At 43.8% G+C, this 72,089-nt stretch overlaps 2 protein-coding genes across 8 annotated transcripts; one reads left to right on the top strand and one right to left on the bottom strand.

Annotated features, from left to right (window-relative positions):
- The first annotated feature begins 14,076 nt into the window (after positions 1-14,076).
- LOC123148897 (uncharacterized) lies at positions 14,077-21,450 on the top strand. Of its 2 annotated transcripts, XM_044568420.1 has the most exons (4): positions 14,077-14,182; positions 14,703-14,794; positions 16,339-17,193; positions 18,884-21,450. In XM_044568420.1, the coding sequence occupies exons 2-4, from the start codon at positions 14,759-14,761 to the stop codon at positions 21,110-21,112; spliced, it is 3,120 nt and encodes a 1,039-aa protein (XP_044424355.1). In that variant the 5' UTR covers positions 14,077-14,182; positions 14,703-14,758; the 3' UTR covers positions 21,113-21,450. The 2 variants fall into 2 exon arrangements, with proteins under 2 accessions (XP_044424355.1, XP_044424356.1); XM_044568421.1 differs by lacking the exons at positions 14,077-14,182; positions 14,703-14,794 and adding an exon at positions 15,293-15,606.
- Positions 21,451-30,846: 9,396 nt separating this feature from the next.
- LOC123148896 (uncharacterized) lies at positions 30,847-58,857 on the bottom strand. 6 transcript variants are annotated; one of them, XM_044568418.1, is made up of 9 exons: positions 58,453-58,857; positions 58,257-58,348; positions 34,997-35,244; positions 34,786-34,883; positions 34,484-34,681; positions 34,019-34,287; positions 32,192-33,825; positions 31,952-32,092; positions 30,847-31,521 (listed from the first exon to the last, which is right to left on the bottom strand). In XM_044568418.1, exons 7-9 carry the CDS (start codon positions 32,270-32,272, stop codon positions 31,045-31,047), a joined length of 699 nt encoding a protein of 232 aa, XP_044424353.1. In that variant the 5' UTR covers positions 32,273-33,825; positions 34,019-34,287; positions 34,484-34,681; positions 34,786-34,883; positions 34,997-35,244; positions 58,257-58,348; positions 58,453-58,857; the 3' UTR covers positions 30,847-31,044. The 6 variants fall into 6 exon arrangements, with proteins under 6 accessions (XP_044424353.1, XP_044424351.1, XP_044424348.1 ...); XM_044568416.1 differs by having other exon boundaries at positions 34,484-34,684; positions 58,464-58,857; XM_044568413.1 differs by having other exon boundaries at positions 58,464-58,857.
- Between the last annotated feature and the right edge of the window lie 13,232 nt (positions 58,858-72,089).

The raw sequence follows: 72,089 nt of genomic DNA, 5'->3' as shown, positions 1-72,089 counted from the left end.
TGGACTTGTCCAATGAACGACAAGCCATTGAGAATAAATGGATCTTCAAGAGGAAGACGGACACTGATAGTAGTGTTACTATCTACAAAGCTCGACTTGTCGAAAAGGGTTTTTGACAAGTTCAAGGAGTTGACTACGATCATATTTTCTCACTCATATCGATGCTTAAAGTCTATCCGAATCATGTTAGCAATTGCCACATTTTATGAAATCAGACAAATGGATGTCAAAACTGCATTACTTAATGGATTTATTAAAGAAGAGTTGTATATGATACAACCAGAAGGTTTTGTCAATCTTAAAGGTGCTAACAAAATGTGCAAGCTCCGGCGATCCATCTATGGACTGGTGCAAGCATCTCGGAGTTGGAATATACTCTTTGATGAGTTGATCAAAGCATATAGTTTTATACAGACTTGCAGTGAAGCATGTATTTACAAGAAAGTGAGTGGGAGCACTATAGCCTTTCTGATAAGTATATGTGAATGACATATTGTTGATCAGAAATGATGTAGAATTTTCTGGAAAGCATAAAGGAGTGTTTGAAAGGAGTTTTTCAAAGAAAGACCTCGGTGAAGTTGCTTACATATTGGGCATCAAGATCTATAGAGATAGATCAAGATGCTTGATAAGTTTTTTTAATGAGTACATACCTTCACAAGATTTTGAAGTAGTTCAAAATGGAATAGTCAAAGAAGGAGTTCTTGCCTGTATTGTAAGGTGTAAAGTTGAGTAAGACTCAAAACACGACCACGACAGAAAATGGAAAGAGAATGAAAGTCATTCCCTATGCCTCAGCCCTAGGTTCTATAAAGTATGTTATGTTGTGTACCAAACCTATTGTGTACCTTGCCATGAGTTTGGCAAGGGGGTACGATAGTGATCCAGGAGTGGATCACTGGACATCGGTCAAAGTTATCCTTAGTTACCTAAGAGGACTGAGGAAATATTTCTCAGTTATGGAGGTAATAAAGAGGTTGTCATAAAGAGTTACATCGATGCAAGCTTTTACACCGATCCGTATGACTCCGAGTCTCAATCTGGATACATATTGAAAGTGCGAGCAATTAGCTAGAGTAGCTCCAAGCAGAGCATTGTAAACATAAAAATTTGCGAAATACATACCGATCTGAATGTGGCAGACCCATTGACTAAACTTATTTCATAAGCAAAACATGATCACACCTTAGTACCCTTTGGGTGTTAGTCACATAGCGATGTGAACTAATCACATAAAGATGTGAACTATTGGTGTTAAATCACATGATGATGTGAACTAAATTATTGACTCTAGTGCAAGTGGGAGACTGGAGGAAATATGCCCTAGAGGAAATAATAAAGTTGTTGTTTATATTTCCTTATATCATGATAAATGTTTATTATTCATGCTAGAATTGTATTAACCGAAAACTTAGTACATGTGTGAATACATAGACAAAACAGAATGTCCCTAGTATGCCTCTACTTGACTAGCTCATTAACCAAAGATGGTTATGTTTCCTAGCCATAGACATGTGTTTTCATTTGATGAACGGGATCACATCATTAGAGAATGATGTGATGGACAAGACCCATCCATTAGCTTAGCATGTTGATCGCTCAGTTTTATTGCTATTGCTTTCTTCATGACTTATACATATTCCTTTGACTATGAGATTATGCAACTAGGCGATTATAATGCTCTACAGGTGTCTCCGAAGGTGTTTGTTGGGTTGGCATAGATCGAGATTAGGATTTGTCACTCCGAGTATCGGAGAGGTATCTCTGGGCCCTCTCGGTAATGCACATCACCATAAGCCTTGCAAGCAATGTGACTAATGAGTTAGTTGCGGGATGATGCATTATGGAACAAGTAAAGAGACTTGCTGGTAACGAGATTGAACTAGGTATGATGATACCGATGATCGAATCTCACGCAAGTAACATACCAATGACAAAGGGAATGATGTATGTTGTTATGCGGTTTGACCGATAAAGATCTTCGTAGAATATGTAGGAGCCAATATGAGCATCCAGGTTCTACTATTGGTTATTGACCGGAGATGTGTCTCGGTCATGTCTACATAGTTCTTGAACCCATAGGGTCCGCATGCTTAACGTTTGATGACGATTTGTATTATGAGTTATGTATTTTTGGTGAGTGAAGTTTGTTTGGAGTCCGGGATGAGATCACGGACATGACGAGGAGTATCGAAATGGTCGTGAGGTAAAGATTCATATATAGGTTGATGATATTTAGACACCAGAATGGTTCCGGGTGATATCGGGTCACCGGAAGGGGTTTCGGGCACCCCTCGGCACAGTTATGGGCCTATTGGGCCAAGTGAGGAACAGACCAACCCCTGGTGGGCTGGTGCTCCCCTCCTGGGCCGAATAGGAGTAGGAGGAAAGGAAGGGGAAGAAGAAAGGAAGGAGAAGGGTTCGGCCTCCACCCTTTCCTTCTCTTCCCCCTTCTCTTTCCTTCCCATATGTTGAAATAAGGAAGGGGGGAGCCGAATTGGGCTTGCACCCCAAGTAGGATTCAGCCTACTTGGGGCGTCCTACGGCTGCGTCTTCCCCCCTCCAACCTATATATATGTGGGGAGAGAGGGCACCTATAACACACAAGTTTCTCTTAACCGTGTGCGGTGCCCTGCTCCACAGATTACACCTCAGATTATATAGTCGTGGTGCTTAGGCGAAGCCCGGTGCGGATCACATCACCACCGTCACCAGGCCGTTGTGCTGATGGAACTCTCCGTCGAGCATCTGCTGGATCAAGAGATCGTGGGACGTCAGCGTGCTAAACGTGTGCTGAACACGGAGGTGTAGTACGTTCAGTACTTGGATCGGTTGGATCGTGAAGACGTTCGACTACATCAACCGCGTTACTAAACACTTCTGCTTTCGGTCTATGAGGGTATGTGGACACACTCTCCCCGCTCGTTGCTATGCATCTCCTAGATAGATCTTGCATGATCGTACGTAAAATTTTGAAATACTGCATTCCCCAACAATCTCAAACGACAACACATTGTCAAAACAACCATGATATAATATGACAATAGTGGTATCTCGCTAGCCCTTTCTGAGACCGCAAAACATATATGCAGAGCACTTTCAAAGTTCAAGCAGCGACTAAACATTGTAATTCATGGTAGAAAAGATCCAATCATGATGCACCCAACATTAGCTGCACACAATGCATAAGCATGACAGCAGTGCTCTCAGGTTCTGGCGCTTATTTTAGAAGGTGATGACACAACATAAAAGTAAATAGATAGTCCCTTCACAGAGGGAAGCAGTGATTTGCAAAGGTGCCAGAGCTCAAGTTTTAAAACAGAGGTAAATGATATTTTGAGACATGCACCCTTCTCATTTACTTCACGACCATCAGTTATCAATATCTTCCATGCTAAGCACGCTAGTGGCGGTTCCCAAGCGATAGAAGTAAATGTTTTGGCTCCATTGGGAGTTTTTGTTTGATTATTTGTAAGCTTTTTCTGTTTGCAGCTTGGGACTGGGCATCCCTATTACCACCCTTTTCTCGTGCGATGGCGAGTGAATAAACACTCAACCTGAGAATAACACGCTTAGCATGGAAGATACCGACCACCTCCTGTCATTCCATGAACGATCCAGGCACACAAAAAGGATGTTTATTATAAGTTTTTAGAGGTGATACATGCAAATTTACTTAGGATGGCAAGGTAATACTACATATAGGTAGATATGGTGGACTCATCTAGAGTAACTTGGGTTCAAGGTTTTGATGTACAAGCAGAATTCCCACTTAGTATAGGAAAGGCTAGTAATTAGATTGAGAAGCGGCCAGCTGGAGAGCAACAATGGTCATGAACATGCATTATGCATAAGTAACATTGGACACTAGCATGAGTAGGATATGAACACCATGAACATAAATATCATAGAGGCTATGTTGGTTTTGATTCAACTAGATGCATGAACATGTGCCAAGTCAAGCCACTCGAACATTCAGAGGAGGATACCATATCATCACACTACATCACAATCATTTTAACGCAATGTTGATATCCAAGATAAGTCATTATCCACTCCTAGCTACTTATGCATGGCATGAGAAATTATAATCTCTAATTGTCATTGCAAACATGTTTAATCATATAATGGGCTGAATCATGGATACTAGGTTAAACATATTTACACAAACAGAACAAGTCGAGTTCATACCGTTTCTCTCTGCCACGACCAGTTCACTGAATATTGCCATTATTGCCTTTCACTTGCACGACCGAATGATATGAAAATAATAATAGTGCAAGTGTGCCATGGACTAAGCTCGAATCTGGAAACATTTTATTCAATTGGAGAAGACAAGGTAAAATGGGCTCTTTATTAGATCAACAATTATTCATATGAGGCATGCATAGAAAGTAAATTAACTACAACTATTTTTTTTGTTTTTCTATGGTTTTTCAAACACACAAGAAAAAAGCAAGAAAATAAAATTAAGCATGGATGATACAATAAAAAAGTGTAAACACCGACAACTTGAGTGAGATGTGTGAACATGAATGTGATGTCGGTGAGAAACATGTACTCCCCCAAGCTTAGGCTTTTGGCCTACCTTGGTAACTGATCAGTAGCCTGGATAGTAGTCGGGGTGCTGAGGAGTGGGCATCCATGCATCCCACTCCTAAGGCTCCTCGTCTGCTGCAGCCTAGTCATTTCGGTAGGCGAGGATGTCCGCAAGCATAATCCTATATTCGCCCCTGGCAACAGGATCAAACAAAGCAGGAGCAGGCAATGGAATAATATCACGAGTCCTCACAGTAAAAACCAGGTTATATGGAATAGGGATGTTAGGAGATTCGATATCAGTAAAATGGTGGTGATCCATGGCTGCGCGATCTAAGTAAACCTTGGTCGGAGGCTAATCATGGAGGTGTATCTCAACATTAAAGTGAGCTGCCAAATGAGTAGCAAAAATCCAACCATGTATTTTACCCTTGGACTTATTAACGTGGAGGCGACGTGCCACAATAGCTCCCAAGCTATAAGTGTTGTCGCCCTCTAGTGCACGACATAAAACAACAAAGTTTGGTGCGCTGAGCGCACCTACTTTTTCTCTAGCAAACAAACACTTAGCAATAAATAAAGCAAAATAATGCAAGGTAGGAAAGTGTATGCTAGTGGCAGTGATAGCCGACACCCCTTTCTCATCTCCCACTGTCAAGGTACGATAAAAGGCCTCAAACTCTATCGGCCTAGGCTCAACTAAACTTCTGTCAGAAGGGTTCATGCATATGTTACAAAATTCAGTAAGTGGTATCTAACGGGTTTCAGCATATAAATTAAACTGCACTTCAGGAGGATTGTTCCTAGGAAGGAAAGTAAAACTTTGAACAAAGATGTTTGTGAGAATATGATACTGTTCACATTCAGCTGCGATGAAGTCGGTGAGGCTGGCATTAGCAGCATATTGTGTGAACTCCTGAAGGATTCCAGCCTCTTCCACGAACGGGATATGCGGCCATTCGCGCGGCCGTACTTCCGCCAACCTCCGAGGGTGGAGATCACTATCGGATGACTCCCCAATAACTCCCTTGGAGTTCTTCTTGGAACCAAACTTCCTAAATATATTCATGTTTTTCCTATGAACAAAAATTCTGAAATTTTTAGTCCACAAAAAATTTCTCAACAAAACTTCACAAAAGTGATACCAACTACTCATAGGGATACATAGAGGCCATAGCAAGCATTCAAACTACTTATAACTCTAAGAATTCAACATGCAAGCTCATCTACAGCAGCACCAGGAGTAGCTAATTATTCAAAATATAAACAACTAAAACAAAAACTAATTGGACAAACGGAGGAGTCACATACCAAGCAACAATCCCCCGAAACTGTTTCGGAAACGGAGCTTCGAGCAAATAGATCGAAATCCACGGGTTTGAGAGCAAGAACACGGGAGAGAGAGCAATGGAGATTTTTTTCTGGAGGTAGGTGATGATGTGATGTAAAGAGATGAGTAAGGGGGGCCACGTGGGGACAACAGCCCACCAGGGTGCGCCTGGGGGTCCTGGCGTGCCCAGGTGGGTTGTGCCCACCTAGTGCACCTCCCTCTGATATTATTTGCACCAGAAATTCTTAAATATTCGGAAAAAATTGTATTAATTTTTCAGAGCATTCTGAGAACTTTTACCATTTTTTATTGAACAGGAAATTCAAAAAACAGACAAAACATGGCATTTCATTTTAATTAATTACTAAAAACAGAAAACAGAAGGTAGTTCTTACTAAATTCATCAACTTCATACCTCTCAAAAAATGATCCATTAATAAGGTGATCAGGTCTTATTAACAACCACTTTCGATTAATATGAAACCGAAGAACTTTCGTAAATCACTAAGTTACCTCAACGGGGATATGCATGTCCCCAATAATAAGCATTTCATGTTTCTTTTTGGCAGTAGGTAGAGGTAGTTGAAAACTTCCAATAGTGGTTGTCGGAGATTTTTCAATAGCATTAATACCATTCACTTGGAATTGTTTCTTCAGAAAATGTACCGTATGCTCATTACTGTTGATATGAAATGTGACCTTGCTTTTATTGCAATCAATAACAGCCCCTGCAGTATTCAAGAAGGGTCTACCAAGGATAATCGGCATGTTGTCGTCCTCGGGCATCTCAAGTATAACAAAGTCAGTCAAAATAGTGACATTAGCAACAACAACGGGCACATCCTCACAGATACCGATAGGTATGGCAGTTGATTTGTCAGCCATTTGCAAAGATATTTTAGTAGGTGTGAGCTTATTCAAATCAAGTCTTTTATATAAAGAGAAAGGCATAACACTAACACCAGCTCCTAAATCACATAAAGCAGTTTTCACATAATTCTTTTTGATAGAGCAAGGTATAGTTGGTAATCCCGGATCTCCAAGTTTTTTAGGTACTCCATCTCTAAAAGTATAATTAGCAAGCATGGTGGAGATTTCAGCTTCTCATATTTTTCTCTTATTGGTGATGATGTCTTTCATATACTTTGCATAAGGAGGCATTTTCAAGATATTAGTCAAGTGAGTACGCAAAAAGACTGGCCTCAGCATTTCAGCAAAGCGTTCAAACTCTTCATCATCTTTCTTTTTAGTTGACTTAGGTGGAAAGGGCATAGGTTTTTGAACCCACGGTTCTCTTTCTTTACCATGTTTTCTTGCCACAAAGTCACTTTTATCATACCTTTTATTCTTAGGTTATGGGTTATCAAGATCAACCGGTGGTTCTATCTCAACATCATTGTCTGGTTCATTACTATTGTTTGAGTATTTTCATGAACTTCGTCATTATCAGAAGGTGAGTATTCACTACCAGGTTGAGTTTCAGCATCAGAGATAGAGACTTCATTATCAGGAGGTTTTTTTATTTCAGGTACACTAGAAGCATGCAAAGTCCTATCATTTTTCTTCTTCCTTTTCTTTTTAGAAGGACTAGGTGCAGTGATGTTGTTCATTCGTGAATCATGTTCAATTATTTTTGGGTGTCCCTCAGGATAAAGTCGTTCCTGAGTCATTTTACCTCCTCTAGTTGCTACTCTAACAGCAAAGTCGTGTATATTGTTATTCATTTCATCTAGCAACTTTCTTTGTGATTTAGCAACTTGTTCTAACTGAGTTTGGACCATAGAACCATGTTTTCCAACACCTCTAACATAATTTTAGATTCTAAATAATAAGTCACTCAAGCGAGCAATCATATCAAAATTGTATTTCAGTTGTTTAATAACATTTGCATTGAAGTGATCTTGTTTTCTAATATAGTTTTCAAACTCATAAAGGCATTGGCTAGGGTGCATATTGCGAGGATTGTCATTATCATTAAACTTAATTAGAGAATTTACCTATACCACCTTTGGTGGTGGTGTATTAAGCCCATGTATTACTTCAATAGGAGGTAAATTTTTAACATCCTCAACTTTATTACCTTTTTCCTTCATAGATTTCTTTGCCTCTTGCATATCTTCGGGACTGAGATATAATATACCCCTCTTCTTCGGAGAGGGTTTAGCCGGTGGTTTAGGAAGAGTCCAATCATCATAATTTTTCAATATGTTATCCAATAATTCTTCAGCTTGCCCAATAGTTCGTTCCCTGAAAACACAACCAGCACAACTGTCTAGGAAATCCTTAGAAGCATCGGTTAGTCCATTATAGAAGATATCAAGTATTTCATTTTTCTTAAGAGGATGATCAGGCAAAGCATTAAGTAATTGGCAAAGCCTCCCCCAAGCTTGTGGGAGATACTCTTCTTTAATTTGCACAAAGTTAAATATTTCCTGCAAGGCAGCTTGTTTCTTATGAGCAAGGAAATATTTTTCAGAGAAGTAATAAATCATATCCCGGGGACTACGCACACAACCAGGAGCAAGAGTATTGTACCAAGCTCTAGCATCTCCCTTTAATGAGAACAGAAATAATTTGAGAATAAAGTAATAGCGAGTCTTCTCATCATGAGTAAAAAGGGTGGCTATGTCATTCAACTTAGTAAGATGTGCCACAACAGTTTCAGTTTCATAACCATGGAAAAGATCGGATTCAACCAAAGTAATCAACTCTGGGTCAACAGAGAATTCATAATCCTTATCGTCAATAAAGTTAGGTGAAGTAGAAAACTTAGGATCATATTGCATTCTAGCATTCCTAGATTTTTCTTTGTACTTGCATAATAATTTCTCTAGATCATCTCTATCCTTGCAAGCAAGGATGTCTCTAGTTGTCTCCTCATTCATAACATAACCTTCCAGTACCTTAGGCAATTCATATCTAGGAAGGCTAGTTATAGTAGGTGTTTCAGGAGTTTTAGTTTCAAGCTCATCATCAGATTCAACAACATCATGTTGTATTACTCTAGCAATTCGTTCATCAAGAAAATCACCAAGTGGCACATCATTATCATCAAGCAAGGTACTAGCATCATCATAAGTATCATTCATAGCAGAAGTAGCATCATCAATAACTTGCGACATATGAGGATTAATAGCATGTGGTGGTGTTGCTAGTTTACTTATAACAGAAGGTGAATCCAAAGCAGAACTGGATGGTAGTTTCCTACCTCCCCTCGTCTTAGAGGGATAAATCTTAGTCTTAGCTGGATACGGCTCTTGATAACCCACAAAGTATAGGGGACCGCAATAGTTTTCGAGGGTAGAGTATTCAACCCAAATTTATAGATTCGACACAAGGGGAGCCAAAGAATATTTGAAGGTATTAGCAGCTGAGTTGTCAATTCAACCGCACCTGGAGATTAATTCTCCGCAGCAACGTGATCAGTAGCGAAGTAATATGATAGTTTTGATAGTAGTGATAGCACCAGTAGTAACGGTAACAGTGATAGCAATAGTTTTGTAGCAAGTGCAATAATGATGATAGCAGTAGTAACTTAGCAAGAACAATATAAGATAAATTCGTAGGCATTGGATCGGAATTTGTTGGATGATATTCATCATGAGATAGTTATAACCTAGGGCGGTACGGCACTAGCTCCAGTTCATCAATATAATGTAGGCATGTATTCCGTAAATAGTCATACGTGCTTATGGAAAGAACTTGCATGACATCTTTTGTCCTACCCTCCCATGGCAGCGGGGTCCAATTGGAAACTAAGGGATATTAAGGCCTCCTTTTAATAGAGAACTGGAACAAAGCATTAACACACAGTGAATACATGAACTCCTCAAACTACGGTCATCACCGGGAGTGGTCCCGACTATTGTCACTCCGGGGTTGCCGGATCATAACACGTAGTAGGTGACTATAACTTGTAAGGTCGGATCTAGAACATGTATATAATGATGATAACATAAACGGTTCAGATCTGAAATCGTGGCACCGGGGCCCTAAGTGACAAGCATTAAGCATGGCAAAGTCATAGCAACATCAATCTTAGAACATAGTGGATGCTAGCGATCAAGCCCTAACAAAACTAACTTGATTACATGATGAATCTCATCCAACTCCTCATCGACCAGCGAGTCTACGAAGGAATTACTTACTCCCGGTGGGGAGCATCATGGAATTGGCGATGGAGAAGGGTTGGTGATGACGAATAATGAAGACCCCCCTCACCGGAGCCCCAAACAGACTCCAGATCTGGCCTCCCGATGAAGAACAGGAGGTGGCGGTGGCTCCATCTCGTGGATCATGATAATTCTTTCTCCCTGATTTTTTCTGGAAAAATAGATTTTATAGCGTAGGTTTCAGGGTCTGCGGGGCCACCAGGTGGGGGCAACCCACCTGGGTGCACCAGGAGGGGGGCATGCCCTGGTGGTTTGTGCCCACCCAGGTGCCCCCCTCTGGTGGTCCTTCGCTCCAGAAATTCTCTTTATTGATATAAAAATTCCTCGCAAAGTTTCTTCCATTCCGAGAACTTTTATTTCTGCACAAAAATAATACCATGGTAGTTCTGCTGAAAATAGCGTCGGTTCGGGGATAGTTTTATCCAAATCATGCAAATTAGAGTCCAAAACAAGAGGAAAGCATTAGGAAAAGTAGATACGCTGGAGACGTATCAACGGCTAGCCATGGAAAGTGAAAATATGGTTGAAAAAGGAATAAACTTTAACTTTTGTTTGGGAACCGCCTATGATTTATCTAGGATGGAAAGTATTGGGAACTTCTCGGTCATTCTCGTTGACAGGAAAAGCATGCCTCCCAAAATGTTTTATCTCTGTGTTTTTCACTTTGAGCTCTGGCACCTCTACAAAACCCTACTTCCCTCCATAAAGGGTCTTTCTTTTACTTTATGCAATTTTTATTTTTAATTTGAGTCTCCATCTTCTCTTATAAAGCACCAACTAGGGGGCACTATGATCGTACTAGAGCATTGGGTGTAGCTAATATGCGAGTGTGTTTCATGAATGGATCAATGATTGAGCATGATGGGCTAGGGATAACTTATTTTAGCGTTGATATTTTGAAAGACATGGTTGCTTGTTGATATGCTTGAGTATTTAAGTCTCATGTCAAAACTAGACTATTGCTTTGAACCATATAAAAGTCCAAATGTCCATGCTATAAATAAAAGAATATGAGATGAGCATGTTAGGCAGCATTCCACATCAAAAATTCTGTTTTTATCATTTACCTACTCGAGGACGAGCAGGAATTAAGCTTGGGGATGCTGATCCGTCTCCAACGCATCTATAATTTTTTATTGTTCCATGCTGTTATATTATCATTCTTGGATGTTTTACAATCATTTTATATCATTTTTTGGTACTAACCTATTGACATAGTGCCAAGTGTCGGTTGCTGTTTTTTGCATGTTTTTTACATTCCAAGAAATCAATATCAAACGGAGTCCAAACGCAACGAAACTTTTTGTGGATTTTTTTGGACCAGAAGACATCCAGTGGGCCGGAGAAGCACCTGGGGGTGCTCCGAGGGGAGCACAACCCACCAGGGCGCGCCTGGAGGCCGAGGCACGCCCTGGTGGGTTGTGCCCACCTCGGTTGCCTCCCGAACCGCCTCTTTACCCTATAAATAGCCCCAATATTCTAGAAACCCTAGGGGAGTCGACGAAAATCAATTCTAGTCGCTGCAAGTTCCAGAACCATCAGATCCAATCTAGACACCATCAGGAGGGGTTCATCATGTCCATTGGTGCCTCTCCGATTATGCGTGAGTAGTTCTTTGTAGACCTTCGGGCCCGTAGTTAGTAGCTAGATGGCTTCCTCTCTCTTGTTTGATTCTCAATATAATGGTCTCTTAGAGATCCCTATAATGTAACTCTTTTTGCGATGTGTTTGTTGGGATCCGATGAACTTTGAGTTTATGATCAGATCTATCTTTTTATCCATGAAAGTTATTTGAGTCTTCTTTGATCTCTTATATGCATGATTGCTTATAGCCTCGTATTTCTTCTCCGATATTTGGGTTTTTTTGGCCAACTTGAGCTATTTATCTTGCAATGGGAAGAGGTGCTTTGTGATGGGTTCGATCTTACGGTGCTTGATCCCAGTGACAGATGGGGAACCAACAGGTATGTATCGTTGCTATTAAGGATAACAAGATGGGGTCTATTTCTACATAAATAGATCTTTTCTACATCATGTCATCGTTCTTATTGCATTACTCCATTTCTCCATGAACTTAATACACTAGATGCATGCTAGATAGCAATCGATGTGTGGAGTAATAGTAGTAGATGCACGCAGGAGTCGCTCTACTAATCTTGGACGTGATGCCTATATAATGATCATTGTCTGGATTATCGTCATGATTATTTGAAGCTCTATCAATTGCCCAACCGTAATTCGTTTACCCACCGTTTGCTATTTTTCTCTAGAGAAGCCACTAGTGAAACTTACGGCCCCAGGTCTCTTCTTTAATAGATTTGCCTTTGCGATCTATTTTCTTTTGCTTTTATTTTCTGATCTATTAAATCAAAAATCCAAAAATAACTTGCTGCACTTTATTTTATTTGGCGTTCGATCTATCAACTTATTACAACTTTCTCACATCCGTTTGTCAATTTCTGACGCCGTTACCCGAAAGGGATTGACAACCCCTTTAATACGTCGGGTTGCGACTATTTGTTATTTGTGTGCAGGTGCCATTCACGTAGTGTTGCATGGTTATCCTACTGGTTCAATAACCCTGGTCTCATCATCGAGGGAAATACCTACCGTTGATGTGCTGCATCATCCCTTCCTCTTTGGGGAATTACCGACGTAGTTCTAGCAGACATCAGGGCTCAACATATAAATAGAGCGGCAGGGCTAGCACCTAGAACACATCAAGATTCACCAAGCCATTTGCCGGCAACCCTGCCCCCTCTAGTTTATCCTCCGTCATAGTTTCCGTTGTGCTTGGCGAAGCCCTGCGGAGATTGTTCTTCACCACCACCGTCACCACGCCTTCATGCCGCCGGAACTCATCTACTACTTCGCCTCTCTTGCTGAATCAAGAAGACGAGGACGTCATTGAGCTAAACATGTGTTGAACACGGAGGTGCCATACGTTCGGTACTTGGTCGGGACATATTGTGAAGGTGTACGACTACATCCACCGCATTGATAAACGCTTCCGCTTAGCGATCTACAAGGGTATGTAGATGCTCCTCCTCTCATAGCTATGCATCTTCATGGATAAATCCTGCGTGTGCGTAGAATTTTTTTTGTTTTCATGCAACATTCCCCAACAGCGGATGCGTAGAAATTTCCTACCACAACCATCAAATAACATTTCTTTTCTTTTAATTAGGAACTCAGATACACACCATCTCATTTCTATAACTAATATAGGTGTACGTGCAATACACATTCATATTTGGTACTCCCTGAGTAAACGAGTACTCCCTTCGTCCGGTGAAGAGTATACATTTGGCTTTAAAATTTGTCCACAAAAGAATGTATCTATCTTTTCAATGCACTTAAAGTAAAAAAAATATTTCTCTCTCATCACACGGTAATCAAGATTAATAACATTCTACACATGGCCTTCTTAATTTTTAATCCCTCTATAAACTAATATAAGAGCGTTTTAGTGATCTAAACACTCTTATATTAGTTTACGGAGGGAGTACATGCATTTAGCTCATTGGGGGTTTGGTAATTAAAGACGAGAGTTGGTGGCTTGCACCTTTCCAATGCATTTTTTACTCAACTTCATAATTTGTCCTAAAATTTTTATATGTACACTTTTCACCGGACAGGAGTAGAATATATGTTTTAAAGATATTGGTAGAATATTAACTGTATTCGATAAAATATTAGCTGCATGATAATTATGTGATTATCCCTGATATTGATATTTGGTATAATATTTATTGCGCGATAAACATGTTTAGCGCTTGCCATTGAGGCAATCAGTCGTTAGATTGAACGAGATTAGTTGGATATGCTCCTCTGGGTATTTATATAATATAATATATATATACTAGTTGGCAAGATGAAAAAGGTAAGAAACTGATTTCTGGCGTGACACGATGCTGATCACTCGCTTCAGTATGACACCTCATCTGAATCTCCGTGCATTGCCAGCGTGGCACCACTCAGCGTGGCGTGGTGACTCATCGTTCGCTCCAGCACCGCACCCCATCTCTATATCCCCACCATTGCAGCCAACCACATTTGCTCGCTCCGCCAACGCCCCTTCGTGAGATCTAGAGAATACACTGACGCCCCCTGAAATCGGCCATGTGCTCCTTCGGGCAAGGTATGTTCATCGTTCCTCCTCACCTATTCGCAAGGGATTTCCGGCTCGAAATTTTTTGGGGGTTCGGCGATGCGAGGACGAGCACGGATTTTGGTTCAAGCGATGGCCCTTTTTGGTTGCCTTACTACTCCATCTGTTACATTCTAGCGCAATTGAGAGGTTCTCTGGGGCGTTCGTTCGATTTCACCAGAGGGAGACTAGACGACGACCTGAATTTAGTAGCGGGGCAAGCCTTTTCTCTAGCCACCGCACACATGTTTTTGCTTTGCTGAAGGAAAAGAGGGGCCAGTGGGGTGTGGGGGGCACGATGCATGTTGATTTCCGATGCCAATACACACGATTTTGCTTTTTCTTAATGGAACAGAAAGATCGGTACGGCATGGACTTGGGGATTTGTTGGGAGTCGACAGATCTTGTTGTCGTGAACATTATATTACATGCCCGGATGATGTTTTACCCTTTTTTCTGCCAACGCTTGACCTTGCTCCTTCAATGGGGACATCAATGTTGTTTCTGGCAGGGAATCGACCTTGTGCGGCGGAGGACATGTGAAGTTGGGAGGTGGAGCAGGCAAGGATGCGGGAGGTGGATGCCCGGCAGTTCCGCTCTTTGGTTAGTATTTTTGCCCATACTATGATCAACATATGTGAACGGAATTTTTGTTGTTGCCAACGTCCCAAAAATTGCCATGTTTAGTTCTGTGTTACAAGGATGGCAAGTTTTTATTTTTCAGAGATTTTCTCTATTTGCCTGGATTGTACTATAATTTCTATAGGATTCAAAACGACTCTTACACGAGCACACATTGCAAGGCGCATCCCTCTTGGGACAGGCTCCAAAAGTCTCCCACCCCTCACCGATTTTCAGTTGTGGGCCCGACAATAGAAGATAACTACTAGTACTCTCTCTGTAAATTAGTACCAGATGTTTTAGATCACTTATCTTTAGGTTTGTTTTTTGAGAAGTAGTTATCTTTTAAGTTTTTTTAGGGGAGTAGTTATCTTTAGGCAGAAGAAGGAGGCCCGTGCGATCTGGCCTGGGCTAGTGGGCCGCACCGAACGGAGCGAGCGGGCCTTGGCGGCCACGCGCGACGGACTGACTCCTCGGTAGTCGATTTGGCTGGCGATCCCCTTCTCGTCTCGTCTCTGCAGCAGCGACCACCACCACCAGCGCCGGCGCTCGGCCCCGCTCCACCGCACGTATATCCTCCCTCCTCCGCGCCAGCCAGCGAGCAGCGACGGCCGGCGCCGGCGACGCGCCCGCACGTCCTCTCCCGCGCGCCGGCCCCCACGTCGCGTCCTCCGCGCGAGCGCAACCGCCCGCGACAGATCCCTCGCGGGGTCGCCTCCTCCTCCTGCTCTCCCCCGCCGCCGCCGTCCCCCTCCGTCCGGCCTTCCTCCGCCGCGTCATCCGGCAACCGCAAGGTCTGCGCTGCGCCCCGACCCTTGCTTGTTCGTCCCGTCGTAGCGCGCGTTACTCTCGTTGTTGGTGGGGTGGTTAGTGGTAATTGTTTGGTCAGCATTGTTTCGCCACCCTGTCGTGACACTTTCCGAAGCTTGGAACCTAGCCCTCGTTGCCCTCGTCGAGGTTGCGTTTTATCTTTGTTAGTATCGTTGCTGGCATGGCTGGAAACTGTGACATGAACAACAAGCCTTTTGCAAATGTTTATTTTCGGCCAAAGTTTGCACCCCCCGCCCCCCTCCCCCCAATTTGGCCTTCAGTCTTGTGTGAGAGGGATGTTTCACATGAGCGTGGGTTGCTTCCGGGGTTAATGTGGAGCTTTGGCATGCGTTACGATTCTACTAAAGTTGCTCGATGTTAGAACACGCGTTAAGTTTCTACCTAGAAGTGTTTGCTACTTTCTTGTTGTGCGCAGTCTGTATCAGAAGGTACAGAGGTGTTGCATCCTAAGATTACTGGTAGTATATGTAAGGATTTTAACGGATGGTACTTAGGCCTGAAATTTTGTATGTGTTCAACTGTTTCTAATATCTGTTTTCTCTCGCTGAAGTCCTCAAAGAGCTATGTTAGCGGTGCACCCTTATGGTTCTTCCAAAAAATGTCAACTTAGTTACTAATGTCGGTGATATGCATCTTCTTTATACAAATTTAAATATGTGATCTAAACTAATTACTTTTTGTTCTGATTTTGGTAGATGGATTCAGTTGAACTCGAAGACAGTGGTGAACACCAACTGTCTCTGGAAGTTTCCCTTGCTTCAGATGTGATATATGATGACGCACCTGTATGTCCGTGCATTGGGAGTGACCACCAGGCAGAAATCCCGAATCTGTCCACAGAGGATGAGCGTCAGCAGCTCATGACCAGCACGCTTGGAAGCGTGCTACCTGGTTTTGATTACCCTGTTACGATTGGGTTAGCTATACCAGTTACATGGGAACCAAGTGAAGTCCGTAAGGAGGAAGAATTAGGAAGGCATCATTCTTCAGAAACCAAAGCAAGAGCCATCAGCCAGGATGAGGATCGTCCTGTAAACTCAGTTTGTCCAACCATCAATGATACGAGTGACCATGATTCAACATATCAGGATCCACAGCCCATGGTGCCTGTAGATCATGTAGAATCTGGCAGTAATCAAGCACATGCCGAGAACTTGGCCTCATGTTCTACTCAAGAAGGCCACAATTTTACTAATAAGCCAATGACGCAGCAAGGGGAAATTGATCAATTTACTCCGCTGCCGTGTGCATCCACTTCCCTTTGGAGTAGTATTGAGGCAGAATGTTTTCTGCTCGGGCTTTACATTTTCGGCAAAAATCTAAGTCTGTTGAGCAGGTTCCTTGGTAACAAGACTATTGGGGATGTGCTTTCCTACTACTATGGAAAGTTCTACAAAAGAGACGCGTATAGAAGATGGTCGGATTGCAGAAAAGCACGAACTAGGAGATGCATTCTCGGTGAACGCATTTTTACAAGTTGGCGGCAGCAGGAGATTATTTCTCGTCTTAAATCTGTAATACTCGATGAAGCTCATGATTCGTTGGTGGAGGTATGTTGCAACTTAGCCTATGTAACAACAAAAAATGATCTTGTCTGCCTTTGGTTGTTGTAGCTGGTTAACTAATACTTATGGAATGACTCAGCATGAAATTATCCACATGATCGGCTGAGGTTCTGTTAGTCTGACCGTCACTTTCAACACTATTTTGTGTATATTACTAGAATTAGCTGTGTTTCTGTGGCTCCCTAGAAAAACTGTGTTTCTGTGGAAAAAAATCTCTTCAGTTTTTCTTTGTAACTTATAATGAATGGTTGAAAGGAATGAGTAAGTCCAAATTATGTGTACCGTTGAATACTATAGTGTAGGGCTTAACATCTTTTAACATAGTGAACCAAACGAGTGCCTTTATTGCATGCGGTTTGACATACCTTAAATTGAAATGCTCATGATTTTGGAGTTTTTTGCTACTGCTATGCCTATCTGCATTCATTGCCGAAACTTGGCCAATACTAGTCTCTGTTTTTAGTGATCCCAGGGCAGGGAACCTCAGTTATTTAAAAGGAACTGGTTGTTGACCAGCCACCGTGTTCTATTCACTGATTTGGTTGTCAACACTAGCCACTCAGATTCAACAATAGCACTATATTCAACTTAATACTATGTTGTTTGTATTGTCAACCCAACATGTTCGTATATTTCTAGTAAGGGTCTATTTGCAAGTTAATAAAAAAGTGTATCCCTGGGAACACACATGATTATTCCCCCGTAATTTCATCTACATGGTATCGGGGCCAAACCCTTCACGGCTGGTGCACAATTTGCTCTGCTGCCATCTCCACATCGCTGTCGCCGAAGTTGTCGGTGACAACAGCCGTCGATGAGCCCCCATTGCTGTGTAGGGATCTAAGCAATGCTTGTTGCTCCCTCAGTGTGTACAAGTACCTGAATGCTAATTGGATTGGTCAGACCAGCTACTTCTTGAACATTAGAGTGTGTCATTTGCGCTAGCTGCATTTTTCTTGCTTCTCTTTGTTTATATAGAAGAGTTCTTGCTGGTGCTGCACACATGTTCATTTTTTATGCATGCAAGTCTTCGAGGGAAACCAATCCATTGAACTCAACCGTTCTGTTTGTGCCCAGTTCAACTGACTCTGTGATCTGGTTTTTTTAAATTATGCTCTCTGGTTTGAACTTTCATATTCAGATTTATTAGACACAATAATCTTTCATGTTATATGGCACCTTACACATTGTTATGTTTCACTAGCAATCAATTTTGCTGTTCAGAATAACTCTGTTGATCTTTTTATTCTGCATGTAGTGCTCTCCTGCTCTTGTTTATAAGTAGATCTAACTATGGTGCATTTATATAGGTTTCCTGTTATGAATATGAACCTTAAACGTGAAAATCAAAACCATTTTAGGTGCACCGCATTTGGCTATCATGATTTTCTGGGTTCTTTTCTAGTTTTTTCTGAAAAGTGCTTGGATTGTTTAAGCTATTGTTCCTTGGATAAACATGAGTCAAATTTTGTGATGATCCAAAGACAAATATTTTCCTTTCTGTAACTTGCATTTTTTTCCTAGCTTAATTTCATGGGAGAACCACCAAATTCTATGGCATAAAATATTTTGACATATAATTCAATAATTCATGGATGGATTTTTTCTTAGTATAGTCAACCTTTGAAAAGGATCTTATTTGTCATATGAACTGTATTACTTTCACATGTTGCAGATTTTCAAATCTTTCAACGATGGACAAACATCTTTAGAAGATTTTGTCTTTGCTCTGAAATCCACTGTTGGAACAGAAGCTCTTGTGGAGGCTGTTGGAATTGGTAAAGAGAAACGTGATTTGACTGGATTTGTTCTGGACCCATCTAAGCCAAACCAAGTTCCTTCAAATCATCCTGACATACCTACAGGCAAAGACTGTTCATCCCTTGCTTCGGAAGAGATAATTAAGTTCTTAACAGGCGATTTCAGAAGAAGCAAGACAAGATCAAATGATCTTTTCTGGGAAGCTGTCTGGCCCCGTTTGCTTGCAAGAGGGTGGCATTCAGAGCAGCCAAAAGATGTCAGCACAACGAAGAATTCCCTTGTGTTTCTTGTGCCAGGTATAAAGAAATTCTCAAGAAGTAAACTCACTAAAGGTACTCATTATTTTGATTCTGTGAGCGATGTCCTTAAACGAGTGGCAGCGGATCCCATCCTTCTTGACCTAGAGGTTGGTGGATTCGGTAATGATGTTACTTTTGAGGAAAATGGCTATGACACAGACATGAAAAATAACCAAGATGATCCTTTGGATGGTAATCAGGAGCTTCCAAGGTTCACAATTATTGATACTACCTTGGTACAAGGACAAGAGCCCTTCAGAGTCAGGGAGATGAGGAGACTACCTGCTGATGCAAAAGTTCGTTCTGTCCCTTCACGCCAATCACGCAAGGTTGTGACTGTCAGTTCATCGGAGGAGTCAGATGCAGATGGTCGATTGTCAGATGACCATGAATATCGTGGACCAGTTACAACTGATGTTAACGACACTGAAATCTTTTCAGTGCACAATGTAAAGAAAGAAACCCAAGTTGATTCGTTGCAAAACATGGTGACTGCATCATGCTCAGATTTTCCAGTCAATGGTCATTCTTCTAATGGCAGTGGTAACAAAATTGATTTGACATGCTTATTTGAGCCCAAAACAAAAACTGAAAGGCGCAAGTATTTATCACCAGTGTCAAAGCGCAGAAAATTATCTAGCTGTAACAGTGACCAGACCAGCCGGCGCAGCTTTCCTTTCTCCAAGGGAGTTGGTTCAGCAAAAGAGAAAATCAAGCCACTGTCAACCTCGTCAAAACCAACTGTCGGTGATGTTTCTGGTAATTCTCAGATCAAAGAGAAAATCAAGCCACTGTCAACGTCATCAAAACCAACTGTCGGTGATGTTTCTGGTAATTCTCAGATCAAAGAGAGAACCAAGCCACTGTCAACGTCATCAAAACCAACTGTCGGTGATGTTTCTGGTAATTCTCAGATCAAAGAGAAAACCAAGCCACTGTCGACGTCATCAAAACCAACTGTCGGTGATGTTTCTGGTAATTCTCAGATCAAAGAGAAAATCAAGCCACTGTCAACATCATCAAAACCAACTGTTGGTGATGTTTCTGGTAATTCTCAGATCAAAGAGAAAATCAAGCCACTGCCAACCTCATCAAAACCAACTGTTGGTAATGTTTCTGGTAATTCTCAGATCAAAGAGAAAATCAAGCCACTGCCAACCTCATCAAAATCAATTGTCGGTGATGTTTCTGGTAATTCTCAGATCAAAACAGTTGCAAGATGTTCCACAGAGAAGCCACGCGAGCAGATAAGAGGTGCATCAAACACTCTTACCAATGACAGGTCAAGTGAGAAGATGAAAGTGAAGAACTTATATGAGGACAAATCATTTGAGCGCAAGGTCGATGCTCTGCCTGAAGTTCATTCAAAGATCACCATCGGTGAGACAAAATTTGCGAAAGGGGCTGAAGCTAGTAGTTCGGTTGGTCAGGTTAAACAGGAGACACCACTTGATAGCATGACAGGTGCAATTGTATGTGTCACTTTATCAGACGATGATGATTACATGATGGCTGAGGAAGCTCCCACCATTTCCAGCAGCGATCAGGTCCGTGATCCAGAGGTAGCAGAACGACCCATGGCTATGGTACAACCTGCTAGTTCACAAGCTGATTTGGCTCCGCAGGCGGATTCCCGGAGGCATGGAACCAGAAACAGGCCTCCCACAGCAAAAGCTCTGGAAGCACTTGCCTTGGGGCTCATTGGAAAGCGCAAGGGCGAACCCAAAAGCCCTGGAACAAGCAGGCCTCCCCAGCGAGCTCGCAAATCCAGTAAAAAATCGGTTCATACACCTACCGGTAGCGACACCGACAAATCCAGCATGGATGCTGATGCGCAACTGTGAGCGGATCGTTACGCATTTTTGTTGGTGTAAGCTTACACCATATCAGCATTTGGACGATCTGTATCCAGCGAGAACATTTGAGGGCTTCGACCTCAACTGGAGACGCCTGCGTCGATTAATCTTCACTTCGGAGGCGCCTCCCATCTTGTGATATGTAATATAACAATGCGATGGCGAGGAGGGGAGATGGTTGGCCGATTGACCATCTTGCAATGAGCTCCCTTGGTTTCTATTTATCTTGCAGACTTGTATGCCAATCAAGGATTGGGAAATGCAACTTGTACTGGAGTAGAAAGAGTTGATACCGTATTGGGCTATTGACCAGTTCGCTTTTCTTATACCTGAGGGTTTAATACTTTTTATGTAATATATATTATCTCATGCATGCTTTTTGGTTGAAAGTAGGAGCAACCGCTAGTGGTTCATCGGCTCTGCTGTGCCATGCAAGATTATGCAATAGGTTCAGATGCCCTTCTATATGGGTGGATGGCCATTTTGAACTATTTGAGTATAGGTGATTGGGCAATTAAGATTTTCTTATGTGTAGATCGATTTTTCTGAGCTGTTTGATGCGCTCTTGTGCGCAAAATCTTAGCTGCTCATCAATGAAGTCATATAGTACTATAACAGCGAGTGGGTGGACTCTACGCGATTATTGATGGAGTACAACAATACATGAGTAGGTTTGGGAACAAATTGAGCCCAGTGCTGCATGCAGTCTAGGAGCACAGGACAGAAGCGCTTCTCAGGTTATTGAAGATCCTGACGTTTCTTTCCTTCCATAGCATCCATAGTAATGGCATCCATTTGTTGTCAGTAATTGCATCACGAAGAGTCAGGCGTCGTCCATTGCAATGCTTGAACAGCAGTTCAGCAGGGCAGCATCCAGCGGCTCGATGAGAGCCCCGGAAGGACGGTGATGAGATGATCATCTGGGTAGAGTAGAGGCCTGGAAGATGGCAGCAGCACCTGGATCATCAGACAGCCCAAACAAACACTATAATGTTCTACCAGTTGGTCTTGAGCCCTGTTGCTGCTTCAAAGATCTCAAGGAGGCGCTCAGCTGCATGCGCGCATCTCACTTGCAACATCATCTGCGTAAATGGAAGCTCCCAAAGTTGCCTGCAATCTTCCAATGTCCTTCACCACCTCTCGCCGGCAGGCAGTGTCGTGTCAAACAGAGCAGCAGCGGTGTCCATAACAACAAACAAGAGTAGCGATGCCGAATCTCATAAGGTAAGTCCCCATCAATGCAGATTCTGGTGGAAGAGGTTGCAAGCAGTTAGTCAATCTTGTTCCAAATCCTCTCCAGGTGAGTGATTGGAGAAGCAATTCCGAGGAGACACACACGCCTTTGCTATGGAGTGTCAATCTTCAGAAGGATTGAGGGTGACTTCTTTGCTTTGATGGTTTCGATCATGGCTTGCACGCACACGAATAAAGGGTGATCTATGAGCGCTTGATGAAGGCGTTTTGACGTGGTGACACGATTGTAAAGAGTAGGCTTTTATCCGTTCGGTGTCTTGCACCCGAGTAAAGCCACCACTGTCGCCGCCGGAATCCTTTCGGGCACCGTCCCTCACTCCCCTAATGTGAAATTGGCAAAATTACGCACTGACGAACCTTTCTCTATCTTCCTAGTTTCTCTAAAATTCAGGGTGTTCATTCCGTGTGAACCACTCTAAAATAACCATGGCCCTCTGTGCCCTTTTCGAAGGATCTTGGGCAGAAACTAAGTACTTTTGTAGAGAAAAATCATTTGTAAACGGCACAACTATAACACATTACATTCATCAAGGCTGAAGTAACAAAAGCATCCATGCATTCGGCAAACCTGAGAAATGCAGCAAAAAGACAAGCCAGGACTCAAGTTTTTTTCTTTCTTGGAAGCAAAAGATCGATGACAATGAACAAACTAAGAAATGTACTGGTGCATATCACTGCATGCATCAATGGGAGATCAGACCAGACACACCCATGAATGATCACAGAACAAACCATCACCAAAATAGCATCAGAAAAGAGCAATGTATATATCATCACCAGCGCCCTTGAGTGCCCCTCACACGGAAGCCGCATGCTAAGTTAACAGTACTGCTCACGGCGGATGATTTGGACAGACATGGCAAGCACCTCGCCCTTCACCGGTTCCAGCAGGCAGAGATCTCCGGCCTGCAGGCGGTTGTCGGTCGTCAACTCATGCCACCCTCCCCCGGGCAGCATCCGCCTGTCGAGCATCTCGGCACGCCATGCCTTGCTCCACCCAGTCTGACGGAGCACCAGCGTCTGCGTCCCGTCTGGAAGATGACCACCACCAGGAGCATCTCCCATGGCGCCCAGGTCCTATTTTTGTTTTCCAGGTGCAACAGATGAATCAATGGCAGTCACCAGAACATGGATTCAAGGATGGATTTTCCAGGAAATTGAGCGAGATTTTATAACTGCTCTTATCAATGATTGCCACGTAAATGGGCGCTTCAGATTGGATCACCTTCACCCTTTCAGCAACTATCTTCTCTTGTGGGAGGGTCAAGCAGGTACCGTCGCCTAGTACCACGTATCCAGATCTGTTAGAGTCATCCGACTGTCCTGCAGATAAGATTTAACTTGAGAACATACAAATGCCAAGTTGAAAAACTGAAATCACTTTCTTCTAGAGCCTACAAATTTAAGCAGACGCACAGAACTCACGCACAAATTGAGTTTAAGGTCGGTAAGCCAACATACCATCAACTGGTCTCGCCTTAACACAGGATGTTGATGTGGCTTTCCTGCTACTTCCACCGTTGTTCGAGCAAAGAGCAACACCTCCACCCTTGGACCTGCTGGTGCTTCTTGCCTTGGGAAGCAAATGGACCATCACCGTGAACCTTCTCCCCTCACCCTTGTCCATTGGTTGGAGCAGGCAGACGTCCTGCTCGCGCAAATGGTTTTCGCGGACAAAGTCTACCCACCCCCCATAGAGGACGCACCCACCGCTGTCTCGTCTGATGTGGAAAATGGCATGCCACTTCTTCTACTCTCCTGGGAGCCTAAGTGTGATGGTCTGCCTTCCTTTGGGAAAATGTGCCCTTCCATAACCCCTACAAATGACCTGATTATATAGACAAGGAAGAAAAAACATTAAGAAGAAAAGTAATGCAATGACAAACTGAGCTAACTGTCCTGGTTCCACATGTAGAGTGAATTGCAAAAAACATCGACACTTCAGGCTAGGTTTGCAGGAACCACACATATACGAAATTGTGCCAAAAAGCACTAATTTTTTTCATAATTTTTTGCAAAAAAACACTAGTTGCTTGTTTGGACCGTTTTAAGTGCGTTTATGACAAGGGGGGCCCGCATCCGTCGACGTGGCAGCACTGTTCACACGGCAACGCCGTTAGACGGCGTTACACGCCGCTGGCGCACCGGTTCGAGCCGGACCGCTTAGTCTTCGAGCCGTACCCCGCCCGGTCCGCTCCTCTCAATCTCTTTTCCTCCCCCGCACTCTCTCCTCTCAGTCATGGCGACGGCTGGCAGCGCAGGCGCCGACTGCGGCGGGTCTGCCGGCGTTGGAGACGATGATCCACCTGTGGGAGATATATGTGGGAGCTCAAACCCTAGCTGGCCGTCGGATACGAGCAGCCCCAGCCAGAGCCCTCAGCACTGTCTCGAATATGCGGCGGCAAGATCTTGGGCCAGGGCAGTGAAGGAGAATCCGTCGGAGAGTCACCGGATTGCCTCGTCATTCGGCGGCGTCTAGTGAGTTTCCTCTTCCCTCTTCCTGTAGATCGATTCTAGGGTTAGGGTTAGGTTTTTTGGCACTGTTAATTGGTGCTCTCTTAATTGTGATTTAGTTGTGGTTGATTTGTAGTTAACAGAGTAGCTAGTTGACAGAGTAGTTAACAGAGTAGCTAGTTGATGATGTAGTCAGCAGAGTAGTTAGCAGGGTACTGTACTTGGAGAGATCAGTTTGCATTGGTTTGACAGTGAAGTTGACTGGTTTTCAGAACTTGACAGTGGTTTTGAGAAGGTGTTTGTTGTTTTCAGAGTGTACTGTACTGTATTGTAGCAATTATAATGTTGATTACTCTGTTTTAGTGCTCTGTTTTAGGAATTATACATTTTTTACAGTACATTGGTGCTCTATTTTAGTGCTTTGTTAATTAAGCTATTTTAATTATTTGTGTGTAGTTTGAACGATGATGTTTGGGAAGTTAGAATGAACTTCCATGACAGAGACAACTTGGAGAGATCAGTTTGCATTTCAGACATAACATATTATAATTTGGTTGCCCTAATAGAGATAGAGGGATATGGGCTTAATGATTTCATGTATTTTGTGAGGGATCCTGGTGTGGGGGATTACAGGAATGGATGAAATTTGTGATGATGATAAGGTGGATGAAATGCTTGACCATATTGCTAACAATGATCAACATGTAGTGAACTTGACAGTGGTTAGGGGCACTGATCCAAGACCTGCAGATTTGAACTCGGGCTATCTGGTTGAGGAGCATGTTCCTTTGAGCCATATAGGAGAGAACCCTGTGTATGTAGTAAATCCTTCTGGTGTTCTCTTAAGATCACCACCAAAAAGTATAATACAGAGTCAGCCAGAGCCATTGCAGTTCTACACTACACAATAGAGCACAAACCATGATCTGGATACAAATGCTGCCATGGACCAATCCAATGCAGCAGATCAGGATGAACTGGAGACATTAATGGAGTTGAAGAGGATAACAAAGATTGCCAAATTTAGGAAACATAAGATTGCAGCTGAGCATGTAAATAAGGTTAAGCAGAAGCTACCAATTCTTCTAACTGAAGATGATTCAGATATGGATGCAGATGAGGACTATCTTCAGAGGCTTAATGAGATGAGGAAGCAAAGAGAGGATCCACTCATTCATTTTGATGGAGACATTGATGTGGATGAAGTGTATGAGGAAGATGAGGAAGGGCAACATGCATGTGGAGGTGGAGCAAGAGGAGCAGGTGGAGCAAGATGAGCAGGTGGAGCAGCAAGAGGTGCCTACAAAGAAGAAGAAAGCTAGAAAAGGGCCAACAGAGAGGTCACATTCTAGCTTGGAACAGAGATTTGAGGATGTTTGGGCACCATCATCAGATGAGGAGCCAGATCTTGGTGTTTTGAAGCAGGAATATGATGATGGAGCTGAGGAAGTACAATTTGTTCTGCCCAATGGAAGGAAGAGCAGATTAGTGAGATCTTTGCCAAGGATCTGGTACAGTGAGGAGAGAGAGAACCCAGAGGAGCAGTTTTGCAGAAAACTTTGTTTCCTCAATGTGTATCAGTTTAGGAGAGCAATTCAGACATTGCACATAACTCAGAATAGGAATTATGAGTTCCACAGAAACTGCAATGATAGCATCATAGTTGTGTGCACAAATGCAAAATGCCCTTTCTTTATTGCAGCTTCTGTTGTTGCAAATGAGACTACTTTTTGCATAAGGAAGGCAAATTTTGTGCACACATGCCTAGCAGTAGAAGAGAACACCAAGGTCACTGCAAAATGGGTTGCACACCAGTGTGAGGCAATGATGAGAGTTGATATTGGCACACCAGTCACCACAATAATGCAGACACTGAAGAAGAAATATGGAATAGAGATGTCCACCCATATGGCCTATAGGGCTAGGAAGCAAGCATTGAAGGTTGTCCAAGGAGATCAGAGAGGACAATACACTAGAATAAGAGATTATTTGTAGGTTGTGTTGGATACAAACCCAGGATCTAGATGTATTGTTACTACTAGGCATGTACCAGAGCACCCAAGCAAAAACCCTAGGTTTCATGGCCTCTTTTTCTGTCTAAGTGCTTGCAAAGAAGGGTTTTTGAATGGATGCAGACCATTCATAGGTACATTTCATTTACTAAGTTGTGAATTGTTTATGTGCTCACATTACATACACTATGTTCTCACAATTGTCAGCTTTGCATGGGTAGATGGTTGTTTTATCAAGCTGTCAACAGGTCAACAGATCCTTGCTGCAAGAGGAAGGGATGGGAACAATAATATCTACCCTATAGCATTTGGAGTTGTTGACAAAGAGGACAAAGACAGCTGGACCTGGTTCTTAACACAGCTTAAAGATGCACTTGGTGGAGAAAGTGGGAAGTTTGGTTATTATACCATCATCTCTGATAGGCAGAAGGTAAACTTCTCTTCTCATACAATATTGCACTAGGTTTCATGGTTTCATATGCACATTGTTATAGCTTCATTGTTTCATTGTTTATAGGACCAATGCTTAGCTTTATTTCCCATTGTTTCAAACAGGGGCTTTTAAATGCAATAAACCATGTTTTCCCCAATTGTCCACAAAGATTCTGCCTTAGACATATCTATCAGAATTTCCAAACTGCTGGTTTTAGAGGTGATGAATTAAAGAAACACATGGATGCAGCTAGCTACTCTTATACTGAGAATGAACACCTTGATGCAATGAATGCTTTGAAAAGAGAGTGTAAGGCAGCTTGGACATGGCTTCACAAAATCCATGTTCATACTTGGTCTAGGCATGCTATGGATTTTAGTTGCAAAACTGACCTGGTAGTGAACAACATCAGTGAGGTGTTTAATAAAATGATATTAGATGTCAGAGGCAAGCCAATAGTGACCATGATAGAAGGAATTAGGACAAAATTGATGGCCAAATTTAACAAGAATAGAACAAAGACAGAGACAACAAATTGGGAGATTTGCCCTACCTATGCTGAAATGTTAGAGGAGACAAAGTACAACTCAAGGTGGTGCCAAACTTTGATGGCTGGTCCTAAAATCTACCAAGTGACTAGTGGAGAAAACACCTACTCAGTGAACTTTCTGGACAGAACATGTGGATGTAGGAAATGGGATATGACTTCTATGCCTTGCCATCATGCAGTTTCTGCAATAGTGAAAGCTAAGTTGCAGCCAGAGGACTTTGTTGCTGATTTCTTCAAAAAGGAAATGTATAAAAATGCATTTGCACATATCATATTTCCTGTGCCTGGTCCAAACCTGTGGCCAAGGACAAGAACTCAGGACATAGAGCCTCCAGTATTCAAAGACAAGGTTGGGAAGCAACAAACAAAAAGGAGGAAAAAACCAATTTGAGAAGTCAACACCAAGAGATGCATCTAGGATGGCATCTATTACTTGCAGCAACTGTAAACTTGTAGGGCATAGATATAATGTTTGCTCCAAGCCCCTCAAGCCAGCTCTTGCTATGAGAATGAACCAGCATCAGGTTAGTTATAGTAACACCTCAATTCTCTTTATTTTGTCTCCATTGTAACTCACAAGCCTTAACTGTCTTTGAAATGCAGCCAAACAGGTCACAGGCTTCTACTTCAACAACAAATGCATCTACAGCTGCTGCACCACCAAGGAAGAGGCCATCTTCATCTACTACTGCACCTACAGCCGTTGCACCACCAAGGAAGAGGCCATCTCCATCAACTGCTGCTCCTACACCTGCTGCCACTACACCTGCTGCTCCTCCAAGGAGGTCTCCCAGGAAGAAAGCTACCAATGCTGGTACAGCCTCTACCTCTGCTGCAGGAAACAGGTCAACTTTTCAAACTCCAAGACAGAGTGGAAGAAAAAGGACTTCTTCATTCAAGTTGAAAGAGTACTTCTATGCTTCTGGGAACTAGATGCCTTTGTCTTTGTTGGCATGTGATGTCTATGTGTTGGCTGTGAACTAGATTATGCCTTTGTTGGCTTTCAGAACCTATGATGCCTATGTTGGCTTTCAACTAGATTATGCCTTTGTTGGCTTTCAGAAACTATGATGCCTATGTTGGCTTTGAACCATTGTTGGTTGTGACTTGTGAGAACTTGGATGTTTATCTTAAATGTTGGCTTAGATGGATGTGAGAACCTGAAAATGTTGGCTGTGATGTTGGTGATTCTGGTGATGATGTTGGCTTAGATGGATGATGATGATGCTTACTATGATTCTAGGGTCACTCGGCGTCGAAAAACCCACCAAAGTGAGTCTAGGGTCACTCGGCGTCGAGAAACCCACCAAAGTGAGTCTAGGGTCTATCGGCATCGAGAAACCCACCAAAGTGAGTCTAGGGTCACTCGGCATCGAAAAACCCACCAAGTGAGTCTAGGGTCACTCGGCATCGAGAAACCCACCAAGTGAGTCTAGGTGAAAGTGCTAGTGATCGACTAGAGGGGGGTGAATAGGCGATTTTTATGAAAGTCTTCAAAACATGGAAGTTTCGAAGACAAACGATAGAAATAAACCTATAACCATGCAGCGGAAGGTAGACTACACTAAGCAAGCCATAGTCAAGTATTCGATGAAATGAAAGCACAAAGACTAATAGCAGCTAGGCAGTATAGATCGGGATGGAAGATAGTATGAAGCCAATCAGAACAAGAAGTCACACAGTGAAGACAAATAGATAGTGCAAACAGGCAATGACTTCACAAGGACCAATCTGCAAATAAAGAGATGGGAAGGATAGAACCAGTGGCTCGTTGAAGACAATGATTTATTGGACCAGTTCCAGTTGTTGTGACAACTGTACGTCTGGTTAGGGAGGCTGAGATTTAACTTAGAAGACCGCATCTTCACCTTATTCCCCTTGAGCTAAGGACACCCAGTCCTCGCCCAATCACTCTGGTAAGTCTTCAAGGTAGACTTCCAAACCTTCACAGACTTCGTTCACCAGCGATCCACAATGACTCTTGGATGCTCAGAACACGACGCCTAACCGGCTGGAGGATTCACAGTCCTCAAGTGTAATAAGTCTTCAGATCACACAGACAGGAAGACTTCAGTGATGCCTAACACTCTTTGGCTCTGGTTGTTTAGGGCTTTGTCCTCGCAAGGAATTCTCTCTCAAAGGCTTCGAGGTGGGTTGCTCTCAAACGACAAAAGCCATACACTAACTCTGAGCAGCCAACCAATTTATGGTGTAGGGGGTGGGCTATTTATAGCCACTAGGCAACCTGACCTGATTTGTCCGAAATGATCCTGGGTCACTAAGGAACTGACACGTGTTCCAACGGTCAGATTTCAAACACACACGGCAACTTTACTTGAGCTACAAGCAAAGCTGACTTATCCAGCTCTGGATAAGATTTGCTCTCATTGTCTTCGCTCGAAGACATAGGATTTTGGTTAAGCATCACTTCAGTCATTCTGACTGGTTCACTTGGACCCCACTTAACAGTACGGTGGTTCCTATGACTCAACAAAGAAGAAAAAGAACGACGAAACAACTATGTCTTCGCGCTCCATAGTCTTCACGCAATGTCTTCTCTTGTCACAGTCTTCAATGTGAATGTCTTCACATACCAGCTTTGACTTCAATGTCTTCATACATTTTTAGGGGTCATCTCTGGTAGGAAAACTGAATCAATGAGGGACTTCTACCTATGCTATCCTGCAATTCTCACAAACACATTAGTCCCTCAACCAGGTTTGTCGTCAATACTCCAAAACCAACTAGGGGTGGCACTAGATGCACTTACACTAGGGTCTATCGGCGTCGAGAAACCCACCAAAGTGAGTCTAGGGTCACTCGGCGTCGAAAAACCCACCAAGTGAGTCTAGGGTCACTCGACATCGAGAAACCCACCAAAGTGAGTCTAGGGTCTCTCGTCATTGACAAAACCAACCAAGTGAGTCTAGGGTCACTCGGCGTTGAAAAACCCACCAAAGTGAGTCTTGGGTCTCTAGGCATTGTCAAAACCAACCAACCAATAGCATCAGATTCAGCATAACTGGAAGATTCATACATAATCATAACTAATAAGTACCATATTACATGATAGTGCTTAATGCTAAATAGGTACATTACATAACCATAATTCAGATATTACTAGATTATTCATCTAATAGTAGTCATTACATAACCATAATTATAGTACTCATCATCCCATAACCATGCTGGTGGTACTAATAAGCAGCATATTACATTATACTGCCCATTCATCTAAGATGGCCTTGATCCCATTCAGCTTCAGCTTGGTCTGCTCGGCAACCTTCTCAAGCTCATCAATGTGGGCCTGCAACTTAATCTTCTCTTCAGCAAGCTTCAACTTCATGTTCCTAATGACATTGGCTTGAGCAACTGTCAGGTTCTTGAGCATGTCATACTTCTCCTGCAGCTTGCTCTCATCAGGTTTGTTCTGCATCTTACCTCTCTCCATCTGAGCCCTCTGCTCCAGGGCATCCAAAAGGCCGTTGACATCTTCAACCAACCTCTCATAACTTGCCTGCAGCTTGATCTTCTGTTGTGTCAGATTGTGAACAACAAATGAGCTTTCTAGATTGTCCTCCATCTTGCTCCTCCTGCACTCTTCATACTTATCCCACAACTTGATCAATGCATTCTCCACTGTAGCTGGCCAAAATGGATCAACCCATTCAACTAGCCCACAGTTTCTTCCCTCCTGTAATTTTAGTGTTAAACAGGTATAAAGTAACACAATGCTACAAAGTAACAAATGGTGTAAAGTGCTCACTAATCCACATGCTATAAAGTAACAGAATGAGTTAAACAAACATGTATGAGCTAGCTATATGACACAATGAGTTAAACAATTACAGTGCTCACTAATCCACATGCTATAAAGTAAGAAGTCTCAACCAGTGCTCCCAACCCTATGCGCATACTGGCATATAAACAATGACCTCCCTAACCCATTATCACAGAAAATACATAACTAATTAGCAACCTACCTAATAGGCCAGATCTGCTGACAACACTCTACACATGCTCACATATAAACAATGACCTCACTGAGCAACTAGCACACCAGATCTGCTAACTATAAAATCAGTACTAAACAGTGACCATATTAGCATAAATTTGGCACATACCTTCACATCACAAGCAAAGAACCTCCTGCCAGTATGGATGCCCTGGAAAGCAACACGCCTCTCTGCTAGCAGGGAGTGTTCATTGCACAACACATCAGGTTCAGTGCCCTCGAAATCGGAGTCATCGATGGTCTCAAGGATCTGGAGGTGCAAAGGAAAGGCAACAAAACTTCAGATCAAGCTCAACAGAAAAATCCCCAAATCGCAACCCTAACCCTAGCTTGAGCTCGAGCAACTCACCTTGATGATGCCCTTGTCTGAAGCTGAGTCGGCATACTGGTGAGAGTTCTCGCTGCTGTCGTCATCAGACCAGGAAACCATGGCAATGCGGCAGCGACGACGGTCGGAGATGTGGGAGGGGGCGGCGGCGGTGAACGAGCGGGAGCAGAGAGAGGGAGAAGGACGGGAGAGAGTGAGGGCTGGGGGGTGGGCCTGCGCCGCTTCGGGGTGTTTGACCCGCCCGGCTCGAACTAGTGCGCCAGCGGCGTGTAACGCCGTCTAACGGCGTTGTCGTGTGAACAATGTTGCCACGTCGACGGATGCGGGCCCCCCTTGTCATAAACGCACTTAAAACGGTCCAAACAAGCAACTAGTGTTTTTTGCAAAAAATTATGAAAAAAATTAGTGCTTTTTGGCACAGTTTCGTATATGTGTGGTTCCTGCAAACCTAGCCTGAAGTGTCGAGTTTTTTGCAATTCACTCTCCACATGTAAGCAAGAAAATAAATATTTATTGATAACTTATGCCTATATTCATCTCTTGTGTTCTTTAGGAAAAGACAATAATGTGACGTCATACAGGCTATTGATCGTTGCTAGAGAATTGTACTCCCTCCGTTTCTTTTTAGTTTGCATATAAGATTTGATCAAAATCAAACTTTGCAAAGTTTAACCAACTTTGTTGGAAAAAATATCAACATCTACAATACTAAAGCTATATGGTATGAAAATTAATTTCATGATGCATCTAAGAATATTGATTTCATATTATGAATCTTGCTGTTTTTTTCTATAAACTAAGTCAAAGTTGATAAAGTTTGACTTTGACCAAATCTTATATGCAGACTAAAAAGAAACAGAGGGAGTAACAAACAACTACTTCCTCCGTCCGGATTTATTAAGTCCCCTTGTATTTTGGGTCAAATTTTGATACAGTAAAAATAGTACCATTAGAAACTTTTGTTCAAATATGAATCGACAATATGATTTTTTGTGGCATCTAACTTGTGTTCTGCTAGTTAGATCTATGATCAAAATTTGATTCAAAATACAAGGGGGACTAATTAAACCCGGACAGAGGTAGTATAGCACAGCTGCCTTTGAGTGACAAGCTCTTTAAAGGTAGTATTATTATAGGCAGATCACAATCCGTTTGAATCATTATTTTTCTTATGACGAAGCTTTGAAAACCACAACTCTAATTGCATATGGCATAAACCAAAAATCAGTGCGGAGAAAATAAAATATGCTCACAGAGCAACCAAAAAATGTTCATGTGCCAATTGACAGTTATTTGTTGAACACATCAAGATTATTAGTGAAATGAGAGGTGCTAGTTGTGAATCTTACAAAAAGCTATTTTTGAAACAAATCAATATGTGTTGCACTATTCAATCTCAAGCAAAAACAATAGAGTTACCCACTGCACAATAGGAACAAGATTAGTTACCAGAGAAGGTTGTGATCCATTGGCATTGCTCTTCATCATTTGAACCACAAGAAAAGTGATATCAGGTTGAATTTTCGTAACAAGAGCATCTACTTCAGCCACATCTTCTTCATCCAGTCCGCGCCTACTTGATAAGACATAATGAAGCTTGGAGGAAGTCTCCCGTTGATCTGAGCAGATAGATGCACATTCATGTGGATTATCTCCTGTCAAGAATTTCAACAGTAAAATGAACTGTAAAAACAAGTATGACAGGGAAATAAATACAGTGCAACTTTTCTAAATTCCACTCGTTGATGGTTAACTGTCTGGTACCATCCTGACAGAGAGCTGCTTGAAATATGAGATTTCTTGAAACATCAACAGAATACAGTTATACACTTGTTTCTTGAACATTACCTTGATTTGGGAGCTCTTCCAGCTTTGCAAAGCAGGTGGACCATAATTGTGAAGTTTGTTGCCTCAACCTCTGTGATTGGATGGAAGAGGCAGAGATCTCCCTCCCGAACATGATTGTCAGGGACAAAGTCACGCAAATAAGGGTTGTGTCCGCCATCAGGTCTAATGCAGATTTTGCATTGCCAACCCTTGCTATTCTCAGGCACCTTGAGTGTGACAAATCAAGTTCTGGGTGGAAAGTATGCACCCGCGTACTCCTTATGTATTACCTGATTAAAAGACAGATGGGGTATATACAATGCTGCCGTAGCTTATGAACACCAATTACCGTTGGTTCAGTAACAAATATTCGTTTCATTGTTCCATTAGTATCTTTCAGGGTTTATACAATTAAAGTGTCAATAAGAGAGGCATACGTAACCGCAGGCAATTTAGCAGTTCCTATAGAGTTCGAACCTAACATACCAGATCAGGGTAGTCGGACACATTGGTCTTGTTCATCTTTACCACAAGCACCGGGTTCAGATTGAATTTTTGAGACGAACGCTTCAATTTCTTCCATTTGTTCTCCTGTGAGATGGCATCGTCTTGATAAGACATAATCCTTTGAAAGCACATGAACATTGTCCAACTCCACAGAATCAGATTCAGATGGACTATATTCTGCTGGAAAAAATGAATTCAGGAGTAAGAGATCAACCTGTAATAACAATTTAATGGGCACTCCTAGTGTTATCTAACCAATTGGTTTTATTAGACAACTTAACCTGAAAATTCATCAGCAGAATATTTTACTGCAGGTATCTTTCCTGGCGTTATGTAGCAGTCATCTGAATCTGAAGACTGGGTGGTACCATCAAGGGGACTGGCCAAAACAACAGAAGGATGCATGCTTGGCTTTTCAACATGAGAAGGATTTCCCATCCTGGCACGGCACGGGATTCTCTGGAAAAGGGTCTACTGCTCAATAAAATTTACCTTTCGAAATCCGGTCTTCAGCATTTGACCGAGCATCTGATGGGCATGCATGCAGAGCCAACCACCGGGCGCGCTGCGCTCGTGAAGGTGCCGGAGCTGCTCGTCCGAGGTAGTAGTAGACCGCTACCACGCACGAGCTTCGATGTTGCGCCGGGTGTGGTTGTGGATGACGGCGGCGATGGAGCCGCGATCGTGGGCGCGCCATGTTGATGACGTCGTTGTCGTTGGACGCGGACGTGATACTTGTACTAGAAAATTGTGAAAATAGTTTAGGTGTCAGTCGTTTAATTTTACTAGTATCCATACAAAATTAACGTTTATTTATCATCTTGAATGCTCAGGAATGAGCATGGAGTAAACTTGGCGATATTGACATACGTCCTAAATTTATCTTTAATTTTGTGTTGTTCACGCCATATTAGTATCAAACTAGCACATATGCCCCTGCGTTGCAACGAGAGATAAAATAATATGCATTTAAAGTCAGTGAGAATTATATGTGCAAGCAAAACCCTGTGTGCACAAAAAAAAAAGGAACATTTAGTTTCTCGGTTTGCCGCGTGTGAAGATTCGTTATTTTTCTATTCGTCCATCGTACGCCAGAGAAGGCCCATGAGTTATTCAATCTACTCTTACTTTCAATCCTTCAATAGAGGGGATTTTAAGGTATGATGTTTCTGAATATTCTAGGAAATATGAACAATTTTTTAAATCCTGAACAATTTTTTTAAAATTCTGTACACTTTCAAAAAAACACGAACAAAATATGAAAGGGAACATCTTTTTAAAATTCACAAATATTTTCTGAAAACAGAAACTTTTTTATAAAAAAATGAACATTTTTTTAAAAGGGGAACATGTGTTGAAAATTCATAAGATTTTTAGAAAATGTGCATCTTTTATAAACGAACATTATTTTTTGTTTAGAAAATTTCACTAAAACAAGAATATTTTTCGAATTTGGAGCATTTTCTTTTTAGAAATCTCGAACAATTTAGAAAAACAATAATTTTTTGGAAATATGGGAAACTTTTTGCAAGTTCCGAATATTTTTAAAAATAGCATCAACATTTTGGAATTCTGAACATTTTCCCAAATTGGTTTTTTATTCTGACGTTTTCTAAGTATTTTTAATTTACGAAATAAATTCTAAAAGAAAAATAACTTATAAGGAAAAAAAGAGATAAGGAAAGGAGAATAAAAATAGAAGGAAAACACAGAAAAAGGCAAAAAAGGCCAGCCCATTATTGGTTGTCTTGTGCGAAACTCCAACTATTTGTCGTCCACTGCAGAAAATAGAATTTTCCCTGTTGCGTGGGCAGAAAAATAAGTGATCTCGCTTCACTGGGCCATAGCGCGCGGCCCACGTACGAACATTCTTTTTCTAGCAGACAAATGCATAAGAATTTAGTACCACATCAGATAAAAAAAATCTTTTCAGCGGTGAACGGAGGAAATTTTTTGCAAAACGCACATTGCTTTATTAGTAGGCATAGATATAGATATGTAAAGATGTTAATTTCATTTGTACTAATATACTCCCTCCGTCCCAAAATTTTGTCTTAGATTAGTCTAGATACGGATGTATCTATCTCAGAATTCTTGTCTTAGATTAGTCTAGATACGGAAATATTACTCCCTGCGTTCGCTAATGTAAGATGTTCTAGCTTTTTCCTGAATTAGATGTACATAGACATGTTTTAGTGTGTTTGTTCACTTATTTCAATCTGTATGTGGCCCATATTAAAATATCCAACACGTCTTACATTTGTGAAGATAGGGAGTAGCATTTATAAGGGGAAAGACATACAGAGCCAAGTTTCAAGTCAAAAGGGACCAGGAGAACCAGACCAGAGCAAAGGGGAACCCCAAGGAGGCCAGCTGTCTTCCTCGGGTGCCTAAAGCCTTGAGGTGACTGGGTCTGCCAAGACTCCCCTGGCTCCATATTCGGCGCTTATAACTTATATACCTTGAAACCCTTTGTCTTTATTGAGTGTTTTTCATTGTTGTCACTTTGCGATTCAAGGTGATCTCATCTACATTCTTGTTCTAGTACTCTGCCAAAAGGGAAGTCAACATTGTCTTCATCAACAATCATCACTGCTTCAATATGAGTTGTGAGTAGACCATCCCTGGACTACAGGTTCATGGCAGTAGACAATATGTAATCTCGCCCTCTTGTTGTTCAATGTTCAATATAATTGCCACATGAGGTACCTATCATGATTCTGGTCCATCCGATGTATTCTTTGCGGTGATGTTGATCATGTGATGAATTATTACTTTATGTCAAATTGTGCTGATGCTTATGCTTCATTTATAGATTCATATTCATCTCTGATTATATGTCTTCTCATGATCATTTTCGATGGGTTAATCAGTAGAGGGAGTCGTGTGCATTAGTTGTGAAAAAGGCTTGCATTGCAAGAAAAGTATTGTGGTGATGATAAGTGTGGAAAAGGCTTGTATTGCATTATTGTCACTAACGATAAATGGTTGCACGATGCCTCTAATGAAATTGTGTATATAGATATGTCATCTTACTTAAGGTAGTGCTATGCTTAAATACGTAATACAATACGCATATGGTATCTTGGTTGAAGGTTGAAGTATTATCATAGATACAGATGTTATGTCGTGGAGTTATGGATATACTTCATATATAGTATCAACACATCTTACACATTCTAGTATGATCACGAAATATTTCATTCTCACATATCTATGTTATATTTATTGCACTTTTATCTTACGGAGAGTTACTATTAGTGAAACTATGATCCCGGAGCAGGCTTTTCATAAGAAACACCTTCCATCAACCAATACACACACGCTTATTTTAGTTATTTTTTATGCCTAAAATATAGTTAAAAATCCTTCAACTTTACACATTAATATCGTGTACAATCAACAAGCCAATAAGCTTAACACCCTTGCTGGTATTTGTTGGGGGCACAAGTGATGATTTAATAGTGTTCTTGGACTTATCATTGTTTTGCCAAAACAGGGTTGTAGGATCTGACTTTAGCTTCAACATGAAGGTGGACTGTCGTGATGTCATTAACCTATCAGCCCTATATTGGTCAAGTACGGAGAAACTTCTTGACGAGGTGAGTGCTGGTATGTGCCCCATATGTCTCAAAGACGTGATCAAACATATATATATGTAGTGAGGGCTTTCGCCTGTTGATGCAAATATGACATATTTAAATCATATTTTTGATGCAAATATGACATATTTAAATCATATTATGTATGTCTGGTATTTTCATGGGATGCAAATACTAGGGGACTGTCTATATGTAATTTTTTGCATTGAATTTTGTTGACGTCAATCGACCTTGAGAGCCATCCGATGAGAATCTTACTGTTGTGGTTCTTTCTCCTTCCTCCGGCCATCTTCTTCCTCCTATCGCCCTTCAACGCCAACCTGGCTGCCTATTGATACGTATGTAACATATCTATAATTTTTGGCATGTTCATGTTACTTTTATATCATTTATATATGCGGCCAAATGGCTCTCACATGGTTATTGGGACCAAACTGACTACTTCCTTTGTCCCATGATGCAAGAAGTTTTTTGACATCTTATCCAGAAATAAGAATGTCAGGAGCCACCCAGCCTCCTCACCGCTTGGGATTCCTAGCCGTCGGATCTTTTTCTTGATGCATTCTTGTGGAGGAAATATGCCTTAGAGGCAATAATAAAGTTATTATTTATATTTCCCTATATCATGATAAATATTTATTATTCATTCTAGAATTGTATTAACCGGAAACTTAGTACATGTGTGGATACATAGACAAACAGAGTGTCCCTAGTATGCCTCTACTAGACTAGCTCGTTAATCAAAGATGGTTAAGTTTCCTGACCATAGACATGTGTTGTCATTTGATGAACGGGATCACATCATTAGAGAATGATGTGATGGACAAGTCCCATCCGTTATCTTAACATAATTGATCGTTTAATTTTATTGCTATTGCTTTCTTCATGACTTATACATGTTCCTCTAACTATGAGATTATGCAACTCCCGAATGCCGAAGGAACACCTTGTGTGCTATCAAACGTCACAACATAACTGGGTGATTATAAAGATGCTCTATAGGTGTCTCTGATGGTGTTTGTTGAGTTGGCATAGATCGAGATTAGGATTTGTCACTCCGTGTTTCGGAGAGGTATCTCTGGGCCCTCTCGGTAATGCTCATCACTATAAGCCTTGCAAGTAATGTGACTAATGAGTTAGTTGCGGGATGATGCATTACGGAAGGAGTAAAGAGACTTGCCAGTAATGAGATTGAACTAGGTATGATGATACCGACGATCGAATCTAGGGCAAGTAACATACCGATGACAAAGGGAACGACGTATGTTATGCAGTTTGACCGATAAAGATCTTTGTAGAATATGTAGGAGCCGATATGAGCATCCAGGTTTCGCTATTTTTTATTGACCAGAGATGTGTTTTGGTCATGTCTACATAGTTCTCGAACCCGTAGGGTCCGCAAGCTTAACGTTTGATGACAATTTGTATTATGAGTTATGTGATTTGATGACCTTAGATTGTTTGGAGTCCAGGATAAGATCACAGACATGACGAGGAGTCTCGAAATGATCGAGACATAAAGATTGATATATTGGACGATGTTATTCGGACACCGGATGAGTTCCGAGAGGTACTGGATAGTTATCGGAGTGCCGGAGGGTTATCGGAACCCCTCGGGGGAACTAATGGGCCTTGATGGATCTTAGTGGGGGGAAAGGAAGGACCACAAGGGGCTGGCCGCGTGCCCCTGGGTTCGAATTGGACTAGGGGAAGGGGGCGGCGCCCCCCTTTCCTTCCCTTCCCCTCTCCCTTCCTTCTTCCCCCTTTCCTCCAGGTGGAATCCTACTAGGACTTGGAGTCCTAGTAGGACTCCCTCCTCCTGGCGCGCCCTACAGGGCCGGCCGGCCTCCCCCTCCCCTCCTTTATATACGGGGATAGAGGGGCACCCTAGAACACACAAGTTTCTCTTAACCGTGCGCGGTGCCCCCCTCCACAGTTACACACATCGGTCATATCATCGTAGTGCTTACGCGAAGCCCTACGTCGGTAACTTCATCATCACCGTCGCCACACCGTCGTGCTGAGTAGCAGTAGCGCGTTCCAGGAAGTGTGCTGCTGCTATGATAGCTATAGCACGTTTTTAACAAGCGCTACTGCTATTCCTTTCTCTTTTTTATTTGCTTTCCATTTAATTTTATTTTCGTTAGCAGTAGCGCCTTTGTTCGTAAATGCGCTGTTACAAAACAAGTAGCGGTAGCGCGGTTCTACGTAGATCGCTACTACTATGTGTAGCCTATCGGCTAAGTTGTGGGAATTTTAGTAGTAGCACTTTTATCTTCAGGCACGCTACTGCTACAATTGTATCTGTAGCGCCGTTTACACCAGCGCGCTACTGCTACTTAGCACTAGCGTGCTTTTCTAACACGCGCTACAGCTAAAGTTCTGTGTATAAGATTTTCCCTAGTAGTGCTAGGAGGAGGGCTCCCACCGTGCCTCGCCAAGCCGTGAGAGCCGCCGAGAAGGATCCAGCGCGCTCGTCACCGTCTCTGATCCGAACCAATCCATAGCAGATCGCCGTCACAGATCCGCCTTGGACAGGGACTACCCCACGCCATGCCGCCGCGGGAAGCCCTAGCTTCACCGGCCGCCACCGTCCAGGGTCGCCGCCCCGAGATCCAGACAGAACATTGCCGCTGCCACCGGCAAAGTTCCGCCGTCGCCGACCGGCGAAGCCGCCGGTCACTGCCACCACCGCCGCCGTGACCATGCGTACACAGCCAGCCGGCCAACCAACTCCGACGAAGAAGAAGGCCACCACCAACAAGCCTAGGGGCGGCGCCCCAGGCATCCTCGTGTTGCAGTTCAAGTCCAGGAGCAGTTCACCGCGGATGGCGATTGAGATCGGTAGCACAACGAATTAGCCCGACTGAGTCAAGGCCAGATCCGTCGTTGCTGGTGCCGTCCTCCCCCGCTGCCGCCGCACCACCTCCATGTTGCCGCCGATCTGCGCCACCGCCGCCGATCTGGCCGGAAAGGAGCGCCGCCTCCCAACCAGATCGAGATCCGAGCAAAACCGCCGCCGCCGCCACGCCACAAGGGCTTTGCCCTGTGACGCCCCGGACGACGGCGGCGGAGGGGAGCGGAGATTGGGCGAGGCTGTAGGAGGAGGGCGGGGGCTCCCCGGTGCGGGGCGGCGCCGCAGCACGGGGGAGAGACGAGGCATTCCCAAGCCATCTAATAGCTACTCCTTCCATCCAAAAAAGTTTGTCCCATCCATTTGAGGGACAGACTTTTTCGAACGGAGGGAGTAGTGCTAGATACATTCATTTGAGGGACAAGCTTTTTCGGACAGAGGGAGTAGCTAGCTAGCGAGTCTAATTAATGAGTAATATATTAAGACCTGCAGTCTCCATCTTAATTAGTTTATTACTTAACAATGCCCTCAAGACCTGCACACAAAACAAGGTCTCCGTGGAACACACTGTGTTCACTTACGGATACTAGCAAAAATGTTCTTTTTTTTTAGTTTTTAGAAATGGAGGAGGACCTCCGGCCTCTGCATCTAGACGATGCATACATCCATTTTATTAATATGTTCTGTAGGTAATGTTGCTATTATTGTTTCTTTCATCAACATACACCATGTTATTTATGGAGCAATTATAACTGTTGTGCACTTCTCCTTGGGACACTACTTATGTAGTTATTTTGCTCAATTGATTTACCTTACTAACGAATATTTTGTTTGTACTTCAGTGTAAGCAATTGTAAGCTTGTTAAGATGTAACACAACTTGAGCCATTGTTTCACAACAACCCACTGGCATGTGATATTGAGTTTCAGATTTTTTTTTTGCGGAAAGTTTCAGATTTTTTTACTATTATTGTTATTGTAGATCAGATGGGATTCAGCCTCAAATCTGAGCAAGTACACATTCAGTCATCTATCCTGACGCAATGTAAGAATATTTGTCCCTTAGACCACAATGTATACTTGTATTACTGGCCAGAACGCATTGAGATTTTTTAGATAATAAATATTGCACAAAAGTTCTGAAATATTTGTACTCTTTCTCTCTTTGTGTGTATGTGTCCTTCTCTCTATATACAAGTTACTTTATATCCCTAACAACTCTTTAAGTCAAAATAGACGGGCGCAGCAACGCGCGTCATCCATGATCTAGTACAAAGAACAAGATTAAGCGGTGCCCTTGTAAGCCCATATAATCCCGCTTAAGTTACGCTTGAGATGGACCAGATGGCATGGTGCTAGTACACTACGTGAGCGGCGGCAGCACCTAGTACTTGCGAACTTGCGCCGCTTGTAGCACAACCAAGCGGAGAGCACAAGCAGTGGTGTCGGTCGGCAAGCGTGTGTGCATGGGAAGAAAATTATGCTGAAGTAGGCAGTGAGTTAAGCAACATGGTTGATATGGATGTTGAATGGGAGTAACCAAAGGCCCTCGATGGGCAGCATCACATCCTACAACGTTAACGCCAGACGGTCTCGCGATCGAAGAGCTAGCAGCGGTGTCGGCTAAGCTCTCCTCCATTAGCGAATGGGGCTTCTCGGGCACAGTATGAGTGGATGCATGGAGGTGAAGCCAATGGCGGCACTCCTACTACTGCTCACCTCGACCTCGATCTAATTGCTCGACTTCTAGCAGTTACCGTGTGGTCGCGTGTGAAGATGTGGGCACATGTGGGTTTCATGGGATAGCCTGCAAAGTCCCACATACTCTCACGCTAATCCGCAGGTGTCCACGAACACGTTTTTATTGGGCTTGGATGTGGGCGCCGCACGCAGCCCACGTCCACCTGTAGCCTGATGTTCAAGTTTTTAATTAATGTGTAAAGTTTGAAAAGCGTTTGGAAGAATTGGTAAAATATTTTTAAGGGATCAATTTATAGGGGGTCTGCTAGAAGAATAAACATTGAATCCCTTAAATGTTGTAGGAAAATGGGATAAGGGAAAGCTTTTGGACTAATAGGGGGTTTCCTAGAGATGCATTGATAGGTTTAAGCCTTAATGGGTTATCGGGTATGCGGTGTTCTAGGGCATCATAAAGGAATGTGTGATATTATGGGTTTATTTTTTTCTCTCTTTTCTCTCATGGGCTTCTTTCTTTTCTGAAATGTATAGTTTTAAGAAAGGGCGATGCTAGGTGCTAGCCGGCCGGCCAACTTTCGGCCGGACGCCTAGCAGTCATTGAATTGAGGGGACGTTGACAATCAGATCACAACTCATCTTTTCTTCGTCTCTAGCACGCACAGAGGGCCGCGAGCCCATCGACCCCGCGAAGGATGTCCGACCTCGCACCGGTCGTTGTGCCATCGACACCGCTCGCCGGTTGATGCACTGGTGCCCCATGCCCCCCCCTTATGCAGCAAATCAGACCCAATAAAAAATCTTCCCGCCTGCCCCTGGAGCTCGGCAACACTGCAGCTCCATCGTGAAGCCATCACAGTTGTTGGTTGCATCAATGGTGAGGTGCCGGTTCCAACTTTTTGTGGCTGGTCTCTGGTTGAAACTTTTCAAAAATAGGGTTGAAGCTTTTCATGTCAACAATTGCAACTTTTTTGTTGTGTACTCGCAAGGTTGAAGCTTTCTATAAATCTGGTTGAAGCTTTCTACAAAGTGGGTTGAAGCTTTTCAATTCAACGGTTGTAGCTTCCCAATTTGACGGTGTATCTTTTTTTATTTCCTAGTGGTCGAATGAAACTTCTCTATTTCATCGGTTGAAGCTTTCGCATGAATGGTTGTAGCTTTTTCGGTTGCACGGGTGGTCCGTTGAAACTTTTTCAAACTACGGTTGAAGCTTTCATGTGAACGATTGTAGCTTTCTCAGTACACGGTGTCTGGTTGAAGCTTTATATGCCGCAGGTTGAATCTTTCGAATCAAACAATTGTAGCTTTTTGGGTCGTCGGTTGGAGCATCGTTGGAGGAGCAAAAAATGCTTCCAGATTCGTTTTGGGAGGGGATGGTTGTATCAGTGGGGAAGGAGGTCGCACCACCGTGGTTGTAGCATCTCCAATGGACGGTTCCAACATGGGAAACTGCGAGCAACACCTCACGGATGGCATGTCCATGGCGGCTTTCCAACTCCGGCTTGCCGGGGCGGAAGGAATCTGCAAGCCGGGGGCAGTGAAAGAAGTGGGCATGGGCGTTGAGGTTGAAGGTGGGGATTTAATGCGGGATTGAGGCTAGCCAGTGACGAGATTAGAAGGAGGAAGACGAGGAGCAGCTGAGAGAGAGAAGGGGATCTGGAGGAAGGAAGAAGACGAGCGGCTGAGAGAGAAGGGGATCAGGAGAAAAAAAAGACAGAGAAAAATAAGATAAGGTGGGGTAGGGACCTATGTGAGACGTGGGATGGGCTTGATCGCACGGTCGGCCGGGCACAAACATTTCCCATACTTCACTAAAACATGAAAAGACAAACTGCCGGTCCTTAAAAGGGAAACGGTTCGACCCGGCGCACCGGCCGAACGCTCCACCAGACGTGCGCGGCTCGTTGGATCAAGTTAGATCCTACGGCCCAGCAATCGCATGCATCCCACCTTATCCCCTCGCTCCGTTTATCTCCTTCTTCGTTTTCCTCACATCTTTCTCTTTCTGTTTCTTTGACCTCGTGCACAGGCCTCTGTAACGCCCCGAGACCAATGCACCAGGTGTCTTTCAGTTATTCGTTGTTTGTTGTCGTGTCATTTGCTTGTGTGTCGCATCTTGCCATGTCATCATGTGCATTGCGTCATCATGTTTTCAAAACTTGCACTGGTTCGGGTTTTCCCAGTTCCTTCCGTTGTCCGTTCTGAGCCCAGACACACTTGCACGCGCCCGAGGCACGTTCGAAATATTATTTTATAAGTGGCCAAAAAATGTTCTCGGAATGGGATGAAAGTTGGCATGTGGTGTTGTTATAGTGTAGATAGGCTGCCTGCCAAGTTTCATCGCATTCGGAGTCCGTTTGACGCCCAATGGATAACTATAGCGGCAATACAGTCGGTCAAATCATCGGACGTTTTCGGTCTCCAGAAACTACTGTCAGGTCTCTCTCTCTCTCTCTTCTCTTCTCTCAGCCTGCACAGTCCACTACCTACAACCAAGCCCAACCTAACCTCTCTCGTCAGCCCGCGGCCCTCCTCGCGCGCGCGTCCGAAAAGCTGTCCCGGACCCGACCCGGACAGTCGTCATCGTTGGGTCCGGATCATCCCCAAACATCTATAAAACATCTCCGTTTTCTTAATTGGACTTCCTAACCTATATTTTTCTCGACAACCCGATTACGATCGGAGGGTCCAACCTCAATCCTATTTCCCTATATATAGTCCACCCATTTACTAAATCAGATCAAACCCTAGCCTAACCCTATTCCCCTCCTCGCGCCGCCACCCACTCACCATCTCCATCGGGATCCTCCCAGATCCACCTCTCCGCCCGGCCGACCCGACCACCTCCCTCGTTTTCAGCACCGAGCCAACGACCTTCTCCTCTTGATCCATGGCCGGCCACCGGAGCACCACCACCAGTGACCTCAACCACGAGGGCGTCGCCCTCATCCACCACGCCAGGAGCCCGAGCTCCTTCTCCCGCGTTCGTGCACTGCCTCTCCAAGCCACCTCACCTCCCTATCCCCGAGCACCTCGTCCCTGCCTCTGGTCACGCCGCCGATCGTCTCCGGCGAACCCAGCAGATGAGTCGCCACCCGTCTCCAGTGGCGTAGCTAGGGGGTGGCCAGGGTGGTCCATGGACCACCCTGGAATTTCCTCATAGCTTGTATATAATGTACTAAAATAAACATTTCTTTGAAAAATAAATAATTTATATTAATATTTCTATTAATGGACCACCCTGGTGTATTGGGCTGGCTACGCCACTGCCCGTCTCCTCTTTCTCTCCCCTGTTTCCCTCTCCTTCCTTCTCTAATCTCTCTCCCTTCCTCGGTTGTTTTCTTATCTGCCAGGAAACGAACGGAGCGCGCCCCTCCTGATGCCATGGCCGCCTGCGACCGGAGCCGCCGTGTGTGTCCTTCCCGTCCCTGCCGCCAGATCGGGCCGGCTCCTCTCGCCCCGACTGCCCGTGCTCGCCTCCCGCCGCAGGGCCTCGTCTCTGCTTCGATCAGACGAATGAAGCTGTCGCCGCCCGCTTCGTCAGTTTCAGGACGCGAGCACTGCTTGCCTTGACCGCGCCCTGCACCGCCGCTGTTGCTCTTCCCCAAGTCCCTCGACCAGCCACTGCCTCCCCTGCGTCCTCTACATCATGTCGCCTCCTGTCTTCCCTGCTCCAGATCGAACGCCAAGCTGCAGCCGCGCCGCTGCATCCTCTGCTTCCCTGCTCGTTGCGACCTCAGTCGCGCCCCTACATCGATGTGGGTCACCGCTCCCGCGCGTTGACCACGCTCTGCCTTCGATCTGCCTGCGAGGCCCAGCGCCGTGCCAAGTCCCGCGCCTCCAGTGACCTCCAAGGCCTAGCGCGCCCCTCCTGCAGCCTCCCCACCAACTGGGCCTCAGCCCATGGTGAGGCCCCCAACGCCTCCTTGTTTTTTTTTCTTTCTCTCTGTTGGCCCGGCGTGAGCAGATCCCCGCAGCCCAGTCCACCTCAGATTCAGCCCATGTCATGTTTTTTCCCGTTCTATGAATTTTTCCATTTATCCAGAGTTTACGGTTTTATAGAAAAACCCCTAGTCTTCATGCATATAATAACTTATGAATAATGCATCATATGTAGAAACTTTATATATGAAACATGACTAGAATTTCTTCTAGTTTCATAATATCCAAGTTTCATACATGTTTAAAATGTGTAATATGTTGTTTGTGTTTATTTTGCATAATGCCATGCTAAAGTGCTTTAATTCATAACTAATTAACCGTAGCTCCAAACTTAACAAATTTTATATGTAAGTGGCGTAGAAAAATGCCTAGTTTAACATGGTGCATTCATCTTGCATGTTTAACAACTCTAAAATATGGTTTAGGATAGAACAGTATCAAACCTAAAATATGCACATGAGGAGTTTCCGGACTTGTTGTTTGTTGTTCCGGCCTCATTTAAACTTGCCTAGATAGGTAGTTTTCATTTGCTTCACCCCTTGCCATGCTAGCAAACATTTAATGTTGTTGAGTACTTAAACGGGAGAGAACTAAATAATTGTTGTGGTGTTTTGTCAATATGCAACTCGTTGCATATTGAGCTCCACTTAACTTGTAGTTTTGCTTGTGCACTTTGCCATGCCATGTTTCATTAAATCGGACATGCATCATACTTGATTGTGCATCATGCCATGTTTATGCTTGGTTGTTTACTATATTGTTTACTTCTTTACCGTGTTGCTTCTTCGGGTTAGTTCCGATAATGTCGCGTTTGTGAAGATTCGTTCGACTTCGTCCGTTTGTCTTCTTCATGGACTCGTTCTTCTTTCTTGCGGGATCTCAGGCAAGATGACCATACCCTCGAAATCACTTCTATCTTTGCTTGCTAGTTTCTCGCTCTATTGCTATGACACGCTACCTACCACTTGCTATAACATGCCTCCCATATTGCCATGTCAAGCCTCTAACCCACCTTTCCTAGCAAACCGTTGTTTGGCTATGTTACCGCTTTGCTCAGCCCCTCTTATAGCATTGCTAGTTGCAGGTGAAGATGAAGTTTGTTCCATGTTGGAACATGGTTATGTTGGGATATCACAATATATCTCTTATTTAATTAATGCATCTATATACTTGGTAAAGGGTGGAAGGCTCGGCCTTATGCCTGGTGTTTTGTTCCACTCTTACCGCCCTAGTTTCCGTCATACCGGTGTTATGTTCCTTGATTTTGTGTTTCTTACGCGGTTGGGTGTTATGGGAACCCCTTGATGCGGTTGGGTATTTGCGTTCCTTACGCTTTGAATAAAACTCCTCCAGCAAGGCCCAACCTTGGTTTTACATTTGCCTAACAACCTATTACCCTTCCCTTGGGTCGGCCAACCCAAGGGTCACCTTTATTTTAACCCCCCGGGCCAGTGCTCCTCTGAGTGTTGGTCCGAAACGGTCAACCTGCGGGGCCACCTCGGGGAAACTTGAGGTTTGGTTTTACTCGTAGCTTGACCTATCCGGTGTGCCCTGAGAACGAGATACGTGTGACTCCTATCGGGATTTGTCGGCACATCGGGCGGCTTTGCTGGTCTTGTTTTACCATTGTCGAAATGTCTTGTAACTGGGATTCCGAGACTGATCGGGTCTTCCCGGGAGAAGGAATATCCTTCGTTGACCGTGAGAGCTTGTGATGGGCTAAGTTGGGACACCCCTGCAGGGTTTTGAACTTTCGAAAGCCGTACCCGCGGTTATGGGCAGATGGAAATTTTTTAATATCCGGTTGTAGAGAACTTGACACTTCACTTAATTAAAATGAATCAACCGTGTGTGTAGCCGTGATGGTATCTTCTCGGCAGAGTCCGGGAAGTGAACACGGTCTCGTGTTATGTCTGAACGCAAGTAGTTTCAGGATCACTTCTTGATCACTTCTAGCTTCACGACCGTTGCGTTGCTTCTCTTCTCGCTCGTATTTGCGTAAGTTAGCCACCATATATGCTTAGTGCTTGCTGTAGCTCCACCTCACTATCTTCTTCCTACCCATAAGCTTAAATAGTCTTGATCTCGCGGGTGTGAGATTGCTGAGTCCTCGTGACTCACAAATACTTCCAAACAGTTGCAGGTGCCGATGATACCAGTGCAGGTGACGCAACCCAGCTCAAGTGGGAGCTCGATGAAGATCTTGGTCATTGTCTTGTTTCGTTTCCTGTTGATCAATAGTGGAGCCCAGTCGGGACGATCAGGGATCTAGCGTTTGGGGTGGTCTTTCTTTATTTTGGTTCCGTAGTCGGACCTTGATTGTATTCTGGATGATGTATGGATTACTTATGTTTTGTGTGAAGTGGCGATTGTAAGCCAACTCTTTATCCCTTTCTTATTCAGTACATGGGATGTGTAAAGATTACCCCTCTTGCCACAAACCTACCATGTGGCTATGCCTCTAAGCCGTGCCCCGACACGTGGGAGATATAGCCGCATCATGGGTGTTACAAGTTGGTATTAGAGCCATCCCCGACTTAGGAGCCCCCTGCTTGATCGAATCGCTGACGTTGTTGTGTCTAGAACAAAATATTTTGAGTCTTAGGATTATATATATCAGAGAGTAGGATTCTTTTACTCCTCAGTCCCTTCGTTGCTCTGGTGAGGCCTCCTGATGTAGAAGTTTTGACTTTTCTCTCCTCAAATTTCACGAATTTTTTTTAGGATCACGCGGGTATCTTGAAATCGTTCCGATGATTTTGTGATGAGAACATTGTTCTTGGTGCCTCCTGACATTTAGGGGTTGTGGCGGTGTCCTGGGGAGTTGAGCGCCGAGGTGTTGTCGTCACAATTTTATCGTTGTAGTTCTGGAATACCTGAGTTCGACGACATCGAAAATCTCTTTTATGCAGTTGTTGGTGAGATAACCTCGACGCCACCCAGTACTGGGGCGGGAGTTCGGGAGCATTGCCATAACTCATATAACGGATGCTTTTCAAAGGTTGAGGTAAACGATTTCCGAAGGTTTCTTGGTTATGTGTTGAAGGATGGATACAGCTGGATGTAGGATTTGTTAGTTTTGGGTGAGATGTTATGCTTCCCCTGTATCCCAACACCTGATTGCGTAATCAGGAAGTTTCAGGAGTTTTATAGGTGGGAATTCAAGTATCACGTAGGATATCCTTCCAATAGATACATGATACGATATGGGATCTATCATATGTTTTTTTTTGACTTATTCTGCAAGACAATCCTTTGTTTTGTTTTGAGTTGTGGTATTCAAGTTGCTTCAATGTCAAGTGTTGATTCCATACCTTCCCTAAGTGGTGTTCTCATATTTCTATGTGAATACTAATCCTTCATGATAATCGAGATTGTCATGCCAATCCTTTTCAACCGGCGTGTTTCTCTTCAAGTGGATCTGATCATTTCAACATCTGTAAGATCACCTCTTGGTTTTCTCAATGTTGTTTGTTTCATCTGTCCCAAGTTGCCTTTGTTTTCCCGCCCACCCATCCCTTTTTTCTTCAAGGACTCGGATTTCTTAATCAAGCATCCTTTTATTCATGTGAAGTCTCTTCATTCTTTTCAATCAATGTTCTTACCCGGTGTTTCTCATGAAGATGCTCTACTAGTCCATCATTCTTCTTTATTTTCTTTTTTCGGTGAATTCAATTCAAGCTTTGGTATTGAGCATAGTCCTTTCATTTGTCCAATGCTTTCTCATGCTGGTGCACCTCATATCATTCACCACTTGCTATTCAATTGTTCCGGAGTGCTGAAGATATCTCAGGAGATTCGCGTGCCATTGCTAATTCGCTTAAGCTATCTCGAGATTGTTATCTTATTCAAGCCATTTTAATTCAACCGGTGTAATCTACTTTTTAAATCGTTCAATGGTGTTTCTTTTGAGTGGGCCCTACCCACAGGTCGTTTCCCAGGATCTTACCTAACTCTTCTAATTTTTTCAGAGTTATTCGCAAATTCATTTCAAAGTTTGACGTAAGAATGAATTGTCATCAGTCATATTTCTTCTCCAAGATCTTTCAAATTCTTTTCATCGTTGGTTCAACCTTTCTATTTCTTCTTTCTGGAGTGTCTCAACAATTCTTGATGGTGTTTTTCTCGACGCCATTCTCGGATTTTGAAGACCAAAGAAGAGTTTTTCCTCCAAATCTATCTGTTCTCTTGAAGATTCATGGTTCTCTAGCTTGATGCCATCCTCTCTTAATTGTTTTTTACTGTGAGAATTCTTTTCGTACCCATCCGAAGCATTTCAGGAGTCTTTTCAGTTTGATTCTTCGGAGCCCATCATCTCAGAATTATCCATTCAAGCTTTCAGCTCTCGTTCTCCAAATCTTACCGGTGCATCGTTCAAATATCCTCTAATCAGTTCACGATCTCTTAGTTCTCATGTATCTAAATCCTAGCAAGTATCTTCATTCGTTTTCCAATTATTCCCGGTGAATTGTGCCTCTGCTACTTTCATTTTCAATTCTTACGGTGGTTTGTTCAAGATTCCTCTTCCTATGTTCTCATATCTATTCATTCGTTCTTTCCAATCCTGCCGGCGGATCGTTGAAGACCTTTCTCAAGTTTGTGCCATATCTATCTTAATCCTTTCTACGAGAATAAGTAGTATGCCAAATCCGTTGCTTGTCATCAATTTAAATTAGTGAAGGATAAGCATAATGTAATTCTTATTCTTGTTTCATCGAGTAAATTCAATTCCTTATTCCGGAGGCTCATCAAATTCTCAATTTCAATTGTTTCATCTTTTCTTTTCCCGGAGTTCCAAGCTCTCTCAATTATATCGTCGCGAAGATCCATCTAAATCATTACAAGGCTTCACCTTGTGTTTTAAACTTCTCTTTCTTTTTATCATCATTTTGTTACCGGAGTTCTTCATGAAGGCTCTACATGGTGGCTCATCAAAGATTCCTTTCATTCTTCAATTGTTCTTCAAGTTTTCTCTCGAAGCTAAGATCCTCCAAGCTATACTCTAAAATGAACATGGTGTTAAACACATTCTTGTTTTGAGGAGTTCAAGCATTCTTCATCTTGCATTCCAAAGTGCAATTCTTTCTATCTTGTCTCTTGCGGTGGTGTTATGTCATTCTTGACAATTTCTTTCGTGTTTCATGATTCGCAAGTTGTCAGGAATGAGGTATTTAAACCCATCACTTTCTTCCTTGGAGTTATCTTGGTATAGATTTCACCTAAAGCCTTCCATTGGGAATGTTGCTCTTTGTGATGATTACCTATGATCCAAGTTCTCTTATCACCTCGGCGGGAGAAGCTTTCTATCTTTTCTAGCTCTCAATCAAATCTTTTTCCCGTGAGTGGCAGGTTGTCACCTCATAATTTTGAGATGTCTTCCATTAGCCCACATCAAGCTTATGCTTTCGTTGTTGATAATCCAACAACTCCGTTCAACCTTTTCTTCGTAAGCATGCTCTTTCAATTTTATTTGCGAGAGTTGTCATTCTTCTTCTCCGTTCTTTTCTTTCCAACCATCTAGTTTTCCATTCATTTGTTCTGGAGGCATGGTGATGTTGCTCTCTTCGTCCTATCATCTCGTTTTGCCAAGATCATGCTCTTTCCTTTGTCTATCCATTCAACTGGAGTGTCGTGTCCTTCATTCAAGTTCTCTCATCTTACCTAGTTTTGCCTTCCTTCTCAACTGGAGTGCTGTCCGAAATCTTTTTTTACCCCTTGTGCCATTCTTTCAATAGTTCCGGAGGTAGTGTGTTGTTGATTTCATCAAGTATCTTCTCATCTTGTCAAGCTCATCTTCAATTCCTTTCATTTTCAGTCGGAGTGTTGCCCAAATTATATCATTCTTATTCCTTCTCTATCTTGTTTTGACCGGGGTGTTGTGGCTATCATTCCTTTTTTAACCAGAGTCTCATCCAAGTGCTTTCATTTTGCCAAGCTCATATTCTTTACCTTCCATTTTTCAACCAAAGTGTTGTCGTAATCGATCCTTATCGTTCCTTGTACATCTCGTTTTTACCAGAGTGCTTGCATGTACTTCTTGCCCATTGCAACCCTTTTCTCATGTCTTTCAACCACAGGGTTCTCGTGATGTTCCTTGTTCCTCTTTTCTAACGGAGTGTTTTCAACTTCGATCATCTCCGTTGTATTCTTTTCTCGAAATTGTTTAACCTCTCTAGGTTCTTTGGTTTCACTCATTTGTCAAAGAACCAACTTAGTTTTACCTCTTATCTTCCTTTTCCATTTCCCTCCAGTGCCATCCTAGATCTCGGGACGAGATCCTCTCGTAGTGGTAGAGTGTTGTAACGCCCCGAGACCGATGCGCCAGGTGTCTTTCAGTTATTCGTTGTTTGTTGCCGTGTCATTTGCTTGTGTATCGCATCTTGCCATGTCATCATGTGCATTGCGTCATCATGTTTTCAAAACTTGCATTCGTTCGGGTTTCCCCAGTTCCTTCCGTTGTCCATTCTGAGCCCAGACACACTTGCACGCGCCCGAGGCACGTCCGAAATATTATTTTATAAGTGGCCGAAAAATGTTCTCGGAATGGGATGAAAGTTGGCATGTGGTGTTGTTATAGTGTAGATAGGCCGCCTGCCAAGTTTCATCGCATTCGGAGTCCGTTTGACGCCCCAACGGATAACTATAGCGGCAATACAGTCGGTCAAATCGTCAGACGTTTTCAGTCTCCGGAAACTGCTGCCGGGTCTCTCTCTCTCTCTCTCTCTCTTCTCTTCTCTCAGCCTGAGGCCTTCTGCACAGTCCACTACCTACCACCAGGCCCAACCTAACCTCTCTCGTCAGCCCGCAGCCCTCCTCGCGCGTGCGTCCGACAAGCTGTCCCGGACCCGACCCGGACAGTCATCACCGTTGGGTCCGAATCATCCCCAAACATCTATAAAACATCTCCGTTTTCTTAATTGGACTTCCTAACCTATATTTTTCTGGACAGCCCGATTACGATCGGAGGGTCCAACCTCAATCCTATTTCCCTATATATAGTCCACCCATTTACTAAATCAGATCAAACCCTAGCCTAACCCTATTCCCCTCCTCGCGCCGCCACCCACTCACCATCTCCATCGGGATCCTCCCAGATCGACCTCTCCGCCCGCCCGGCCGACCCGACCACCTTCCTCGTTTTCAGCACCGAGCCAACGACCTTCTCCTCTCGATCCATGGCCGCGTCCTCCCTGCCTTCTTCGCCAAACACCTCACAGCCTCGCGCCCGAGCACCGTTCGGCCACCGGAGCACCACCACCAGTGACCTCAATCACAAGGGCGTCGCCCTCATCCACCACACCAGGAGCCCGAGCTCCTTCTCCCGCGTTCGTGCCCTGCCTCCCCAAGCCACCTCACCTCCTTGTCCTCGAGCACCTCGTCCCCGCCTCCGGCCACGTCGCCGACCGTCTCTGGCGAACCCAGCAGATGAGTCGCCGCCCGTCTCCTCTTTCTCTCCCTTGTTTCCCTCTCCTTCCTTCTCTAATCTCTCTCCCTTCCTCGATTGTTTTCTTATCTGCCAGAAAATGAACGGAGCGCGCCCCTCCTGCTGCCATGGCCTCCAGCGACCGGAGCCGCCGATACGTCTCCAACGTATCTTTAATTTTTGATTGTTCCATGCTATTATATTATCAACTTTGGATGTTTATGGGCTTTATTATACACTTTTATATTATTTTTGGGACTAACATATTAACCCAGAGCCTAGTGCCAGTTTCTGTTTTTTCCTTGTTTTAGAGTACCGCAGAAAAGGAAAATCAAACAGAGTCCAATTGACCTGAAACTTCACGGAACTTATTTTTGGACCAGAAAAAGCCCACGGAGTATCGGAGTTGGACCAAGAGAGTCCCGGGCTGCCCACGAGGGTGGGGGGCGCGCCCACCCCCCTGGGTGCGCCCCTGCCTCGTGGACAGCTCGGAGGTCCACCGACGTACTTCTTCCTCCCATATATACACATATACGCTAAAAACTACCAGGAGCAAAATAGATCAGGAGTTACGCCGCCAGAAGCCTCCATAGCCACCGAAAACCAATCTAGACCCGTTCCGGCACCCTGCCGGAGGGGACAGTCCCTCTCTGGTGGCCATCTTCATCATCCCGGTGCTCTCCATGACGAGGAGGGAGTAGTTCTCCCACGGGGCTGAGGGTATGTACCAGTAGCTATGTGTTTGATCTCTCTCTCTCTCTCTCTCTCTCTCTCTCGTGTTCTTGAGGTGGTACGATCTTGATGTACCGTGAGCTTTGCTATTATAGTTGGATCTTATGATGTTTCTCCCCCTCTACTCTCTTGTAATGGATTGAGTTTTTCCTATGAAGTTATCTTATCGGATTGAGTCTTTAAGGATTTGAGAACACTTGATGTATGTCTTGCGTGGGATAACCATGGTGACAATGGGTTATTCTATTGATTCACTTGATGTATGTTTTGGTGATCAACTTGCGGGTTCCGCCCATGAACCTATGCATAGGGGTTGGCACACGTTTTCGGCTTGACTCACCGGTAGAATCTCTGGGGCACTCTTTCAAGTACTTTGTGTTGGTTTGAATAGATGAATCTGAGATTGTGCGATGCATATCGTATAATCATACCCACGGATACTTGAGATTACATTGGAGTATCTAGGTGACATTAGGGCTTTGGTTGATTTGTGTCTTAAGGTGTTATTCTAGTACGAACTCTAGGGTTGTTTGTGACACTTATAGGAATAGCCAAACGGATTGATTGGAAAGAATAACTTTGACGTGGTTTCATACCCTACCATAATCTCTTCGTTTGTTCTCCGCTATTAATGACTTTGGAGTGACTCTTTATTGCATGTTGAGGGATAGTTATGTGATCCAATTATGTTATTATTGTTGATAGGACTTGCACTAGTGAAAGTATGAACCCTAGGCCTTGTTTCCTAACATTGCAATGTCGTTTATGCTCACTTTTATCATTAGTTACCTTACTGTTTTTTTATTTTCAGATTACAAAAACCTTTATCTACTATCCATATACCACTTGTATCACCATCTCTTCGCTTAACTAGTGCACCTATACAATTTACCTTTGTATTGGGTGTGTTGGGGACACAAGAAACTCTTTGTTATTTGGTTGCAGGGTTTTTGAGAGAGACCATCTTCATCCTACGCCTCCTACGGATTGATAAACCTTAGGTCATCCACTTGAGGGAAATTTGCTACTGTCCTACAAACCTCTCCATTTAGAGGCCCAACAACATCTACAAGAAGGTTGTGTAGTAGACATCAAGCTCTTTTCTGGCGCCGTTGCCGGGGAGGTGAGTGCTTGAAGGTTGTAACACCCACGATGCGGCTATATCTCCCACGTGTCGGGGCACGACTTAGAAGAATTGCCGCATGGTAGGTTTGTCGCAAGAGGGGTAATCTTCAGACAATCCCATGTACTGAATAAGAAAGGGATAAAGAGTTGGCTTACAATCGACACTTCACACAATAAAAGTTAAACATACATCATCCAGAATACAGTCAAGGTCCGACTACGAAACCAAAATAAAAGAAGACAACCCCAAATGCTAGATCCCCGATCGTCCCAACTGGGCTGCACTACCGATCAACCGGATAAAAACATAAAACAACAACCAAGATCTTCAACAAGCTCCCACTTGAGCTGCGTTGCGTCACCTGCACTGGCATCATCGGCACCTGCAACTGTTTGGAAGTATCTGTGAGTCACGAGGACTCAGCAATCTCACACCCGCGAGATCAAGACTATTTAAGCTTATGGGTAGGTAAGGGTAGTGAGGTGGAGCTGCAGCAAGCACTAGCATATATGGTGGCTACCTTATGCAAAAGAGAGCGAGAAGAAAAGCAAAGCATGGTCAAGAAGCTAATAAGTGATCGAGAAGCGATCCTGAAGCTACTTACTTTCAAGTATAACACGAGACCGTGTTCACTTCCCGAGACCATCACGGCTACACACGCGGTTGATGCATTTTAATTAAGTTAAGTGTCAAGTTCTCTACAACCAGATATTAACAAATTCCCATCTGCCCATAACCGCGGGCACGGCTTTCGAAAATTCAAAACCCTGCAGGGGTGTTCCAACTTAGCCCATCACAAGCTCTCACGGTCAACGAAGGATATTCCTTCTCCCAGGAAGACCCGATAAGACTCGGAATCCTGGTTACAAGACATTTCGACAATGGTAAAACAAGACCAGCAAAGCCACATGAATGTGCCGATAAATCCCGATAGGAGCTGCACATATCACTACACCATGACACTCAAAGCAGCGTCAAATAATCTGTCGACATAGGCCACCTAAGGCGACACATTTAGTGTCGGCAAAAACCTTTTCTGACAAAACAAAGCTATTTTTGCCGACCGACAGATAGTATGACAACGTTGGTGAGATCTATAACGACAGACATTTCTACACCGACAGACTATGTTATGCCGACAAATCTTCCGACAGGTTATGCAACGTCCATTGCTACGGCGACAGCTTGTGTGTCAGTGCGCTATGCCGACAGATAGTGTGACGTTCTATTCTTCTACCGACACATTTGCCGCCAGGGTTCTACATTTCAGCACAAATGCACCATATTTTGAATGGAATTGCATTCATACTATTCAATTCATGTTCACTACTGTGACGTTCTATTCTTCTACCGACACATTTGCCGCCAGGGTTCTACATTTCAGCACAAATGCACCATATTTTGAGTGAAATTGCATTCATAATATTCAATTCATGTTCACTACGCAACCCCCCCCCCACACCCCCCCCCCCACACACACCCACCCCCACACCCCCACACCCCCACACCCACACCCCCACCACCACCACCACCCCCACCCCCACCACCCCCCACACCCCACACCCACACACCCACACACCCACCACCCCCACCCCCACCCCCACCACACACACACGGTATATCATTGACCTATATTTTTGAACACCCTAAAAAATTAATCAACTATTGCAGACAAAAACAAGGAGGTATTATCACAGTATATCATTGACCTATATTTTTTATACACATTTACTGCAGACTATCTTCTTTATAAGTTTTCTAATTAACAACTAACAGACTGTCTTTCCCTCATAAAAAAGAACAAATAGACTGTCTTTATGAACATTACATCCATCCATTTATATATGTATATATATATCTGACTCAAATATATTTTTCTCACATGTGAGTCCATGGTTCTTCACATGAACTTCCTTTTCTTTGAGAAATTATAGCATCGGCAGTTTTTTTCACATGATGCAGTGACCTAGAAGTGAACACACGCACTAAGAAAGTCATGGATGCAATGCAAAATATGCTCTACTAACTAATGGTCATGCTTCAAGTTATTTTTCAGAATCCCTGCGAGTATTGTCTTTGTGGCGCAATACAGTGCAGCAGAAAAGCACATGTGTGTGAAGCCACTCAAAAAGAAAATAAAAAAACCTGACAAAGACAAGCAAACATTATCAGGCATATCATTTACTCCCTCTGTCCCATAATATAAGAACGTTTTCCAAGCTAAAACAGTTTGAAAAACGTTCTTTTATTATGGGACGGAGGGAGTACTTTTTATGTCATGTACTGATATACCCCATACTATCTGCAGCCTAATAATTTTGCGTATTGTATTAATACTCCTTTTTTAGGGGGTCAATACTAGTTTCTGAGATGACTTACAGTAGCAATTCCCATCCATCGAGCGACTCATATTCATTGAGAAAACAGAACAACACCACACCAATAATGCCATTTCCTAGACCTGGAACCTCCTGGATGTAATTACGCAAGGCATGCCATCAGGTTATAAACCATTCACAATTAAATGTGAACTCCATATAGCAACATACAAGAAGATAGGTAAGGAAAAAAAAACCTGCATCTTACTTGTTGAGATCTGGAGGCGGGGTCGTGACAGGGGTCGCCATTGAAGGAAGAAGAACAGCGGGCTCCTCCTCAATAGTAGTCGGTGCAGAGGATCCTCCGGCGTATGGTGCTGATGTTCCCGGCGCACAGCGGATCTTTGGTTGCGGACCGCGCTGCTGCTCCTCAGCGGCGGACGGTGCTCCTCCGTCCTAGACGACACTGCTGCTACTGCGGACTAAGGGAAGGGAGGCCACGGTCCGAGAAGTGGTGGCGCAAGGGGACCGGTTGGTGGGTTGGGGCGGCGGCGCCCATGTCGGGTGCGACGGCGCAGTCGGGTTAGGGTTAGGGTGTGTGGGTCGCGAGAGAGGGAGAGGGAGAGAGGGGAGGGGATGAGATTGGGGATCGATCGAACATGTTGGGGTCGGGGGGGCCGGGTCGGGTGTGTTTTTCTTTTATTTTGATGGCCTGGTACGAATCGAGTGTTTCCTATGGCGCACGCCTGGCTCTCTTCACGCCCCATATTTTTCGGACATGGCTGAAGCGCAACGCCGACACTTTTTGTGTCCCCACGAATCGGCGACACACAAACAATCGGTAATGCCTCTATCTACCAATAGAAATTTCGTTGGTGTTTTTGTGAGCTTTGGCGACAGATAGTGTGTCACAAGCTTAAACAACACTAACATACTGTGTGTCGGTATAGTTTGGGACAAAAAAGTGTAGGCGATACTCACTTATACCAACAGATGCATGTCGTCTTTGTAGTGTCTTGGTGTAGTGTATCTCGTTCTCAGGGCACACCGGATTGTCCAAGATTCCGGTAGGCCAACCCAGAGTTGCCCTTGGTGGCCACCGGCTGCTGACAGGTTGGACTAACACTTAGAGGAGCACTGGCCCGGGGGTTTAAAATAAAGATGACCCTCGGGCTCCGGAATCCCGAGGGAAAAAGGCTTAGGTGGCAAATGGTAAAACCAAGGTTGGGCCTTGCTGGAGGAGTTTTATTCAAAGCGAACTGTCAAGGGGGTCACATTCCCCCAACCGCGTAAGGGCAAAATCAAGGAACATAACACCGGTATGACGAAAACTAGGGCGGCAAGAGTGGAACAAAACACCAGGCATAAGGCCGAGTCTTCCACCCTTTACCAAGTATATAAATAAATGCATTAAAGTAAACAAGATATACTAATGATATCCCAACAAAACCCATGTTTCAACATGGAACAAACTTCGATCTTCACCTGCAACTATCAACGCTATCAGAGGGGCTGAGCAAAGCGGTAACATAGCCAAACAACGGTTTGCTAGGAAAGGTGGATTAGAGGCTTGACATGGCAGTATGGGAGGCATGATATAGCAAGTGATAGGTATCGCGGCATAGCAATAGAGCGAGCAACTAGCAAGCAAAGATAGAAGTGATTTCGAGGATATGGTCATCTTGACTGAGATCCCACAAGGAAGAAGAACGAGTCCATGAAGAAAAAACAAACGAACGTAGTCGAACGAATCCTCACGACTCCGAAACGAAACCGAAGCTAACGAGAGAAGCAACCCAGAAAGAAACAAACAACATAATAAACAACCATCAGATAAACATGGCATGATGCACAACCAAGTATGATGCATGTCCGGTTTAAATATGCATGGCATGGCAAAGTGCAACAAACAAAACTACAAATTAAGTGGAGCTCAATATGCAACGAGTTACATATTGACGGAACACCACATCAATTATTTAGTTCACCCCCGGTTAGGTACTCAACAATATTAAATGTTGGTTAACATGGAAAGAGGTGAAGCATAACAAAACTATACTATAAACAATTTAAATGGGGCCGGATATAACAAGCAACAAAACCGGTAATCCCCATATGCATTAGCAATTTGGTGCAACAACAATTTTAAACATATGAATGTTATTATCATGATGCGAATGGCATGTGCAAGTATTATGCAATTGTATGAAAATGTTGACATTAACATGATATGAAGCATTTGTCGACATGGCGGAAGGAAAAGGGGCCACGGCAACGAATCCGAAAATGATGCCATGGCAACATAACGGTTCCGGTAACTCGATTGAGATGCCGGTGAAAATGATAGGGCGTGAGCGAGTTGAGCAAGATGGTGGGGTGCTCCCGACTATCGGGTTCCCACGGGTTAGTGGGCATGGAAACGAGGAGGACCGAGCAAGTGACAACTCGGACACGGTGCAAACATAGGCTGCAACTCATACAACACAAGCATTCGTTTTCGGACGGTCATCTCGAGGTATACCTTTGAAGCGTGCGTTCGGGGTGGTTCGAGTTCGGTAAAGTAAGTAGGTGTTCTCGGGACGGCCGTAGGAAGTAGTCGTTCTCGCGACGGTAGTGGTGCACGGTCGTCGTGGAAGTAGTTGTACACATTGTCTTGTCGAGTCCACGGCGAGGGGGGTTGTTCACTCGACGGTCTTTGGCAACGATCATCGTACACGGATCGTAGACGTTCGGGTCTTCTATAGAGGTACTAGATGCATCTCAGATGTGTAGTCGTACATGCATGTAGAAGAACTTGACGGGTCCCATGTGTAGTCGTTCTCTGCGACTCCGCGTAGTTGTTCACATCTTCGTGTTGTAGTCGAACTTGATAAAAAAAACCACGACGACGGTAGACGTACACGGTCAGTTTGACAGAACTTGGCGAAACAAAACGTTTGGTCTTGGCGTTCAGCGACAACAGTACAGGAAGGCAAGGGCATGGCCGAAGGTGAGGTTGCAGCGGGCCTTGGACGTGAACTCCAGCGACGGTACGACGGGGAACGACGGACTTGATGATGGAGGAGGAGGTTGGTGCAGGCCATGAGCAGCGGCGCGAGATGCGGGGAGGTCATTGGGGCGCGAGACTTGAACGTCGACTCCAGGGAAACTCGGGGCAGGGGAAGCAGCCACCATGGGGACCGGGAGGAGCTCGGCTCTCCTCAGGCGTTGTAGGCTGCTGGTGGAGGACACGCGCGAGCGAGGTGGCTCCTGGACGGTGTAGAGGAAGCAGAGGACGGCTCGGGTCCGGCAACGAAGGAGAACGACAGGATGTGGCCAGGCTGCGCTGACACTTGGCGAAGGCGTTGTCATGGACGACGGTGAGGCGGGTTGAGGTGGCAACGCTCCTGGTCCCAGCGGACGGGATCCGGCGACGTGCGGCTGCTCGATGAAGGGGCGCGGCAGGGACCGATGCAGGTTGTGACGACGGCAGCGGCGCGGGACTTGGCGTGCGGCAGCGGCGGGACATGGCAGCAGGGCATGGCCTGCAGGGTCGCCGACACGGGCGCCATGGCCGGAGGCCAAGGTAGCAGTCAAGGGGATGGGCATGGGGCGCCGCCCCTCTGCATGTGTGTCTTGTGTGTGTGGCGGCGCGAGCAGGGGAAAGGAGAGGTAGCGAGTGAGGGAGAGATCGAGAGGGAGAAAGGGGCACGGGCGAGGGGAGGGGTCGAGCGTGGGTTTTTGGCGGCGGAGGGAGAGGGGATCGGGAGAGGCGGCTCGGGCGCCTAGCGTTAGCGCAGGTTGGGCTGCGGGAAGCCTTGGGCCAAATGGGCCGCGGGAGGCCCAATTGGCAAGGCTGGGCTCTCTCTCTCCCTCTTCTTATTTACTTCTTTATTTCCTGATTTAACAAATAAACTGAGAAATAAGAAATGTAGAGAGAGATAGGAGAAGAATTGGAGCAGGGCGCCAATTTTCTTAGACTCATAAAAAGGAGCTTGATCCAAGAAAAATACATTTGGCACCGTTTGGAAGGATTGCATTTGAACACATTTGAATGTGATTCAAATAAGTTTGAATTAGGAAAACATTTTTGGAGAGTCCAAAAATGTTTGGAATTTTGTGGAGAACGGGAAAGCGGTGAAAGAAATTATGGGCAAAGTTTGGGGGACCAAACTTGAAGTATAAAATACATGAAATTATTTTGCAAGTGTGTTAGAATATTTATTATAGCTCCCTAATAATATTGGGAGACTTTTATATGTTGTAAAGATAAATCACCATGTGCATTTCCCTCGATTTAAATGGATCGAAGATCCATGCAATTTATTTAGTTGAGTTTTGAAAAGGGGGTGCATGATGACATGATGCAATGCAAGAGATGCGATGATGAATGAAACAAAGCAATCGAAACACATGACAACAACGAAAAACATGAAAGCCATCTGGAGCGTCGGTCTCGGGGCGTCACAACACTCCACCACTACGAGAGGATCTCGTCCCGAGATCTAGAATGGCACCCGAGAGAAGCGGGAGAGGAAGAGAAGAGGTAAAACTAAGTTGCTTCTTTGACAAACGAGAGAAACCAAAGAACCTTGAGAGGTTGAACAAATTGAAAGAAAAAATACAACGAAGATGAACGAGGTTGAAAACACTCCGTTAGAAAGGAGGAACATTACGGGAACCTTGTGGGTTGAAAGACATAAGAAAAGGTTACAATGGACAAGAAGTAGATGCAAGCACTCCGATTGAAACAAGATGCAAGACTTTATAAGATGAAAAGAACTTGAGCAGATGACATAACACTCCGGTTAAAACAAGACAGAGAAGGCATAATAATGATATAATTTAGAGAGCACTCCGGTAGAAAAGAGAAGAAAACTTGATAAGATGAAAAGAAATTGAAGGGATGACACAACACTCCGGTTGAATGTATAAGCAAAGGAAAGAACATGATGTTCGCAATCCGAGATGATGAGTGAAAAGAGCAACATCACAATGCCTCCGGAACGAAAGAATAGAAGTTGGATCATTGGAAAAGAAAGAATTGAGAAGAAAATGACAACTTCTGCCACAAATCATCTTGGAAGGCACCCTTCCAAGAGGGTTATAACGGAGTTGTTGGAAAACCAACAATGAAAAGAGTAAGCTTGTAGTGGGCTTATGGAGAACATCTCAAAACTGAGGTGAAATTCTGCCACTAACGAAAAACAATGATTGATCGGGGATAAAGAAGAGATGAAAACTTCTTCCACCAAGAAGATAGAGAGATAACTTGAATCATTGATAAGCACCACAATAGAAACATTCCTTAGGGAAGGCTTTAGGTGAAATATGACACAAGACAACTCCAACGAAGAGATTAATGGATTTAAAATACCTCATTCTTGATAACTTGTGAATCATGAAACACGAAGGGAAATTATCAAGAATAACATAACACCACCTCAAAAGATGAGATATGAAAGAATTGCACTTCGAAATGCAAGATGAAGAATACTTGAAGTATAGCTTGGCGGATCATAGCTTCGAGAGAAATCTTGACGAACAATTGAAGAATGAAAGGAATCCTTGATGAACCACCATGTAGAGCCTCCATGAAGAACTCCGGTAACAGAATGATGATAAAAAGAAAGGAAAGTTGAAAACACAAGGTGAAGCCTTGTAATGATTTATATGGAGCTTCGCGACGAGATAAAGTGGAAAACCTTGGAACTCCGGAAAAGAAAGATGACTCAGTTGTAATCAAGAATTAACTCATCATGGACAATCTCTGGAAGAAAAGAATCCATTGTTTGGATGAAGCAAGAATAAGAATTATGTTATGCGTATCCTTCACCAATTTAAATTGATGACAAGCAACGGATTTGGCATACTACTTATTCTCGTGGAAAGGATTAAGATAGATATAGCGCAAAGTTGAGAAAAGGCTTCAACAAACCACCGTTAGGATTTGAAAGAACGAATGAATTGATGTGATAACCAAGGAATAAAACTCTTGCGTGAACCACCGTAAGAATTGAAAATGAGAGTAGCAAAGGCACAAATCACCGGGTAGAATTGGAAAAATGAATGAAGATACTTGAGGGAATTTAGATACAAGTGAAACAAAGAGATCATGAACTGACTAGAGAATACATGAGCGATGCATCGATAAGATTTTGAGAATGAGAGTTGAAAGCTGTGAATGAATAAACCCAAAATGATGGCCTCCGGAGAATCAGACTGAAAAGACTCGTGAATTGCTCTAGATGGGTGAAAAGAATATCTCACAATCGAAAACAATTAAGAGAGGATGGCATCAAGCTAGAATCATGAATCTTTGGAATAGCGGGTAAGAATTTAAGAGGAACTCCTCTTGGGTCTTCAAATCCGAGAATGACGACGGGAAACACCACCATGAATTGTTGAGGTACTCCGGAATAATGAAGAATATAAAGGTTGAATCAACAATGAAAAGAATTTGAAAGATCTTGGAGAAAGACATAAGACTGATGATAATTCATTCTTACGTCAAACTTTGAAAAAGAATATGAGAATAACTCCGGAAAAATTAGAAGAGTCAGGTAAGATCCTGGGAAAAAACCTGTGGGTTAGGGCCCACTCGAAAGATACATCGTTGAACGATTTAAAAGAGAGATTGTGCCGGTTGAATTAAATGGCTTGAATGAGATAACATCCTCAAAAGAACTTGAACGAATTTAGAATGGAAACTTGAATCTTTTGAGATATCTCAGTACTCCGGAACAAATGAATAGCGAGAGGTGAATGATTAGGGGGGTGCACTGACATGAGAAAACATTTGAAATAAGGAAAAGAATATGATCAACACCGAAAGCTTGAATTGAATCCACCGGAGAAGAAAAAGAATGAAGAATGATGAACTTGAGGCTCCATTAGAATCTTCCTGCGAATCACCGGATAAGAACATTGAAAGAAAGGAATGGAGAAAATTCACATGAATAAAAAGGATACTTGATTTGAATATCTCTGAGTCCTTGAAGAAAAAGGGGTGGGAGGGCGGGAAAACAAAGGCAACTTCAGACGGATGAAACAAATAATGTTGAGAAGACTTTGAGTTGATCTTGCGGATGGGAAAATGGTCGGATCCACTTGAAGAGAAGCACAACGGTTGGAAATAGAATTGAGATGACCGCCTTGATGATAAAAAAGGATTAATACTCTCATAGAAATATGAGAGCATCGCTTAAGGAAGGTATGGAATCAACACTTGACTTTGAAGCAACTCGAACAACTAAAAACAAAACAAAGGATTGGCTTGCAGAATAAGCCAGAAACAAACATATGATAGATCCCATATCGTATCATGTGTCTGTTGGAAAGATATTCTAGGAGCTACTTGAATTCCCACTTATAAACTCCTGAAACTTTCTGGTTATGCAATCAGGTGTTGGGGATATAGGGGAAGCATAATATATCACCCAAAACTAACAAATCCTACATCCAACTGTATCCATCCTTCAAGACATAACCAAGAAACCTTTGGAAATCATTTACCTCAACCTTCGAAAAGCATCTGTTATACGAGTTATGGCAATACTCCCGAACTCCCGCCCATGTACTGGGTGGCGTCGAGGTTATCTCGCCAACAACTGCATAAAAGAGATTTTCGATGTCGGCGAAACTCAGGTATTCCAGAACTGCAACGATAAAATTGTGACGACAACACCTCGGAGCTCAACTCCCCGGGACACTGCCACACCCCCTAAATGTCAGGAGGCACCAAGAACAATGTTCTCGTCACAAAACCATCGGAACGACTCCAAGATACCCGCGTGATCCTAAATTTTTTAGGGAAATTTGAGGAGAGGAGAGTCAAAACTCTATGTCACGAGGCCTCACCAGAGCGACGAAGGGACTGAGGAGTAAAAAGAATCCTACTCTCTGATATATATAATCCTAATACTCAAAACATTTTGTTCTAGACTCAACAACGTCAGCGATTCGATCAAGCAGGGGGCTCCTAAGTCGGGGATGGCTCTGATACCAACTTGTAACACCCACGATGCGGCTATATCTCCCACGTGTCGGGGCACGACTTAGAGGCATAGCCGCATGGTAGGTTTGTCGCAAGAGGGGTAATCTTCACACAATCCCAGGTACTGAATAACAAAGAGATAAAGAGTTGGCTTACAATCGCCACTTACAAATACAAGTTAAACATACATCATCAGAATACAGTCAAGGTCCGACTACGGAAACAAAATAAAAGAAGACAACCCCAAATGCTAGATCCCCGATCGTCCCAACTGGGCTCCACTACCGATCAACCGGAAAAGAATATAAAACAACGACCAAGATCTTCAACGAGCTCCCACTCGAGCTGGGTTGCGTCACCTGCACTGGCATCATCGGCACCTGCAACTGTTTGGAAGTATCTGTGAGTCACGAGGACTCAGCAATCTCACACCCGCGAGATCAAGACTATTTAAGCTTATGGGTAGGAAAGGGTAGTGAGGTGGAGCTGTAGCAAGCACTAGCATATATGGTGGCTACCTTACGCAAAAGAGAGCGAGAAGAGAAGCAAAGCACAGCCGAGAAGATAATAAGTGATCAAGAAGTGATCCTGAAGCTACTTAAGTTCAAGCATAACACGAGATCGTGTTCACTTCCCGGAGTCCGCCAGAAAGATACCATCATGGCTACACACGCGGTTGATGCATTTTAATTAAGTTAAGTGCCAAGTTCTCTACAACCGGATATTAACAAATTCCCATCTATCCATAACCGCGGGCACGGCTTTTGAAAGTTCAAAACCCTACAGGGGTGTCCCAACTTAGCCCATCACAAGCTCTCATGGCTAACGAAGGATATTCCTTCTCCCAGGAAGACTCGATCAGACTCGGAATCCCGGTTACAAGACATTTCGACAACGGTAAAACAAGAGCAGCAAAGCCACCCGAATGTGCCGACAAATCCCGATAGGAGCTGCACATATCTCGTTCTCAGGGCACACCGGATTGTCCAAGATTCTGGTAGGCCAACCCAGAGTTGCCCCTGGTGGACACCAGCTGCTGACAGGTTGGACCAACACTCAGAGGAGCACTAGCCCGGGGGTTTAAAATAAAGATGACCCTCGGGCTCCGAAAACCCGAGGGAAAAAGGCTTAGGTGGCAAATGGTAAAACCAAGGTTGGGCCTTGCTGGAGGAGTTTTATTCAAAGCGAACTGTCAAGGGGGTCCCATTCCCCCAACCGCGTAAGGAACACAAAATCATGGAACATAACACCGGTATGACGGAAACTAGGGCGGCAAGAGTGGAACAAAACACCAGGCATAAGGCCGAGCCTTCCACCCTTTACCAAGTATATAGATGCATTAAAGTAAACAAGATATAATAATGATATCCCAACAAAACCCATGTTCCAACAAGGAACAAACTTCAATCTTCACCTGCAACTATCAACGCTATAAGAGGGGCTGAGCAAAGCGGTAACATAGCCAAACAACGGTTTTCTAGGAAAGGTGGATTAGAGGCTTGACATGGCAATATGGGAGGCATGATATAGCAAGTGGTAGGTATCGCGGCATAACAATAGAGCGAGCAACTAGCAAGCAAAGATAGAAGTGATTTTGAGGGTATGGTCATCTTGCCTGAGATCTCGCAAGGAAGAAGAACGAGTCCATGAAGAAGAAACAAACGAACGTAGTCGAACGAATTCTCACGACTCCGGAACAAAACCGAAGCTAATGAGAGAAGCAACCCGGAAAGAAACAAACAACATAATAAACAACCATCACATAAATATGGCATGATGCACAACCAAGTATGATGCATGTCCGGTTTAAATATGCATGACATGGCAAAGTGCAACAAACAAAACTACAAATTAAGTGGAGCTCAATATGCAACGAGTTGCATATTGAAGGAACACCACATCAATTATTTAGTTCACTCCCGGTTAGGTACTCAACAATATTAAATGTTGGTTAACATGGCAAGAGGTGAAGCATAACAAAACTATACTATCTAAACAATTTAAATGGGGCCGGATATAACAAGCAACAAATCCGGTAATCCCCATATGCATTAGCAATTTGGTGCAACAACAATTTTAAACATATGAATGTTATTATCATGATGCGAATGGCATGTGCAAGTATTATGCAATTGTATGAAAATGTTGACATTAACATGATATGAAGCATTTGTCGACATGGCGGAAGGAAAAGGGGCCATGGCAACGAATCCGAAAATGATGCCATGGCAACATAACGGTTCCGGTAACTCGATTGAGATGCCGGTGAAAATGATAGGGCGTGAGCGAGTTGAGCAAGATGGTGGGGTGCTCCCGACTATCGGGTTCCCACGGGTTAGTGGCATGGAAACGAGGAGGACCGAGCAAGTGACAACTCGGACACGGTGCAAACATAGGCTGCAACTCATACAACACAAGCATTCGTTCTCGGACGGTCATCTCGAGGTATACCTTTGAAGCGTGCGTTCGGGATGGTTCGAGTTCGGTAAAGTAAGTAGGTGTTCTCGGGACGGCCGTAGGAAGTAGTCGTTCTCGCGACGGTAGTGGTGCACGGTCGTCGTGGAAGTAGTTGTACACATTGTCTTGTCGAGTCCACGGCGAGGGGGGTTGTTCACTCGACGGTCTTTGGCAACGATCGTCGTACACGGATCGTAGACGTTCGGGTCTTCTATAGAGGTACTAGATGCATCTCAGATGTGTAGTCGTACATGCATGTAGAAGAACTTGACGGGTCCCATGTGTAGTCGTTCTCTGCGACTCCGCGTAGTTGTTCACATCTTCGTGTTGTAGTCGAACTTGATGAAAAAAACACGGCGACAGTAGACGTACACGGTCAGTTTGACAGAACTTGGCGAAAACAAAACATTTGGTCTTGGCATTCAGCGATAACAGTACATGAAGGCAAGGGCATGGCCAAAGGTGAGGTTGCAGCGGGCCTTGGACGTGAACTCCAGTGACGGTACGACGGGGAACGACGGACTTGACGGTGGAGGAGGAAGTTGGTGCAGGCCATGAGCAGCGGCACGAGATGCAGCAAGGCCATGGGGGCGCGAGACTTGAACGTCGACTCCTGGGAAACTCGGGGCAGGGGAAGCAGCCACCATAGGGACCGGGAGGAGCTCGGCTCTCCTCAGGCGTTGCACGCTGCTGGTGGAGGACATGTGCGAGCGAGGTGGCTCCTGGACGGTGTAGAGGAAGTAGAGGACGGCTCGGGTCCGGCGATGAAGGAGAACGACAGGATGTGGCCAGGCTGCGCTGACACTTGGCGAAGGCGTGGTCATGGACGACGGTGAGGCGGGTCGAGGGAGGCGGCGCTCCTGGTCGCAGCGGACGGGATCCGGCGACGTGCGGCTGCGTCTGCTCGACGAAGGGGCGCGGCAGGGACCGATGCAGGTCGTGACGACGACAGCGGCGCGGTACTTGGTGTGCGGCAGCGGCGGGACATGGCAGCAGGGTAGCGGCCTGCAGGGTCGCCGGCGCGGGCGCCATGGCCGGAGGCCAAGGTAGCAATCAAGGGGATGGGCATGGGGCGCTGCCCCTCTGCGTGCCTGTGTTGTGTGTCTGGCGGCGCGAGCAGGGGAAAGGAGAGGTAGCGAGTGAGGGAGAGATCGAAAGGGACGACGCTCCTCTGCCGTGCGCTACGTGCCGTTGGGCCACTGACATGTGGGCCAGGTTCCCAAAATGCCCACATGTCAGTGACAGAACGGCAGGCTGCCGTACGTCAGAGGATCCTCATCCGATCGAAAGGGAGAAAGGGGCACGGGCGAAAGGAGGGGTCGAGCGTGGGTTTGTTGGCGGCGGAGGGAGAGGGGATCGGGAGAGGCGGCTCGGGTGCCTAGGGTTAGCGCAGGTTGGGCTGCGGGAAGCCTTGGGCCAAATGGGCCGCAGGAGGCCCAAGTGGCACGGCTGGGCTCTCTCTCTCTCTCTCTCCCTCTTCTTATTTACTTCTTTATTTCTTGATTTAACAAATAAACCGAGAAATAAGAAATGTAGAGAGAGATAGGAGAAGAATTGGTGCAGGGCGCCAATTTTCTTAGACTCGTAAAAAGGAGCTTGATCCAAGAAAAATACACTTGGCACCGATTGGAAGGATTGCATTCGAACACATTTGAATGTGATTCAAATAAGTTTGAATTAGGAAAACATTTTTGGAGAGTCCAAAATGTTCGGAATTTTGTGGAGAATGGGAAACCGGTGACATAAATTATGGGCAAAGTTTGGGGACCAAGCTTGAAGTATAAAATACATGAAATTATTTGCAAGTGTGTTAGAATATTTATTATAGCTCCCTAATAATATTGGGAGACTTTTATATGTTGTAAAGAGAAATCACCATGTGCATTTCCCTCGATTTAAATGAATCAAAGATTCATGCAATTTATTTAGTTGAGTTTTAAAAATGGGGTGCATGGTGACATGATGCAATGCAAGAGATGCCATGATGAGTGCAACAAAGCAATCGAAACACATGACAACAACGAAAAACATGAAAACCGTCTGGAGCGTCGGTCTCGGGGCATCACAAAGGTATATCTTTAGATCTTGCAATTGAGTCTTTTAGTTTCTTGTTTTATCACTAGTTTAGTTTAAAAAAGAAAACTACAAAAAATATGGAATTGAGTTTGCCTCATACACTTCATCTTTTTAATATCTTTCGTGAGTATGATGGAAAGAAAAATTGTGCCAAAGTATTAGAAGAAGAATGCATTAAAATGTTTGGCACTAAATCTTTGAATGATGAGCATGATTGCAATGTTGTTAGTATGAACTCTTTAAATATCCATGGTACTAATGATGATTGCACTAGTTATGATGAAAATGTCTCCTATAAACAAGTCAATTTTTGTGGAGTGCATTGGGTTTGCAAGTACACACTAATTAGGGAAGATAGATTTTGCAAGAGGCATAAGTACTTAGAAACTAAATTGTTGCAAGAAAGGCTAGATGTTTGTGCTGAAAATTTAAATTTTCTTGGCCATACTTGTGAGCTTTGCAATGAACGTGGTCATTTAACCATCCGATGCAAATTGTTTCATGATCTAATCGTTTCCAAAAATTGTGATGACTTGATTTCTCTTGTACATCATAATGAACTTAGTTTGCTTATGGGTTACAAAGAAATGAAACGTATAACTAACTATCTTCCAGTATTTGCCCGTGATAAATTTCTTGGCTTTGATCTAGAGGAAATTTATATGTATTGTGCGGTGAATTGTATTAAAAATCCTTATATTGCCAACTACATAAAGAAAAGAAAACAAATAGAAGATGAAGCGAATACTAATAAAAGGGAAGAGACTTCCCAATACCCTCCTATTATTTATTATGATGAATCAGGTAATGAGGAGGAGCCTCCTATTCAACCAATCTCATTAATAAGGAGCTCCAGAAAGAGGATTGAACCCACACATGATGTGGTGAAGAAGAAGAAAAGAAAAAGGAAGAGAGGTAAAAAGATATCTCCCCCAAATAATGCTGCTCCTATTACTATTGTACCTCATGAAAATATAATTGTGGAAGATAATGATACTTCTTATGATCTTGAAAATCTTTTTGGCACTTGCTTGGAAGAATATGATAATTGCTATACTATTGGTGCTATCCATACTATTAATGATGAGAGTGATTATGCTTATGATATGAAAAGGCCCAATCTTGGGGATGCTATGTTTGATGAAGATGATTTTTTTGAGAATATATTTGCTGCAATTAATGTTTGTCCCAAGCTTGGGGATGCTACGTTTAATGAAGATGATATTTTTAGTCTCCCAAGTTTTGATATGCAAATTTCTAATGATGATAGCATGCCTCCTACCTATGATGATTATTGTGATGATACTTATGCTATAAAAAGTAGTGATTATATTTATAAAACTTGTCATGATTATGATTAACCCTTTTCTCAACATTGCTCTTTTA

Source organism: Triticum aestivum, chromosome 7A (assembly GCF_018294505.1).
Source record: "Triticum aestivum cultivar Chinese Spring chromosome 7A, IWGSC CS RefSeq v2.1, whole genome shotgun sequence".
Lineage (NCBI taxonomy): Eukaryota > Viridiplantae > Streptophyta > Magnoliopsida > Poales > Poaceae > Triticum > Triticum aestivum.
Note: the sequence above shows the minus strand (reverse complement) of the source record. Positions and strands in the feature narration are given on the sequence as shown.

What these genes read in the sequence shown, in the direction of transcription:
- LOC123148897 (XM_044568420.1), top strand. Translation starts at nt 14,759, where the DNA reads ATGCGGGAGGTGGATGCCCGGCAGTTCCGCTCTTTG. An exon ending in CCCGGCAGTTCCGCTCTTTG is followed by an intron (nt 14,795 to 16,338) that starts GTTAGTATTTTT and finishes TGATTTTGGTAG; the next exon opens with ATGGATTCAGTTGAACTCGA. An exon ending in CTCATGATTCGTTGGTGGAG is followed by an intron (nt 17,194 to 18,883) that starts GTATGTTGCAAC and finishes CACATGTTGCAG; the next exon opens with ATTTTCAAATCTTTCAACGA.
- LOC123148896 (XM_044568418.1), bottom strand. Translation starts at nt 32,272, where the DNA reads ATGGTTTCCTGGTCTGATGACGACAGCAGCGAGAACTCTCACCAGTAT. An exon ending in CAGACAAGGGCATCATCAAG is followed by an intron (nt 32,093 to 32,191) that starts GTGAGTTGCTCG and finishes TTGCACCTCCAG; the next exon opens with ATCCTTGAGACCATCGATGA. An exon ending in TCTTTGCTTGTGATGTGAAG is followed by an intron (nt 31,522 to 31,951) that starts GTATGTGCCAAA and finishes CTAAAATTACAG; the next exon opens with GAGGGAAGAAACTGTGGGCT.